Raw genomic sequence first — 70,830 nt, 5'->3', positions numbered from 1 at the left:
AGTGAGTGTATATCATTTAAGTCACTTAAATCACAGTAAAAAAAATCTGTATACAAAGCACAAGTGGAATGTATGTATAAAACAATAATCCTAATCAAACATCGAGATGACACATAAATCATGCTCTTTATAGGGAGAAGAAAAGATGATGCATTTCCTGTTCTATGCCACACCTCTCTCCTCATGCTATGACTCCCAGAAGCCATGTGTGTGTGTAATGCACACACACAATCACATGCAACTTCCCCAGTTCATCTTCCTACATCCTTATTTAGCATCTCTTTCTCTTCCTTCAACCTTATCATCTTCCCAGCTTTCTCTATCTCATTCTTTCCCCTTCTATCTATATCTTTTTCTCATTTTCTCAACCCCTCTTCCATTCACCCTTTACTTATAACCCCCGATAACCATTCAGCTCTCTCTGAAGACATGCAGTGCTCAGATCATGCTGCTTTGCCACTCTTTTACTGTTTTTCTGTTTTGTTTTGTTGTGCTTGTGTGTGTGAGTGGTGAGGCAGCATTATCTAGATACATTATTAAAGCCTGTGCACTCTCTCTCTCTCTCTCTCTCTCTCTCTGTAAGTCTGAAAGAAGAGTTTAAGGGCACTGATAGGATTACCAAAGTCTTTAAGGAGAGCTTGAAGGATGCATATATGTGCTGGGAACTTCATAAATATACATCTGCTCAAACAATGCATATAGCAAACAAATCAATCAAAACCATTACCATTCTACAGTGCTATACATTTTTATAGAATTTTTCATGAAGAAAAAAAAATATAAACATTTCATGGGTTTAATCTTTAATCCTTCATTCATTGCAAGTGTACTCTCTTTGTTCAATGTCCTTTTATTTTGCATTGTTTAAAGTCTTTCATTAGACTAAATGAGAAAGACAGAAGTAACAAAAATGAAATAATGGCAAGCTGTGGTTTTGGTAGAAAATAGCGCTGAGAGAAGGATAAACTAAGGAAAGCAGAGAACAAGCGAGTGAGAGGGAGAAAGAGAGCTGTGTTCTCTGTTTTTGCACTGGATACATTAATTATTCAATAGCTAGGAGCTGAAAATGTTCAGAGGGGACTCTGAGAAGCCTGATGGTTCTGTCTCTCTTTCTCTCTCTTAATTTCCTCCTCAGACTTCCATTGTCAATTTATCAGCGTTAGGGAAGCTACTTTGTAACTGCTTCTCTATAGGCTTCCCATAACTCAAAATAGAACATTATAGTCAAACTAGCCTTCAACTAGCTAATCAAGAGTGAAGTATCTTTTTAATAATATCAGATTATATCATTTATTTTTACAAGCAAAATAAATTGCACACTAAATAGAAATATTAAACTGGAAAAGAAGTACAACTATTCCTAAACAGAAATATATCTAAAAAATTAGTTCTCATCTTAAAAAAAAAAAAATAAAACAGTAATGAACAATATATCGTTTAAAGTTGCAGTAAGTGATTTCGGAGAAACAATGTTGATATTTGAAATCAATCCCCCCTCCTTTCATTTGCTCCACCACAAAAATGCACAAACGCACGTTGCAAGAGTGCATGTCTCTTTAGCTGAAGTGAAGCAAAATTATGCTTCGAGAAAAATAAAACAAAGATGATGAACAACGACAAGGAAGAACAAAAACTGAACATACTGTACAGTGCACAAGAGTATACAAGCAAGAGTTGTTAGTCGCCAGCAGCACACCAGCTCCAGACAAACAATAACATTCAAAACTGTGCTGTTATAGCTAACACAACAACAGCATATCTTGGTTTTGTGAAACATAGCAAAACCAATGGTCACATATGGAGCAGAAAGAACGCATCCTCTGCATTCATTTTCAGGCCTTCCTGTTTAGGTCTTTCCATGCTGGAAAGCTTTTCTAATATTAAAGGTGCCATTGAATGTAAAATTGAATTTACCTTGGCATAGTTAAATAACAAGCCTTCAGTACATGGAAATGACATACAGTGAGTCTCAAACTCCATTGTTTCCTCCTTCTTATATAAATCTCATTTGTTTAAAAGACCTCAGAAGAACAGGCGAATCTCAACATAACACCAACTGTTACGTAACAGTCGGGATCATTAATATGTACACCCCCAATATTTGCATATGCCAGCCCATGATTGAGGCATTACACAAGGGCAGGACGTCTGGATGTGCACAGCTGAATCATCAGACTAGGTAAGCAAGCAAGGACAATAGCGAAAAATGGCAGATGGAGCAATAATAACTGACATGATCCATGATAACATGATATTTTTAGTGATATTTGTAAATTGTCTTTCTAAATGTTTCGTTAGCATGTTGCTAATGTACTGTTAAATGTGGTTAAAGTTACCATCGTTTCTTACTTTATTCACGGAGACAAGAGAGCCGTCGCTATTTTCATTTTTAAACACTTGCAGTCTGTATAATTCATAAACAAAATTTCATTCTTTATAAATCTCTCCAACAGTGTGTAATGGGAGCACTATCAAACTCATTCAGAATCAAATGTAAACATCCAAATAAATACCATACTTACGCGATTAGACATGCTGCATGACTTTGTAAAGATCCATTTTGAGGGTTATATTAGCTGTGTGAACTGTGTTTATGCTGTTCAAGGCAAGCTCAAGCTCAGTGGGCGGAGAGCACGAGAATTTAAAGGGGCCGCAACATAAATCAGCTCATATTTAATGATGCCCCAAAATAGGCAGTTAAAAAATTAATAAAAAAAATCTATGGGGTATTTTGAGCTGAAACTTCACAGACACATTCAGGGGACACCTTAGACTTATATTACATCTTTTAAAAAAAAAGTTCTAGGGCACCTTTAAGGGGGGTCCTAAAGCTCTTGCCTGATATTCCTTTCCCAGTGATATTCCTCAGACCTTCCTCACCTTTGACTAAATAATTCGCTACATAAAAGATGTAAAATGCTATTAAGTAAGTTTTATGCATACAGGTCTTCAAATGAATTAGATTCATTTTAATGAATCACTTTGGTCAGATGGCTACATTTACATTTATGATTATATTTGGCAGATGCTTTTATCAAAAGTGACTTACATTGCATTTATCAGTTCCAGGGAATACATGAACTAAAAACAATATGAATGTAATGCAAATGCTTAAAAGGTAAAATGTGATGCAGAGTCTGTGGGCAGGCCATTTGAGGCTGAGACTACATAATGGCCAGACTGAGTTTTATGGTTTGACAAGGGTAGACAAGATGTGTCTTGCAGTGTGACCTGGGAAGAGACATGAGACAACTTCCAGAGGTTAAAAACAAGTTGAGTAACAGCATTTTTAATGTGTCCAGGGGATACAGCAGGTGTATGCTAAAGGCCTGAAAGGATGGAATTACATTCTGGCTATTAAACAACAACAACCTGGATAAGCAAAAAAGCAGAAAAAGACCTTATTTTCCTTTTAAACAAGAAGAGAAAGCCTTTATTAGCATCATTTTGGATCAGCACATTAGATGATTGCAGTATTGGCATAACATTAATGCACTTATATAATACCGTTGTGGGAAATAAATAGAATGGAGTAAAAGAAAGTACAATCTCTCTTTCGTCTATTGCCCAAAGAAATTCTGTTCTACACTATATCGTTCCTCATTTCAAAATGAAAAAATGTTTTGTTTTTTGTTTTTATTGAAAGAGCTCTTTCAATTAAACAAACCAAAAGAGCTGTATCCTTTGTGTTACATCAGCTTTGAACATCAAACAAACATTTTGCAACCTAATGTGACTATTCAATTGGTACCTCTTTGCCAGATCTTTAGCAAGGCCCATGTGGTCATGTCTAATTTCCTTTTTAGCATTTGATTTTAAAGCAAGACACTCAATGTGAATAGGGTAAAAAGAATTGTAACTAATAGATATAACCACACTTCCCCAGTCTGATTAAGAATTGCAAACATTTTTGTATTACAGGTTTTCTGAAATGTGGTTTGAAAATGCAAATAAGTGATAATCTAATTAAATATGCACTAATTTACATACATTTCCAGAACAGAAATCTGAATACCAAAGTCAGGTTCAAAATTCAAATTTTCATGACAAAACATTAGGTTACTTGTTTAGCTTAAGCACTATTCTCTGCTAACAGACTGAGGTACATGCTAGTAGTGTTGGGAGTAACATATTACAAGTAACGCAAGTTTTGTAATCAGATTACTTGTAAAGTAACACATTACTTTTAAATTTATATCAAAATATCTGAGTTACTTTTTCAAATAAGTAATGCTAATAAGTTAATAAGTCAAATAAGTTACTTTGTCCCCACACAATGGAGAGTAAGGTGTAGATGCATTATGTGCACTGATGTGTAAACATGATGGTTATTGTAGTTCTAGAGTAATGTGAACATGCATTTACTCATCTCTCTTGCACAAAAACATTCAGTATTTCTCAAAATGAACAAAAACAGTGAAAAGCAAACTCAGAATATTATGCAAACCTGCAATAAGTAATATCACCCCCTTGGAATTATAAGATTCTATCTGACATTTTTGTCAAAATTGAGTTATTCACACCCTGGACCACAAAACCATAAGTCATAAGTAGTACAGGTATATTTGTAGCAATAGCCAACAATACATTGTATGGGTCAAAATTATGGATTTTTCTTTTATGCCAAATATCATTAGGATATTAAGTAAAGATCATGTTTATGATCATGAAGATATTTTGTAAATTTTCTACCATAAATAAATCAAAAATGTATTTTTGTGAGTATCATTGCTAAGGACATTTTTTGTAATTTGTATTTGCTCAGCAGCAACAGCAGCAGCGTAGCAGATCTCGTACGCCAAAATCAAGCCATGTATACTTCATACCCCATGCCAATAAATGCTGGTTGAATTTAATCCACTACGAGAGTTGTCATGATTGAACTATAAATTATTAATTCAAGAGCATTGTGCAGGTTTACTGCAACAATGGAGCCACAAACTTCACATATTCTTGAAAATCCTGTGTTTAGTTGATCCTGGTAAGCGCTTGTAAACACGACATCGTTCTTCTTCCGCGAGGGGGTTTGGCGTCACAGCATTGGTTTACAGGTGGACCGTTAAAGAATGTGACACATGTGTCTCCTGGACATCCTGTATAATTCAACCAACCAGATGATGACTTCGAAACTCCTGAAGGGTTTCCAGTTAAGTGTGCCATTATGCATCAGACGTTCAGCCAACGGTCCGTGGACTTGACATCTGAGGCTGAGACTAGTCTTATCCTAACAAACCATACATCAATGGAAAACTTATTTATTCAGCTTTCATATGATGTTTAAATCTCTTCTTCTTTTTTTTTTTTTTAATTGACCCTTATGACTGGTTTGTGGTCAAGGGTCACATATTCATATTCTGTGACAACTTATTTACATTATGTGATGTTTTTTTTTATGTTGTGTACATTTTGGGACTTTTTATATAGGAAACAAAAAGGTTCTGTCTACACAGTTGAATGGCATGCAAAAACTTCAGATCAATATCTCAAAACTAATGTGAATGCAGGGAGAACCTTAGAATTCCAAGGGAACGATATGTTAAATCACCCAAATATACTTTATGTATTTAATCTCACTATATTAACCAATGTCTTTGCTTACCTTCAATGATTCAGTTTAACCATACTAATAAGCAAAAATGACTTTAGATAAATATCACATTCATGTTTTTTTATTGCTGAAGTTAGAGTGTTGATAATGAAAATGAATGAAGAGTAATGAAATTAGTTACTTCTTTAGGGAGTAACACAATATTGTAAGGCATTACTTTTAAAAGTAACTTTCCACAACACTGCATACTACAGGAAATGTCTCAGGTGTAACTGACCACAGAAACACCAAATATCCCTTCCCAACTCCCCAACAATTTTTTTTGTAGTAATCACACTCCAGATTTTCAATTTCCCACTCCTCGCTCACTGATAAGAGAAACCCTTCTCCGAGCAATCAGAAATACAGAGAATACACTTCTTACTCCATGCAAATTTGACTCTTCTCATGACACAGACAAAAAATGTAGTGAAGTTACCATGACAGTTCTACAAACTGTCGAACGAGAATGATGCAATAGTGCTAGTTTATTTTACAGTAGTACTACTGTCCTCTGACTTCTGTGGTCAGTTACGCGAGAGCCATTTCTCATAGTGAGATAAGGAATGAATGTAAGAAACAACATCAGATAACATATGTGTCTTTTTGACAGAGCTGAGGATCTCTTGGAGCTCCCACCATGGCAACAAAGAAGAGTCCATGTCTGATGCAGAGGACCACTGGATTAAGAGGAAAGCAATGTGCCTGCACAATCTGGAATTCATTACTGATGAAAAAAGACTTCTGAATCTTTCTTGAATATTAACCTGTGAAAATTCAGGTCCAAAACATCCACATAGATGCAGTGCAAATGGATAGGACAAAAACTTCAAAATCCCTTACACTGCATATATTTATATCCTGAGCTATAGCCAATGAAATAAAGGTTATTTAATGTTAGCTGTCAATTTTACAGACTGAGGCACTGGAAAGTTCTTTACAAAAATGAGTAGACTCAAATGAATGCTTTGAAGAATTGGTGATGCAGTCCAAGGAAAAGTTCCTCTTCAATGGGGCGACATATTATCTGACTTTAAGGTAAGTGTGGGGTGTGTATTTGTGTCTTTGTGTACTAGTGTGTCCACAGTGTTGGGTGTTTTCATGTGTGTATATGGATCAGTGATCGGCTCAGTGTGTGACGCAATTACACTCTGTCCCAGCCTTTACAAACCTAATCCAATTAGAATACTTGTCAGTAAACCTAGGGTCAACTGTCTGTAACTCTCTGTGCATGTACACTTTAAAATAAAGTCTGTAAAAAATATAGGGTCCAAAGTTAATATGAAGGAATTTTCTGTATTGATTTTTCACAGGTGTTTTCCCTTGTATTTTGAATTTTGCATTGCACAGTGTGTTGTGTTTTAGGGTTAAAAAATCAGCATGAAATGGAAGTTGTGATAGTCTTTTCATCCTTATTGTGACGTATATCCAGGTGAAATGTAGGGCAGGACTTGATTTTGTCCTCTGGAAGTTGTACGTTTCCATATTAGTCATTTTAGGATATTTAGTCCCAACCTCTGCCAATATGTCATTTCAAGGGGGAGGGGAGGTAAACTTATTTGATTAAAGATTACAAAAGCATATGAATAAAAAATAAATAAATAATGATGTGCATGGATAAATGGATAAGAATTGTCAAATTTGATTTCATGGTGAATTTAAAGGAAATATACTTAATGGAAAATGTCCTTGCAGAAAATTACCAGTACCTTTTACATTTTCTGTTAAGTTCTTGCTTAACGTAACAACAGAGGCTTAGTAACTACTAGCTAGTTTGTAACTAATTTTACTTTATTTAGTTGCACCAAAGGCTGTAAACAGCCTTCGAACTGTTTATACTTGATTCTAACTTATTTTGCCTCACGTAACTAATGGTAAAATTCCATTATAATACAATAAATCATGAATAACAATAGGTACTGTGGCAGTACCCTAAAGGGACATCTTTGTACCTTATTTACCTGTAAAAGTTTATAGTTGTACCTTAAGGTTCATATTACTATTCTAAGGTACTAAAATGCACCTTTTAGGGGTAGATAAGGTACAAAGGTTCTTTTTATTTGACATGCACTACAGGTACTGATGCACACAGCAGTGCATTGTTTATGTTAGGTTTGTGTTGAAGAGCCGCTAAGTAACAAAGTAATTTATTGACTTAATGTTCTCTCTCTCTCTTAAAATGTCAACATTTTCATATCTACAGGAAAAAGTTTGTCAGTAAATCAAGAGCTTATTGATGCAATTCAATCAATCTGCCATTTTATCCCAATTGTTACTCCTGATCGGAAGTTGTAACTTAGTGCCTCTTTATTTCAAAACTAGGCTAAATTGTAACTTGAGCACAGCTGCTGCAACTGGCCCCTGATTCTTACAGTGTAACATACAACGATATTTACCATCAGCACTGCCTGTAAGTGATTTTTGTAAAAAAAAAAAAAAAAAAAAAAATTTTAGCCTGCTGAAAGATCTATTACAAGCTAGGATCCTATAACTGATAGACTAAGTGTACATTTTTAAGCTATTTAGCAGTGCTCAGTGCTAACGTTACGTCTTGACTGGTCCACTGCCCGTAATCCTCCCCATATGAATGTGAATGAAATGTAGACAATTCTTACTTTAAGTAGTTTAACCTAGCCATTAGCGTTAGCTGGCCATGCTAATGATGGAGTACAGCCATTATCTCTCAGAGAGAGCATGAGCAGACCTCTTTTTATGAGGGAACATGGGCGTGAGGGGGAATTAAACCCCACTCTACAGGCCACTAATCTAATTGAGAGAGAGAGAGAGAGAGAGAGAGAGAGAGAGAGAGAGAGAGAGAGAGAGAGAGAGAGAGAGAGTGAGAGAGAGAGAGAGAGAGACAACTAAAATGTTTCATTGTGAAATTCATTGAATATGGGGCCTCATCTCAATGCCACAACACAGATTTAATTCCTGGATCCATTTTAGTGATCTAGCTGTTCACAGACTCCTAACCGTAATTGAATCCCTCTATCTTTAGTATATAATGTAATCTTAAAGTCTTCCACTGGCTCCTGATTTTGCAGTGAAAAGAGGGATATGTACAGAAGATCCCTATTGATCAAGAAGGCGCTGAAGCATATGATGAATAAAATATATAAAATAGTGCTGAAAAAGTAATGAGATTTGTATAAGAAAACCTCAACAATATTTGGTGCTTAATCCTCTTGAAGACAGAGTGAGAGGTAATTGGTATCCTTAAGAATTAATGGAAGAATTAATGGAAAGGATCTATGGATGGCTACCTGGCACACCTTTGTTAAAAAAATAAATAGAAAGTTGTTTTTTATTGAACAATGTACTTTGGCAGAATAGCTGCTTATATGTTATTATCATTTATTATTAAACTTATCAATATTTAATCAGGAAATAATAATGCAATTTCTAGAATAGTTGATTATAACAGAAACTGATTTGTTGCAGTACAGTGGAAAAAAAGGCAGGTGCATCATGGTCAGATGGTGTTTTTCTTAATCCATAATGCAAACCGCCTGAGGCACAAACTGCTTTGGAAACTCTTCAGGGGGCGATTTGTTATTTTTGCTATTGGGAACTTCCCTTTTACATTATTCTCTCTCTCTTGTGATGCTCCATTGTGGCATCAGTTGAGCTGAATTCAAACCTGTTGGTCACTGTACAATTAAATAAACTAAAAACTGTAACCTTATTAAACTAATGGTGTGAAAATTGGCACCTGACAATAATGAAAATCTAACCCAGTAATCTTTTGTTAAATAAAATACCTTAGCCTAGAACAAAGCAGTCGAGCTGTGCTATATGGAGGTAGAAATGTCAATCATTTTCACAATACATACAGTAAATTCATTTTTAGTGCTTTAGTAGTTATAAACCATTCAAAACACAACTAGCATAAGCTCTGAAGTTGTTATGCACTGATTCTGTGGAAGCTACACGTTTCACACACTATGGGCAAGGTTTACTAACAGCTTGCGTCAACGCAAATCCTCTTTTGCCGTTAAAAATCTACGGTCAGGATTCACCAAGGGCACGAAGTGAAAAATTAGCACTGAAAAGATGTGGACAGGGTTATTTTTGTGGCTGACCCTTTTGCATATGCATTTGTAGGAGTTTCCCTTTATCGGAGGAGAGTATTTAAATTAATAATGCAAGGTGATTTACTAAGGTTTGCGCTAGTCAGTTTACTGGTATTTGCGCCATTATTTAATGCCCCCAAAAAAGTGTGTCTTAAACCAGACACTAATTTGCACTGCTCTTGGTAGATTGCGTTTGTCATTATGGAAATTATCTGTGATCTTTAATTTGCACGTGCAGAACTTTCCACTCTTATCTGCAGTTTTTTGGAACTGTGCTTTCACGCTATTTTGTCCTGTTTAGTAAATCTGGCCCAGTTGCAATTTTGCCTAGCGATGTTGCTTGGGCACTTTCCCATTGAGATCAGGCAACAAATTTCTCTCTGGATACTTTAGATTGAATTTGTTGCCTATTCTCAAAGGGGAAAGTGCCCAAGCAACATTGCCCAAAAAGTTGCCCCGTGTATCATCACCTTTAAACTATTTAAATATTTATACATTTTGCAACTGCAAAAAACTTGTAGGGTCTTGTTTAGGCCTTGTTTAGGCCTGTTTGGGCCAAATACAGAGCTTGGAGCCCTCTCCCCGGACAGCACGCCAAATATGTATACCATTTATTTTATCTGACTTATTTGTGAATGTGAACTCGTGAATTGTCTTGTTTAGTTTTAATGTTTGTTTTTGTCACTGTTTTGCTTGTTCATCATTAGTTTTAGATTAGTCCATACTTGTTCCCTGTTCATCCTGAGTTAATTTGAGCCCTCGGTTCCTGCAGTTCATTGTCTTGTTTATGGATTGTGTTTTGTAGTATTGTTCTCTGTGCTTATTAAATACTTTGTTTCGTCCATTCTGCGATCTGCTTCATGCATCTCTTGTCTTTGGATTTTAACTACATGCACCCCTGACAACTTATAAATCTGCTATAAATCTGTGTTTTATACCTATAAATAATGACAATAATTAAATCGATTTAGAGTTTACTGTTGTTTTAGATACATAATTTACAATGATAGTGGATAGTGAAATCCAAAGACGATGCATGATGTAGAAAGAATGACAGCAAAACTTTAATAGACACTAGGAACAAGAACTCTACACAAGTGAACATAACATTAACACAAGACGAAGAATAACAGAGGGATTAAATATACAGGAGGATGATGATCAAAAGAACAGGGAACAGATGAGACCCAATGAATGACTAAACTTAGATAAATGGTGCCAAAGAAAACTCAGATTAAGGAGCCATTTACACAACACAGTTTTCAACTAAAAGCTTTTTATGCATTTTGGCCACCCATTTACATGACAATGGCATTTTGGGGGCCTGAAAATGCAAACTTTTGAAAACGGGATATTGTTATTGTCTCTGTGTAAACTACAAAAATGCAAATTTATGAAAACAGTGACATCATGCTCATGCATATTACATTAGTCTATAGGTGTGTAGTTTTTCTTTACAAATTGATCTCACCAGCTACTGGCCTGACATGCATAATACAGCGTTTTTAGTTGTTTTTGTGGATCCGTGTGAACGGTGATCCTTTTGATAATGTTGTCGTTTGTACGCAAAAAAAAAAAAAAAAAAAAAAGGAAAAACTTTTCTGTTTTTAGTACATTGTTATTATGTAAACATACCCTAAAACTTAACAAGACAGAGAAACTGAACATAACTGTGACAATGTAGTCTTGTAACCTTTCAGATATGTTTTTGCTTCAAATTAATGATTGTAATGTTGCTGGTTGGTTTGGTTGAACCTTTTATTGAGGATTTTTTTTTTTTTTTTTTTTTTGAAAATATTAATATATAAACAGAGCAGTTGAAAAAGTGGGCTGTCACTATTGTGCACAGTCTGGGCAAATGTTGCACAGTCTCAGTGTAACAACCTTGATGTGGTGTATATAGTATTGATAATGATGTTGACAGCAGTAAAATAAATGGAAAGACAGTTCCAAATCCTGTGAAATCTGAGAACATAATGGGACCATGACTCATGATCTCCTGGGATCACTCTCTATTATTTGTCACAGTATGTAATTTGTCTCTTTGTCTTTGTTGGTCCTTCTCACTGTTGACCATGAGGCTCCAGATTGTCTCTCACATTCCCTAGTGAGAAATACCTAATATAGAAGCACCATAAATGTCAACCCTTCATCAAAAGCAATTTTGCAACAACACCACAATATACAGAACCTACAACATAAAGAGAGACAATGTTTCATACCAGAGAGTGACCACACATCATTAGTACTGCTGTACATGCCATTTTGCTTGCCACAGCTATGCCCATTATGAAAGTATATGCTCAAATTGAAGGCTACTGTAAACAGCATAAGTAAATGTAAAGAGTTTTATCACTTCTCAGAAATCAGATTTAACAACCAGTCATTCACCACCACAGCATAGGTGCCGATTAACGTTTCTGCCGGTGGGTGCCAAGTGCATATATACACAAACCCATGTTAAACATTCATGTTCCTATGTGGTCTAGTGGTAGTACTTTTGCTATGTGAGTCCAGGTTCTAATCATCAGTGTTTCTAATCTGCCCTTGTTTAGTTTTTTTTTCCCTCAATAAGACCAAAGATTCATTAATGATTGCATACTGTAACAAGGCAGGACACGAGGTGAGATCCATATGCAAGCTTTATTAAACTGAGTTCATAATCAAACAGGCAATGGTGGAACAACAGCAAACAGGTATGGTATCCAAAACAGAGCAAATAATCAGGGCAGGCAGATGAGAATCATACACGGGGAACAGACAGGAACAGTAACGGGCAGACAGACACAAGGATAAACGCTCAGAATTGCAACAAAGTATACAAGACCTCGCAATGTGTGTGAGGATGTGACTAGCTTATATAGTACAGGTAATGCGTGGCAGCTGGGTGTAGTGATTAGTATTAGCTGATTGGTGGAGTGAGTGCAGGGAGGATTATGGGAAGTGTAGTCCAGGAATGACTGGTACCGTGACACATACAAAGAGGCAAGAGCAGGGACACGTTTGTGTGCATTTTGTTTATGATTTCACTGGAAAGAATAAAGACTTGTCACAACACCATAAGCGATAGATTGGCATGCTCGTCTGTGTGAAGACTGTGCACGAGCCGCAAGAGAACGTTCCGCCAATGATAACAGCGGCATGATTTGAAAAAACAACACATCAGTGTCAGATCCCTTCTTATTTAACACAAATTAACATCAAATGGATGACTTTATAGGCTATCCATGCAGCAAAATTTTCAGTAAAATAACGCAATAGAAATGGCCTTAAATAAACTCTAAAAAGATGAAGATAATTGTGTATGAAAGCTGCAAACGATTTTTCAATTGCTTAAATCAATGGAGAATATCTCATATTTTTCCGTGGGTGCTCGACCATTTTAGTGGGTGCTTGAGCATATCGGCGCATATGCACCACAGTACTATAAGTTTGGCTCTGACATTTTTCTTCAGCTTAATTCACCCAAGAAGGGGTTTCTCTGCAGACTTAATACACACAAGATATGTTCCCTTTCTGTCGGTCATGTTCAACATTGTGGCGAACCGGCACTAGGGGTCACTCTTGAGAGCCTCTTGGTCTCTTTAGGGGTCACTTCATGTCTCCATCGGATGGCCACAATCTTTGTCTTCAGTGTTTGGGCCCCGCCCCAGTTCCTTTTTCCTGAAGGTGAATGAGGAGCTGTTGTAAATCATGGGAGTCACCTTTTTCTGCCAGGACACGATACATCAGTTCCTCCGTTATTACCACCCTCGGAACTTCTGTCCAAGGCTTGTAAGTTTACCTCATCACTGGTGGCAAGGGCTTACAATGCCTCTGGCCTGGCCATCTCCGCCCTGCACGCCATGGCAATCCTGCAAGTACACCAAATCTGCACCAAATCATTGAGAAATCTGCACGAGGGTGGTCCTGATCCAGATAAGATGCAGGAACTGCGCAAGGCCACTGACTATGCCCTCAGGACTATGAAAATGATGGCGCAGGCAGTGGGTCAGATGACATCTACTTCAGTGATCCAGGAATGCCACCTGTGGCTGAATGTGAGACACAGAGAAAGTGAGCTTTCTTGAAGCTCCCATATCCCAAGGTAGTCTTTTTGGAGACACTGTCAAAGCTTTTGCTCAGCAATTCTCCACAGTGAAAAAGCAGGCGGAGGCAATTAAATACAATTAACCCCTTTCAAGCGTGAGTTTAAAATATTCTGACTGACCCCCCCAGAGAGAGTTTTTTTAAGGCGAATGTTATTTTAGAAGTTTCTCCTGAAATGTATGTAAGTAAGTGGCTGGTGAACTGGAAGAATAATAGAGTAAACTTTATAGTTGCTTAGGCCCATTATGTGTGTTTGATATGAATAAATGTCGAATAAAATTATATTTGAATGGATTGTTCCCTTTTAAAAGGGAACTCGCACTGCATCCCCTAGGGGTCACTATGGGGAATGCCTCCAGCATTACCAATGTCTGAAGCATGAGTCTAAACACGACAATGAACTTGACATTGGCAGGTGGCAGCCTATGATGTCATTACCGGTGCGACCGTGAGTATAAAAGGGCACCTGTGAAATATGTCAGCCTCTTTCTTGTCCTCAGGATACCTGTCTGTTTTAACGTTTGTCTAAACAAGGCTATTATGGCTAGCACTAGAGCTAAGTCTTTCAGTATTATCTGACATTTGATGACACACACAATATGTGAGCTATGTGCATGGGTGAGGAGCATGCACACGCAGTCCTCAAGGGGCTGTTTGCGTTCATTGTGAGTGTTTCGTTTGTCCCCTCTCTCGAAGGAAATCGGGACAGCCATCTGTGCCTCGCAGTTTAGGATTTGCTGCAGCTGAGGTGAGTAGGAGACTGAAGTCATGGGGCTCGCAAATGGAGTTTGCAGATGAATTTGAGAGAAGTATGAATATTTCTAGAGAATTATGTTTTTGAGGCCTCAGCTCCTCTAGAGCTCCTCTAGAGCTCGCTAATTGTGAGTTGTAGGCCCTCTGTGAGCCTCCTTACAAGATGTCCTGAGCGTGGGGTGCTGTTAGGTCTCCTCTCTACTTAGAGAGTTGTCATGCTGAGACCTCTGCTTCTAGAGCTTGGTTTGGTATGTTTGCTAAATTGTTAGGCTCTCTGTGAGCCACCTTGGCTACTATAAGCATCGCTAGGCCTCCTCTCACTAGAAGAGAGTTGTCTTTATTGAGGCCTCCGCTCCTCAGAGCTGCACTGGGATAGCAATTGTAATTTGTAGGCTCCCTGTAAGCTTCCTTGCCACTTATCCTGAGTGTGGGGTGTTGCTAGGTCTCCCCTCGATTTAGAGAGTCGTTATGCCAAGGTTTCCACTCTTTGAGCTTGGCTATGTTTGATGGTTAGGACTGCGAGCGTCGACTGTAGAGAGAGTTATTTTCTTAAGGCTTCTGCTCCATTGAGCTGCGCTAGGTTAGTGATTACGGATAGTAGGCTTCCTTCCTTGCAAGTTACCCTGAGTGTGGAGTGTTGTTAGGCCTCCTCTCAATTCAGAGAGTAGTCATACTAAGGCCTCCTCTCTCAGAACCCAGCCAGGTATGCTGAGTTGCTAGGCTATCTGTGAGGCTCCTTGGCTACTACAAGTGTTGTCAGGCCTCCTCTCACTAGAGAGAGCTATATTTATTGAGGTCTCCACTCTCTTGAGCTAAGCGGCTAAGGTCTGCTAAGTCGGAAAGGCTCTCTGTGGGCCTCCTTGACTGCTGCAAGCATTGTCAGGGCTCCTCTCACTAGAGAGAGTTATATTTATTGAGGCTTCTGCTCTTTTGAGCTCTTCTTGGATAGCGATTAGCTCTCTGTGAGTCTCCTTGTAAGCTGTCCTGAGAATGGAACGTAGTTAAGTCTCCTCTCGTTTTAGAGAGTCGTCATACTGAGTCGGTAAGGCGGTTAGATAATATGCTGGGTTGTTAGGCTCTCTGGAAGCTTCCCTGTCTTCTACCTTAAGTGTAGTGTTGCTAGGCCTGCTCTCATTCTGAGAGTCGTTGTATTGAGGCCTCCACTCTGTGGAATTTCACGAGCCAATATTTTGAGAGAGCTTATCTTTTTGAGCTTTTTCGGTATTGCCTTAGAGTGTTGCCTAGGCCTCCCTTTGAGGCCTCCACTCTTCACGGTGGTCCTCTGTGAGCCTCCTAGGACACTTGCCTGAATATGAACATAGTTAGGCTTCCTCTCTCTGGAGTCTTCCTGTTGAGGCCTCCGTTCTTAAGAAGCTCTACGATCATTGCTGGTGCACTTTAGGGATGAGGACTCCTTTGAGTTCTTTGACTTAGCTCAGCTATTAGGGCACTCATCCCGTCAGCATGGCAGTGTGGGTATTCCGTTCCTCATAACAACCCCTAGGGGACGCAGCGCAAGTTCCCTTTCGAAAGGGAACAGCTCAGGTTACGCATGAATCCATGGTTTCCTTGAGAATAGGTAATGATTAATAGGTAATGATAGGTAATGATTAATAGGTAATGATAATAACGCAGCTTGCGTTCCTTTGCCATGCTTCCAGTATTACTGCACACGTCTCCTTCAGACAATATGACATATTTCACAGGTGCCCTTTTATACTCATGGCTGCGCAGGTAATGACATCATAGGCTGCCATCTGCCAATGTCAAGTTCATTGTCGTGTTTAGACTCATGCTTCAGACACTGGTAATGCTGGAGGCATTCCCCATAGCGACCCCTAGGGGACGCAGCTTCTTGTTCCCTATTCTCAGGGAACCATGGTTGCATGCTTACCTGAGACGTTTTCTATATCTGACCTTTGACCTTTTTTTAGGGTTTCATCATTTATAACTGACATAAATTTTAGTGTTAGTGTCTTAATGTTTCAAAAAAACATTAAAACAATCTTTAACATTGTTTCTTTCTTGGTCCAAGTCCAAATCAATGATTTTACCACAAGTGAAAATCAACAATACTCTTATTTTTCAGTGTAGCCCACACTTTCCACAAATAACTTGACTTTGACTTGTTCAGTCATATTTTTTGGACCATTTTCTTTTCAGTGTAGTGAGGCCAATAGGCAATGGCATCTTTCCTCACCTCTGGTTTAGTATGGATCACATCTTCTAAACTGGCATAGGATACTAAAATGACTGACTTCAACAACAATCAGAAAGCACATTTGGATATACAATGATATTCTTTTAAAATTTAATTTATATGTATTTCTTAGTCTAAAATGAACTCACAATGGAGCCTTGACAGCATGTGACCTTACATGTGCTCATGTCTCCTTCATGTCCTTGTTGCCAAAAATGTCAAGCACATATAATATAATTGGCTGAAGGGGATGTCATATAATAATACTAATGTAATTGAGTGAAAATTGATTTTCTCTGTGTCATTTATAAATGACGATACCCCATAGAGGGTTATATAAACATCTCTTGCTAATCGTAAATGGAGGAAAGAATAATGCAATAAGATCAGACTATGATTGGCTAAAGAGGATATACCAAAACATACACTGCCCTCCAAAAGTTTGGAAACGCCCTAGAAAAGTGGGGTTTTGGACAATATTGGCATGAATCCTTTTTAATTTGTGATAATTTTGCACTGATACGGGACAACACAAAATACGAAAACATATTTTATTACATAGACAGTTTATACATAGAAAAAACTTTCTATTCATCAAAATATCCACCATTAGCAGCTATCTGACCTAAACTGGGTTCTAATTGGTTCATTGTATTCTAAACGTAATTGGCAATCAATTGTTGAAGCTATTAAGGTATGCTGACACAAAAATTCTTTACAAACCTGGGCCAAGTTTAAACCAGTAACCAGGCATCACAGCTGGCAAAGGGGCATGTATATATTGCCATTATTATGTAATCAAAATGAAAATTATTATTGCTGGTCTTTAATGTATTTGCACCCAAAAATGATAAGGATTTATGCTGATATCATCCAAAACCACACTTTGCCAGGAGTGTTTCCAAACTTTTGGAGAGCAGTGTATATACGTAAAACGGACACTGAAAAAAGTCTTAAAACACTAAAACATGTTTGATGATTTGCAAATACATATTCAACAATAAATTTGTAAATTTTCTGCAATAAATAGTGGCCCAATGGTGACCTTTCACCCTGTGTGTAGCTAAATGGAGGAGAGGGACCGCAGTCGCTCACCATCTCGCAGGACCAGCAGAGTAGAGCAGGTGGTGGGACGCTGGCTTCGCCGTTCCAGAGAGTCCATCAGCCGGTACCACTCTTTTAATCTAAGAATAATTGTCTGGACAAATACTTTTATGCTTCTTTTTTGTATTTTTGTTTGAATAGCATCACCCTTTTCTCTCTCTTTACATAGAGAACGTGTTCTAGAAGATGGGCAGGTTACTGACAATGGTTCCCAGGAGCAGAGGAGCTGTCCAATTAGAGTCACTGTTAAGATCCCACTTGACCCCACCCTTAACTCTCATGGCTTTACTGTCTCGACACACTCTCCGCCCCAGGTGCTGGACGTGACAGAAGGTACATTACACAAACTATCTTCTCTACAAATGTTCATCAGGTAAAATGTATTGTAAGGTGCTTTCACATATATATATTCAGCATAAGTGCAAATTTGATAATGATTTTATACAACAGTTCTATAAATAAGAAGTTAATACTGTGTTATATTTTAGACACAATATTATCTAAAATTCCTGGAACTCTCTAGGTCAACAGCTTTTGAATCACTCTCACATTACTTTGATGTTATACGTCAATCAGTCTGCGCAGCAACGATACATTTCGAACAAGCTTATTTACTTCATACCTAAATTAATCAGCCGTTTAAATGAATTGAATGAATGAATGACTCAATCGGCCCTATTTTATCAATATAAGCGCATGGTTTAAAGTGCATGGCACAAGTGCATTTAGGTCGTGTCCAAATCCACTTTTGCTAGTTTAATGACTGGAAAATAGTCGGCCTGGCGCATGGTCCAAAAGGGTTGTCCCTATTCTCTTAATGAGTAATGGGTGTGTTTTGGGTGTATAAACCAATCACAGTCTCGCTCACGCCATGGCGGAATTTGTAATGTGCCTGAACACACCTCGTTTTCAGACCAGCACACCCATGGGCACACAAATGAGCGCAAATGCATTTGCTAAACAATGTGACGCAGGACGTGAAAATGATAACTACGTCGGGCTGAAACTAGCAAAAAACACTTGCGTCGTGCCTGCTGCCTCATTGCGCCAGCTGTATGATTTGGCCAATGACTTACTCAGACTTACTTAGACATTTACTGCCACCTACTGGCAGTTTTAGTTTCTTATTTAGAGTATCATTTCATTTAAAAAAATAAATAAATTTCGTATTTCCATATTAATAAAAAACTCATTAAAGATATAGTTCACCCAAAAATCTAAATTCACCCTCAAGGCCATTGAAGCCTAAAAGTTTATGTGTAATAAAATCTATGCTGAATCAAATGAATATTTTTAAAGCTACTTTTTGCAATGTCTTTTCTAATTTTTTCACAATAATGAATATAAATGATCTTTTAGGGGTAATTTCTCAGTCCAAATTTGATGTGTAATTAATTTGTGATTAATTAGATTAATCGCCACATTGTGTAATTAATTAAACATTTTAATCACTTGACAGCCCTAATTATATCATATTATATTTAGGGCTGGACAGAAAAATGGAAAAAGGTACCCACTGCTTATCACTCAATAAATGAATCACATTGCTAAGTGTTTTTGAACGTTTTGATTTAGTTTGGTTTAATAATTAACATTACCTTTGCGAGTCTGACTCTCACTGCACTCGTGAATTAGCAGAACTTGACGGGGACATTCAAATGCTTAACAAAACGCTTCATGTGACCCACAATTCTGTACATGTTTATTAAAGCATACTGTGTGGAAATACACAAATGAGCCCAAAATATGAATGCAGCACGTTTATATCTTAAACGGTTTCCTCTCATGTCATCTCAAGAAAACGCTTAATGCACTTAGACTGATATTAAAGATACCAAATTCTATTTACAAATAAAGCTCATGCAGAAAAACGGATGACACCAAAATATAAACTTTCAGTATCACTTAAAATGCAACCATTTTATAAATTTTCTTCATAACGGTTTTATAAAGGAAGCATAGAGTGGTTGTCATTTGTTAAAATAAATATAAAAATACAGTGTGTTCGTGTCCGTCTGTCCGCTGAATTTGACCCATATCTCTGATTCTCCTCATCTGTGATCATGGAAAAGGGGAATTACAATGACAACAGTTGTAGGCCTACTCAATATGCTCGGTTAAGCATCATTTAAACGTTTCCAACAAATAAATGAATCGACTTTTCTCAGTGTGTTAATTACATAGATTTATTTGGATATTCATACGATGATATTCATACGATGGCTGAAGCAGCAGTGAGCGCCCAGCGTGCGACACGGTAAACAGATCAACACTGTAAACGAAATCCTACAAAACTTCAGTGAAAAAATAAATAAAATGATCATGCGATGCGATAAAATAGCTTCTATTCCATGCAAACGATACCATTAAAAATGTTAACGTTCCACTTAATGGCAGAAACAAAACAAAAGGTAAGCAAGAATCCGTATTAATTTCAGTACGAGTAATAGAGGGCGACCCTGTCAAAATGGCGACGCCGCCCCGGCATGCAACGAGGTGTGACGTCGGTTCGTATTCTCTATTGCACTTTTGTTCATACAGCAGTACTTTGAAAGAATAAAATTACGCAATACACTACTTTTGATTTCATTATTGAATTTTGCGCATGCTGCGATTAATCGCAGAAAAATCATGCGATTAATCGCGATTAAAATATTTAATCGTTGCCCAGCACTAATTATATTATATTATATTATATTATATTATATTATATTATATTATATTATATTATATTATATTATATTATATTATATTATATTATATTATATTATATTATATTATATTATATTATATTATATTATATTATATTATATTATAGGTTTTAATGTCTGCACTGGTCTGAGCCTTCTTGACATCCTCTTATCCTCCTCACATGGAATGAACGCACTGAAGCTAAGCACTAAATCTTAGCAAGGTGGCCTTGGTTACCTCCAGAGCTCAACTGTGGGACTTCCAAATTAGCATCCATTATGATATGAATAACAATCGCGAGGTAACAGGCAGGGGACCATTGGCCATACAATTCTGAAAGGAGATGATCATTTTTGAAAATTTGAGAGTTGAAGTACACACTCTAAAAACTCCTGGGTTATTTCTTTAACCCATTTTCTGGGTTATTTGTGTTGGGTTAAAATTATGGGTTATTTTTTCAGAGAGTAACCATTTTCTGGGTTATAGGGCTAATATTTTGACCCAATTCCTGGGTTGTTTAGGTTTCTGGGTTATTTTTCAAAGAGTAACCCATGTTCTGGGTTAACGCCCCTTCCCCCCGCCCTCGCTGTTGTTCTGGAATTTTCTCACAACAGTCGTTTGAAACAACCGTCACTTGAACTTGAACGCACTCGATCCGTTTTGGCCTGGGCTTCTTCGGTGCAACTTCATCGCGTGTTCAAGGTAAGCAAGTATTTTCAGTGTCAATGTAACGTAAACTTTTCTGTGTCCATGTCCCCGTTGCTAGTTTAGCACCATCTGTTGAAAAAATGACCATGGCTTACCGTGGTAATTCTGTGGTTAGCACGTAGCCGCCCACGGATATCGCGACAACATCTAACTAGTTTAAAGTCCGTGTAAAGTCAAAATAAATATGTGTTTTGAGTTTGTCAGACTAAATAAGAAAGTGTTATTAACCACCCAGCCAAATTTGAATGATTAAAAATAACGATAAGTTCATGAAATTAGGTGTCAAAATGGTTGTGCTTTTTACACATCGAGAAACGTATGATCTATTTAATGTGTTTAGAAGAAAATGACTGAATTCACTTTACACGGTCTTTAAATTCTATTTTTCATAAACTGTGCTGTACTTATCTCATTGTTATAATACTGGTAATAATACGATAAGCACAGTGCAGCTAGTGGCGACTTCATGCCGCGTTAAGGGGGTCGAACACCGGACGAGAAGCGCCCGCGCTGCGCCGCGTCTAGGACAACTCAAGGTATCGCGTACTTTCTCAGTTTATGGCCAGCAATATTGTTATGTTTTAGGACATTATGAAATTAAGATAATGTCAGTAGTATGTTATGATTGTACTGTATAATTAAATACAACCGTTGCTGAGTCTGCAGTCTGAACACTTTACCTCAGAGCGTCCGTTAACTGAATGAATTGAGAATATCACCTGAAAATCCAATAACATCAGCAATTTTCATTCAAGCAGCTGATTTCTGTAAATTAATGTAAAACTAAATTTATATTGCAGCACATGGTGAAGTCAGTATATACATTAACGACGATTTGAGACAAATAAGTGTAAATTTAATATAAATCGATGTACATGGCGCTCTGTGGCGCTGCAGGATTTTGAACAAGGTCCCGAACCGTTGCTGGGCGCCGCGGACAGACGCCGAATGGCGCCGCCGGTGTGTGTACACTCATAGAGAATAATGTGTTTGAATTTTAAATACGCTTCTCTTCCGGTGTGCGACCCCCTTTAGCCGCGGCTAGAGCGACGAGGCTACACAATAGTTATGTTAACCAGCTGCGCTGTGCTTATCATATTATACAGTGCCCTACTGTCTTAAGTAGTGAGAGTTAAAGAAGCGTTTCAAGTCTTCAAATTGTTGCTAACCTCTATTGCTATGTTTTCTTCAGGTCATTATAAATGGACAGCTTTGTCGCTGATAAGCTAACTGAGTGGCGGATGTCTGGGCTGATAGAGAATTTTAGAGGTGAGCGTTTACTCTTTAAGGGATAATTCACCCAAAAATGAAAATATGATGTTTATCTGCTTACCCCCAGGGCATCCAAGATGTAGGTGACTTTGTTTCTTCAGTCGAACACAAATGATGATTTTCAACTCCAACCGTTGCAGTCTGTCAGTCTTATAATGCGAGTGAATGGTAACACAATTTATAAGAGTCAAAAAATATGCTTAGACAAATTCAAACTGAACCCTGCGGCGCGTGACGACACATTGATGTCCTAAGACAAGAAACGATCGGTTTGTGTGAGAAACCTAAGCGATTGCTGAACGCAGTTGGACATAGTGGTGTTTTAGAGGTAAAAAATTATATAAATACTGTTCGGTTTCTCGCACAAACCGATCGTTTCGTGTCATAGGACATCAATGTGTCGTCACAAGCCGCAGGGTTTAATTTGGATTTGTCTAAGCATATTTTTTGACTCTTATAAATTGTGTTACCATTCATTCGCATTATAAGACTGACAGACTGCAACGGTTGGAGTTAAAAATCATCATTTGTGTTCTACTGAAGAAACAAAGTCACCTACATCTTGGATGCCCTGGGGTAAGCAGATAAACATCAAATTTTCATTTTTGGGTGAACTATCCCTTTAACTGCCCTCATATCATCTCTCTATACCTAAATATTTTTCTTGAATATGGCTTAAATGTGTCAGTGTAAGATTTTGTGACAGTCACAACTTCTTTGACAGTGGGGAATGCATCTCTATAATAACCCTTATAGTTAAAAGATACTTGTGCCTTGTCTTTAAGCTGTTATGCATAATAATGGGCCAGATATTCACCTTTGCATTAATGTCATTATTACACTTGTTAATGAAAGAAAAGATGGACAGTATAGACTGTCATTCACACAAAATGGGTAATGCTGCAAAAGAACCACATTAGTTAACTAGCAAATTGGGCCACGTTTTTTTTTTTTTTTTTTTTTAAACAAAACAAAAAAAAAAAACCAACAGCATTCCCTTAAGAGTGATTATTTATTAGCTTGATAATCAAAGAGTGTCTGGTGAGTGGTTCACAATTGTCTCGACTTATTAACAATACTCATGTTGTCTTGTTTTCTGTCTTTCAGGTGAAGACATAGATGAGGAGGCATTTCTTCTCTTAGATGAGGACACTATCAAAAATCTTGTCCCTCAAGTTCAATCCAGTTATTGAATGTTGTCAAATGTTTGAGAGAAAATGAGTTGTTTATTTTTCTATTTTTTCTAATGTCTAATGTTATTACAGTGTGACCTAAGATAAATAGGTCCAAGTGTGTAGAGTTTAATTTAATTTAATGCAATAAAAATGTAAAAGTGCTTGAAGTGTGTAAGTTTCTGAAGTTTTATTTTCTGAAATAAGGCATACTGGCATAGTAACCCAAGTTAGGTTATTTTTGACCTTTGACCTTTGGTTAAAAAGGGACCTACTAATTTCTGGGATATTTCAACCCAGATATTGGGGTTGTTCTTTTGACCCAAAAGTTGGGTTATATTAACTACAATTTTGGGTTATTTTAACCCAAAATTTGGGTCAGGTATTTAACCCAGAAGTTGGGTCAAAAAGAATAACCCATTTTTCTGGGTTGAAATAACCCAGAAATTAGTTGGTCCCTTTTTAACCCAGGATTTGGGTCAAAAATAACCCATTATGGGTTATTTTTGACCCAGGAGTTTTTAGTGTGCATTAGACTTTATTTTTTAGTAATCCCACCATGAGAGTTTCAAGATTAGCTTGCTGCCAGGAGAATGCCCATGAACTTCATGAAGATGTCATCGTAATAAGAAGTGAATGACCAGGGCTGCATTTCTCATAAGCTTTGTGTGCTAAATTGATCGTAGAGGCCATTGGTGCCAATGGTTCTACGTTCTACTAGGCTTACAATGCTTTTGAGAAACACACAGCCTTGGTCTGTTGAGCCATTTGATGGAGCAAGTCTGAGGCAGCACTCTAAAAAGGCTGAAACTGTGGAACTAAAGCCTTGCTGAGATTTACATTTTGAAGTAAAATTTTGATTATACAGCACATAAGCCCTTCATGAAAATCGATAAAACAGTTATAGTGCATAAGCTACAAAACAAGGTTCCATTACTGCAAAAAGGATGCTGTGGTAATATATTTATTATTTGAGTAAAATCACAATAAATCTGAATGTTTTCTAAAAATGTTTTGAGGTGCATTTTGCAGATTAATCTATTAGTGTATGTATATGATCCCTTGCATAGTATAAGTTGGTAAGACTTTACAATAAGGCTTCATTTGTTAACATACACTAACAATGAACAATACTTCTACAGCATTTATTAATCTTAGCTAATGGTAATCTAAACATTTACTAATATACATTTTCAAGATAAAAAAAAATTTGTATCTGTTAACATTAATGCATTGTGAACTGGCATTAACTTTTTTGGTAAAATTAGTTACAAAGGTTAATAAATGCTGTAAAATATTTTGGTCATTGTAAGTTCATGTAAGTTAAAGGGAACGTCCACTCAAAAATGAAAACTCTGTCATTATACTCACCCTCATGTTGTTACAAACCTGTATGCATTTCTTTCTTTCTTTCTTTCCATTTTTTGTCAGTGGAAACCAAAAAATATTTAGTTACCAACATTCTTCAAAATATATTTTGTGTTCCACAGAAGAACAAAAGACATACTGTTTTGAAACAACATGAGGGTGAGCATAATGACAGATTTTTCATTTTCTCTTTATGCATTAACTAATTATAACAAATGAGATCTTATAATGTGTTACATTGAAAACCTTTATCTTTAATAGAGCAATTTAAAACTGATTCAGTTATACGTTTATAGAACATTATAACATTTTATAAATGTTCTCTAACATAAGTTCAAGGTTAAAATGTGACCCAGCAGCTATTTGCATTGCCTGCATGTACAGCAACATGTTGGCTGACTGGTTTGGCACATGGAGCAATGTCTACAGGAAACCCAACTCTTGGAATGGCTGAAGCCATCTGGTTACCCCACAGCCAAATAACTAGGCAGTAAATAGGACGACATAAACATTCTTTCTTAAACAATGTAATTAAGACAGATTTCCGGATAAACCTTGAAAACAGATTGACAGCTACAGTACAGTGTCATGGTATGTTTATCTGTTTTATAGGAGGCCCTGCTGATGGAAAGCTTGTCTCTGGTGACCAACTTTTCAAAATAAACAATGTTGCTGTTGATGATCTATCAACTGAGCAGGCTGCTGACATCATCAGGTATGTGGCATGTAAGAGTGTCTTATGTGAAACTACAAAATCAGCTACTGTATATCTGGGCTGCCAGAGGTCCAGTTTTACCAAATATTTTCGATCATTTTCTTGTGCCCAATATTTAAAATGTGTATCTTAGGAGCAAATGGGACATCTGGTGGCTCTAACTATCTGTACCACTAATTATGTTCCCTTTTCAATTATTTATAGAGAATGTCAGAACACCATAATATTGACTGTCCTGAGAAACACTGTGGTAAGTGTATGTGTGCATGAAGATAGAGACTCTCTCTCTCATATTTTTACTTCTGATTGGGGCATGGCAAGAGGGTCATATTTTGTTCCCTGCGACATTGAAAAATGTGATATATATTTTTAGAAAGTTTTTCTTGCCACTGCTGCTTTTAGCTTGCTCACTAGTTATATGGCATATTTTCTGAAAAGTAGCTTTGGAATAATATTTACATGAAAGATGCTATTCAAATAGTTTTAAAGGTCCCGTTCTTCGTGATCCCATGTTTCAAACTTTAGTTAGTGTGTAATGTTGTTGTTAGAGTATAAATAAAATCTGTAAAATTTTAAAGCTCAAAGTTCAATGCCAAGCGAGATATTTTATTTAACAGAAGTCGCCTACATCGAACGGCCAGTTTGGACTACATCCCTCTACTTCCTTCTTTAATGACGTCACTAAAACTGTTTTTTTGACAAACCTCCGCCCACAGGAATACACAAGAGTTGCGTTTGTAGAGTGTGTTTGTCGCCATGTCGTCGAAACGCTATTATTTTCATCCCGCAGTCCAATCACCTTTGTTTGGCCTTCCCAGGGACGCTGTACTTAGAGATCAATGGTTACGATTTATGTTTAACTCCTTCCCCGAAAATTATAATTGTGGTATCCTTACTACAATAGTTAATGTTGGACTGCAGTGCACATAATGGCCACAAGAGGGGACTATGTTTATGTTTATGGCTGTTTTCCGTATGAGGTACTCTTCTGAGTGAGTGCTAACGTTGTACATTTTCTGTCGCTGCTTGTGGAGATTAAAGAGTTCAGTCTCTCGGGAATTATTGTCTTTTGTGTTCATTCGGCACAACACCACAATAATCCGCATGTAAAACTATGTGCAGCACACGTTATGGTAAGAGGCATGATCTTTCCGGGCAAGGAGCGCTAAGCTGCTGTCGAATCACAACACGCTGGCACAATCAGAACTTGTTACGTATTTCTGAAGGAGGGACTTCATAGAACAAGGAAGTCATCAGCCCATTTTTATGACAGTGGAAACAGCGGTATACAGATAAGTAAATTATGTGAAAAATACTGTGTTTTTTTTACACGCGAAACATGAACACATGTTATATTGCACACTATAAACACAATCAAAGCTTCAAAAAAAAACACGAAAAACGGGACCTTTAATACTTTATAATATTGGCTGTAGTACAATTACAAATAAAAGCTAATCATTTCATTTTGAAAATATACCTTATAATGTAAATTGTTAAAGTTTGAAAAATGCCCCCTGGTTTATTTTGTTTATGCAATTCAATTACGACACACAAGCAAAACAAAAAGTATAATGATATTGGTTACACTTTATTTTAAAGTGACACAGTTACATTGTACTTGCTCAAATAAGTACTGAGTAATATCATATAGTACTTATTATAGAGTTGCGTTAAAGGTACAATTTGTGATATTTTTTTCCGCTAGAGGTCGCTAGAAGCCTATTCAAAACAAAGGCGTAGTTTGATGACGTAAAGTTTTAGAGTGGAAACTTGGGACATGTGGTATCCATCTCAACGGACGGTGCAAAAGAATAGGGATTGGAGTCTGGAAGAACTCATGTTCGTGGATGCGATTATTAACGTTACTGTAGTATGAAGCAGAGCAGGACCGAGTGTTGTGGGAGCTGAACGAGGAGCTGGAGCGATTGATCAACACACGCCTCACAAGCAGCGGGACTTTTATTATGACACAGTCGCCGGCGCCGCTTCCGCTTTTCCGGTCATGAGTTTACGGGAGCTGTCCTTGTCGACAGAACCAGCGGCAGATGGTAAACAGTAATTATGTTCCATAAATAATTAACACAATCCACCATAAAACGTGCAAGAAGTAAATAAGGAACTGCTTGAAGCAAGCTAGTGGTTTGCTGGACGCTAGACTCTACTTCCGCATTTCTCCACGGCACTGTTGTCATGTGGTTTCTACGTCAGTAAAGGCGGTAACAAAGGTAACTGCGTCATTAACAGGCGACTGCACTGCCCCGTGTCACTGTTTAGAATGGGAATTTTCTCATGATTTACAAGTAGTTGAAAACATTAGAGATATTGTTAGTAATCAGCTGGACAAAATATATAACACTAGCCTAGTGGTTTTTGGATATTTTACTGCAAAAATTTTACAAATTGTACCTTTAAGGGTTAGGGTTTAGTTTAGGGTTAGTTACCGACACTGGAGTGGACTTATGGGCTGGAGCCGACACTGGATACCAAGACATCCCCTCATACTCAATCAGTACTGCTAGGGGTACATGCACGGCAGCCATTTTGGCTGAGGGCTCAGGTGCAGTAGCCATGACGGAACGAGACTCTCGAATGGCCTTCATAACAGGACGAGACTCTGGAATGGCGGCAATGACAGGATGAGACTCTGGCTCGGAGATTTCACACACAGGAGCGGATCTGGGAAGCTCACTCACAGGGAGCATTGCAATCATTGGCATTGCTGTTATACTTGGAGTGGGAATTTCTCTCACCGCTCTAATGGTGAGCTTGAAGCCTCTCTCTATCATGATCATCATGAGGTTTTCAGTCAGGTCATGGCCAGCCAAGTCCATATTTACTGCTGCCATCAATTGATCTGGGGTAACTGTGAGCACTGTTATTGGCAGTGACGTGAGATCTATCTTACGGTACAGTCTGTTCTACTGTTACGTAACGTGGTGTGTAGAAACTCTCACAATGAGGAATAATACTAGAAGGCAGACTTTAATAACAAAATACTCAGGAACCAAGAGAAACACAGGAGAAAAACACATCACAATCAAACGAGAACTGACCGAGACTGAGGGAGATCACAGGGTATATATACATGAGCAAACAAAGGAAACTTAACAAGATAATGAATAAGACACAAGTGACAATTATTACTAATTAGAAACACTAGGAAAAATAGGTCACAGGACCGAACCAAAAACACATTGCAGGAGGGAAACACAGATCAGACTTGTGACAGGTACCATCACAGTACTTTTTTTGTAAGGGTCATAAAGAGGAAATACAGATGGTTTGGTCTTAAGATGTTTTAACATATCTCTGTTTGGAAATGATAATTTTTTTTCCAGTGACAGGTAAATGTCACAGCCATTTTTTTTTTTTTTTTTTTTTTAAGAATATGTCAGTGAATGTAAAATATGTCCATAATTGTGATGTTTGTCATGATGGCTGTGCCACAGGGGCCAAAGTCGTCCTTCATAACTCCAGAGAAGAGAGCCAAGCTGAAGTCAAACCCTGTTAAAGTGAGGTTTGCAGAGGAGGTGGTGGTCAATGGTCACTCGCAGGTTTGACACATTCTGTTCATTCATGTTAATAAAGGAGTATTCACATGTGCTAATTTACAAAAAGGAATGAAGTGAATAAGTAATAAGGAAAATGAAAGAGAGAATATGAACAAAAGATGTAGAACAATAGAGAGGCAGAGGGAGAGGTTTGGCAGTCTACCCAGTCTTGGGAAAAACCTTAGTCAATAATTTATTACTTATTTATTAATTATTCAGTTAATCATAATAATCTTTGTATAACTGTGCTGACATGGTGTATAGTATAGCTGCAATTGTGATTTATAATAGAGCACCTTAAAAAAAATAAAATAAAAAAAATAAATAAAAAATACTGTCATTATTTTTGAGTGAACTGTTCCTTTAGGTTGAGTGCCGTGAGCCTATTCGTTTCCCTCGACCAAAGATGTTTTTTTAATTAACATCTAATTAAACAAACCCATTATGAAGCACACCACATGACTAAGGCAGTGATAAAACTGTTTATCTTTTTTTGTATGCAGCCTTTTGAGTGCTTAATCTTTTTTAATAATGAGACTGATAATATTCCCTGGCTTAACTAGAATTGTTTTAACACTTTGTTGAAACAGGCAGTTATTTTACCATTGCTACCATTACTATTAATATTATGTATTTTACAAATATTATTATATTTATAAAAAATATATTGATTGACCCTGGAACATATATATCCCCAGGGTAACTCTCTGCTGTTCCTGCCCAATGTTCTGAAGGTCTATCTGGAGAATGGTCAAACGAAGGCTTTTAAATTTGAGTCTAAAACCACTGTTAAGGTACTTTATACATTTTCACTATAGTCTGATGTTATGTGATGGCTGATTTTGTCAGTCAGCATTAATTATGTTGTTTTGTATGATGTTTACATGCTCCAATCGCAGTATTTTTGGAAGTGCTATATACACTACCTTTCAAATGTTTGGGGTCAGTAAGATTAAATTAATACTTTTTAAGCAAGTATGCATTAAATTGATCAAAAGTGACAGTAAATACATTTATAATATTACAACAGATTTCTATTTTTTTTTTAAAACTGTGGTACTTTTGAACTTTCTATTCATCAAACAATCCTGAAAAAAATTATCACGGTTTCCACAAAAATATTAAGCAGCATAACCGTTTTCAGCTGTGATAATAAGTAATGTTACTTGAACACAAAATCAAGATATTAAAATGATTTCTGAAGGATCATGTGACATTGAAGACTAGACTAATGGCTGCTTTGCCATCACAGGAATAAATTACATGTTAAAGGGTTAGTTCGCCCAAAATGAAATTTCTGTCATTAATCACTCACCCTCATGTCGTTCCAAACCCGCAAGACCTTCGTTCATCTTCAGAACACAAATTAAGATAATTTTGAAAACGTGACTACAGTGGTTCAACCTTAATGTTATGAAGTGATAAGAACGCTTTTTGTGCACAAAAACACAAACACTGTCAGTCTCCTATGCAGTTGATGCAGTGAACACAGTGCAGAGCTTCTGTGTTCTACGTCAGAATGCTGACTCTGTATAGAGTGCCTCAGGGATGATGCATTTTTGTAGGCAAAACCCGGAAGTGAGTTAGCATTTTAAGACTTCCGGTTCCAACGCCGTAAAGTCTATGGGTTTTTTGAATGGGTTTTTGCTAAATTGCCTGAAATAAGGTCTGTGGTTAACAAAGCCTCTAAATAATTTCACGTTTTGATCTATGACATAAAACACACCAGTTATAACCCACTTGTGATTTTTTAAACTTTTACTGTGTCTTAAAATCGGCGGTTGCTAACAAATTGCTAAAAGGGACTACTTCCTTTGGCAGGGACTTTAGACGTCATCATTAAAAAACGGGACATTTGGACAGCATTTCTCATGAAAAAGTGGATAAGTATTCATAATAGCACAGATCATAATCAGTGAGCACGTTTTTAAATAGAGTTGTTTTCTAAATAAAGTTTGAGGAAGCTTGGTGGTGACGACGTTGATCCGCGACCATGGTGTGCTGTAGTCCGTTTATAGCCTACTGTTAGCCTTTTATATCTGATTACTTTATTTAGGCTTCAAAATCTATAAATGTTGTGTTAACTTGTAAAGATTATCTTGATAGACAAAACGTGTAAGTGTCATAACCCTTTGTTAAACACAGAGCTTATTTTCTGCGATTTTCCAAAAGTCTATGGGAAAAATTAATAGGCTTTCAACCGAGGGAACCTGTGCACCGCTAACTTCCGGGTTGGCCTGCAAAAACACGTCATCCCTGGGGTACTCTATTGGCCGGCTCATGTGTCAGGATCACACGCATGTGGCATTCGGTTGTAAACACGGAAGACTGCACTGCGTTTACTGCGTCAACTGTGTAGGAGAATGACAGGGAAGAGGAAAAATGATTGAATAAAGTCATAATTTTTGTTTTGTTTGCACACAAAAAGTATTCTCGTCGCTTCATAACATTCAGGTTGAACCACAGTAGTCACTTTGATTATTACATCTTTACTACTTCTCTGGACCTTGAATGTGGTCATTTCGTTGCTTTCTATATGATGGATAAAAAAATGTCATCAATAATATCTTAATTTGTGTTCAGAAGATGAACGAAGATCTGTGAGTAATTAATGACAGAAATTTCATTTTTGGGTCAACTAACCCTTTAAAATATATTAAAATAGAAAACAATTAATCAATTAACAATTAATTTTAATAATATTTCACAAATTTTTTTACTCTATTTGTAATAAAATAAATGTAGTGATGCAAGCATAAGAGACTTTTTTTAAGAGACAATTTTCCTGACCCCAAACTGTACATGTAGTAAAATTTTTATGGTAATCATTCAGTAACATGGTATATATCCAAGTACCAAAGAATTACCATCTAATACCATCACTGTACCATAGTACCATCACAGTGCCATATAAGAAAGGTGTTATTGATAGGTTGTGTATTGATAATTTCACATTCTTTCTGTATCCTCTTATCTAATGTGTTCTCCACTAGGACATTGTGATGACTCTGAAGGAGAAACTCTCAATCACCCGGATCGAACACTTCTCCCTTGTACTTGAACAACAATACAGCATCAGCAAACTGTATCTACTACATGAGGAAGAGATTATTCAAAAGGTACACACAAACACAATAAAAGACCAAACAAATATACACATAAATAAATTATCATTTATTCATCCTCATGTAGTTACAAACCCGTGGGACTTCCTTTCTTCTATGGAACACAACAATATACTGGACACTTTCCACCATGTAATAAAAGTGAATAAGGGTGTCGGCTAAAAGATCTAAAAGTCATAAAAATTATTTTCAGTGACTTTCTTACACAAAGGTGCAGAAAATCTTCTGCATTGACCACTTTTATGATACTTTCATAATGCTTTTTTACATTTTGAGAGTCCTTTTCCTCATTAAATTTTCTTACATTGAAAAGAGTATATTCTTTATATCACCTTTTGTGTTCCACAGCAAAAACAGAGTCATACAGGTTTTAAACACTGAGAGAGAGAGAGAGAGAGAGAGAGAGAGAGAGAGAGAGAGAGATTAAATAATAACAGAATTAACATTTTTGGTCAAAATGTTCTTTTAAAGAGTATAATTACTTCTTTCTATGCTCATCTGTAATTGTTAAGTGGCTTACATACAGTTTATATCTAATACTCTGTGTGTACGACAGGTGGTTGAAAAGAAGGAGACTCATGACTACAGGTGTCTGTTTCGTGTCTGTTTTCTACCGAGAGACTTTAAGAGCATGCTCAGAGAAGATCCTGTGGCCTTTGAGTATCTATACTTACAGGTGTGTGTTTGTCTGTTTATATACATTTAAATAATAATAATAATAATAATATCGCTACAGATTGTTGTTTTTAATGTAAAATGCAATCCTTTTGTTTGTGAAGTATGTTTGTTTGCATACTTTGAAATTTGGAGACCAGTATGTACTCAATTGTTAGCTAATTGAAAAAAAAGCCTGACAAATTGGAAAATAAATTCATAAAGCAAATATTGTTTTTAGGGTAGTCTGTAGTCATTACAATTTGCTTTATATTAAAACAATAAAAGTCTATGTCCCCATTTAGATACCTGAATAAATGTGGGTGCGTGTGTGTGTGTGTGTGTGTGTGTGTGTGTGTGTGTGTGTGTGTGTGTGTGTGTGTGTGTGTGTGTGTGTGTGTGTAGAGCGTGAGTGATGTATTGCAGGAAAGATTTGCAGTGGAGATGAAATGTAATACAGCCCTCAGACTGGCTGCTCTAAATGTACAGGAAAAACTAGCCAACAGTGGACAATCGCTTAAAACACCTCTGAAGGCCATTATGTGAGTACACACACACTAACATACAGTAGTGTACACCTTATGGTTGGATCATTACCAATTTTTTATTTATTTATTTATTTATTTATTTTTTGTATATGATATGCGATACCCTCTGATACTTAAAAGGTTAGTTCACCCAAAAATGAAAATAATGTCATTTATTACTCACCCTCATGCCGTTCCACACCCGTAAGACCTTTGTTAATCTTCGGAACGCAAATTAAGATATTTTTGTTGAAATCCGATGGCTCAGTGAGGCCTCCATAGGGAGCAATGACACTTCCTCTCTCAAGATCCATAAAGGTACTAAAAACGTATTTAAATCAGTTCATGTGAGTACAGTGGTTCAATATTACTAGTATAAAGCAATGAGAATATTTTTGGTGCGGCAAAAAAATAAAATAACGACTTATTTAGTGATGGCCGATTTCAAAACACTGCTTCAGGAAGCTTCGGAGTGTTATAATTCTTCTGTGTCGAATCATGATTCGGATCGCGTGTTAAACCGCCAAACTTCTGAAATCACGGGACTTTGGCACTCCGAACCGTCCATTCAACACGCTGATTCTTAACACTCCGAAGCTTCCTGAAGCAGTCGTTTTTTTGGCTCACCAAAAATATTCTTGTCACTTTATAATATTAATATTGAACCACTGTACTCACATGAACTGATTTAAACATGTTTTTAGTACCTTTATGGATCTTGAGAGAGGAAATGTCATTGCTCCCTATGCAGGCCTCATGGAGCCATTGGATTTCAACAAAATTTAATTTCCATTAATTCATTAATTTAATTTGTTTTCCCAAGATTAATGAACGGCATGAGGTGTGGAACGGCATGAGGGTTCCATACACAAATTAGATCATTTTCATTTTTGGGTGAACTAACCCTTTAAGTATTGATACTAAATTGATACCTTAGCCATCAAATAAATAGTTTTAGACATCTGATGGAAATAGAGTTGTCAATAGATTCAATAATTATTCAATTCATTATTATCCTCATAATTTTTGTGTTAACGCATGCATTTTAGTGCCAGCATACTGCACAACACTGAGTGTGTGTGTGTGTCACACTATTCTGTCTGTACTATTTCTGTCTGAAGGAAGGAGTGGGGTATTGAAAGCTTTGTGTCCCACACTTTACTGCGAAACATGAGAGAGAAGGACTTGAAGAAAGCTATCAGTTACCACATGAAAAAGATTCTATCTCAGGAGTCAAAGCAAAAGGTATGTACATGTGCATACTGTATGAGTTTTTGTCCTGAGTTGTGTGGAAGAATGTAAATAATGTACAGTATAACACTAAAATACTAAACCCACACAAAAAGTACTGTGTGTCATGGTACAGTGATGGTTTCAGTCGGTATCTTATGTTACTAAATAATACTATGTCCATTTATCTATACTATAGTATACTATTTCTATATCATGTTTTTTTTTTTTTTTACTTTGAGAGAATATCATGGCACATGTGAAAATATACCATAGTATTCCCATGGTTCATGTGCACAAAACATGGATTCTTTTGGTATTCTTTGTTAGTGAAGTAAAGCATGATGCCTATTTACATGATTTCCCATGTGTGGGTTGTTTTCATAGGTGATCTCAGTGAATAATGCTAGACTGAACTACTTGAATGAGATGTCTGAACTGAAGTCCTATGGAGGAAAGGCTTTTAGCGCCACTATGATGGTAGGAGATGCATTGTTAACAGCCACTTTCAGACATGAAATCCAATAAATTGCAGTAAAAATTACCAGTAAATGTACCCCACCTGCATTTACACAAGCAATGGCTTTACATCTTTCATCTGCATTGCTACTACTCACACATTAGCACCAAAATGCCACTTAAGAGTTAGAGAGCTGCATTGCACATGCTCTTTTCATTCATACCATTTAACACCAGTCGGACTAGTAGTTTAGATTCACTGCCCACACACACACACACACACACACACAAATGTACTTTACACTACCATTCAAAAGTTTGGGGTTGGATAAATATTTAAGTTTTTGAAAGTCTCTATATATGTATATAGATATATATATATATATATACACACACACACACACACACACACACACACACACATACACACATGCAGGGTTATATTATATTATATATATATAAGTTGGTTGCATTTATCCTGTGCTGCTGCATTGCTTCAGTTCTCCTGCGTTTGTTATTGTGAAATAAAATGACTGCTGCATTAGATCCTGTCTCTCTATTCTCCTTGTAGAGAGTTGAAAATGGTTGAAAATAGTTATGCTATTTAATATTTTGTGATACATTTGATGAATTAAAAAGGTCCAAAAGAGCAGCATTTATGTGAAATAAAAATGTTTTGTAACAATTAAATGTATTGACTGTCATTTTATGTACCCATTCTTATTGTCAATGTAATGCCTCATTGCTGGACAAAATATTCATTTCTTTCAAAAAAAAAAAAAAAAAAAAACATCAATTATAGCATGAATATACAGTTATAAAATGAACACACTTTTCAACCCATTTTAACTGATACTTCAAATATCAAAACTAATTATATTTATTTAAAATATTTTTTTTTCAAATAAATGTTGCAATTTTGCATAAATATTTTTTATAAAAATTGAGTTATTTTTCTTATAGTGACACATCCAAATTGATAACAGCACTATTAAATGTCACAGAAAGACAAATACTTATGTTTTGCAAGGCATAAAAAGTATAGGATCACTATATATGAGATGGTCCTTTTTGTTGAGCCCTGAAGTGGGCCATTAGTTAATTCCTTTCCATACAAATGATACATTTCTGTTTTACTTCAAATAGCCTGTATTTCTATATAAAACAGGTGAGAGTGAGGGAATGAAGCTGTTCTGAAAAAAAAAAAAAAGATGAGGATAAATGTTCACACAACTCTTTTGCTTTATTTATTTATTGGTTTATTTGGTTTTCTCCCTGCTGTCCATTCCATATATTACAGTATTGGTTTATCACATACTATATGCTCTTTCTCTATTTAACTAGCTGCAGGACAGAGAGTCAATGGTGAGTTTGTTGGTGGGAGCTCAGTATGGGGTGAGTCAGGTGATCAACCATAAACTGAGCATCATGACCACACTAACTGAATTCAGCTGCATTACCAGAGTGGAACTATTACCCGAGTCTGACAGAGTTAGTCTGGTCAAGATCTACCTGCAGGACATAAAGGTAACAATATGCATGCACTTGTACTTATACATCTACATATGTACACTCAGTATAATCCTTTCTTTGTATTCTCTGCTCTTTGTACTCTATGTACTTTATTTCACATTGTCACACTTTTCCTGTCTTCAGCCAATAACGTTGCTGATGGAGTCAGTGGCAGCTAAAGATTTACTGTGTCTGATTTCTGGATACTGCAAACTACTTGTGGACCCCCAGATCTGCGTGTTCCCCTGGTCAACTAATTCAAAGAGCCACCGCATATCAGCCGAGGAGGGTATGCAACCTATGTCTGTTTTACTGAATTCTTTGTTCTGGTAAACATTTCCCAAGTGAGCTTTGATCATTTTTGAACATAAAAAAAATCCTACCACACTCTGCATAAAAAACTGTAAAATTCTAAAATTATGTTTTAAAAGGGATTTCTACAGAGCCACAAAAATAACACTATCACACTCTAAAAAATTCTGGGGTAAAAACAACCCAAGTTGGGTTGAAAATGGACAAACCCAGCAATTGGGTTGTTTTAACCCAGCGGTAGGGTTAAATGTTTGCCCAACCTGCTGGGTAGTTTTATTTAACTCAGCTATTGTTTAAAAATTACTGTATTGCTTAATTAAAATGAACACATAGTATGTTGGAAATTAACATTTATTAATGTTCAATGAATAATTATTAAACAATAAACATTTAAATAAATTGCTTATTAATAAATTTATATTAATAAACTATTAAACAATTAAATTTATATTAATAAAATATTAAAGCTTATTAATAAACATTCACCTTTTGTCTTTTATTGTTGCCTCTAATTGCATCTGGTTTTTAATTTCCCAACTATTTTGGGTTCATTTTAAGCTAGCCATATAGCAATTTTTAAACAATAGTTGGTTTAAATAAAACTACCCAGCAGGTTGGGCAAACATTTAACCCAACCGCTGGGTTAAAACAACCCAATCGCTGGGTTTGTCCATTTTCAACCCAACTTGGTTTGTTTTTAACCCAGCATTTTTTAGAGTGCAATACTAACATTACCAATACAAGTGATTAGAGATGCACCGATACTAAATTTCTCTGCCGATACTGATAGCTGTTTATTCGGCCGATACCGATAGTTTGGTTTTTCTTAAGGGAAAAAAAAATCTCTCCCAAATAATGTTGCAAACTATATAGGGAACCCTCTCATTTGGTACACTACAATATTAGAGGTTACAATTAACAACAGAGGTATTATATTCAGCTGCTGTTTATTTTCAGATATAATAATTACACTCAAATAAAAACTGAAATGTTTGTATAAAACTTGTATAAGCTCCTCTCTAGTGTTTATAGATAGATAGATAGATAGATAGATAGATAGATAGATAGATAGATAGATAGATAGATAGATAGATAGATAGATAGATAGATAGATAGATAGATAGATAGATAGATAGATAGATAGATAGATAGATAGATAGATAGATAGATAGATAGATAGATAGATAGATAGATAGATATAACTTGTATTGAAGAGGAGGAAAAGACTTGCGCTCTGCACTGCCTCCTGAACTGAGGCATTACAGCGATCTGACACATCACATTTAAGAGCGTCAAAATGCCATTTATTGTATGAATTTCATGATAAAATGGACAGAATTTGAAAACTGAAACATTCTTATCAGAAGTAACAAAGCACAAAGCTTTTTGCGATTATTGGATGAGAGGCGCTACAAATAAAATTAGAAAAAAAAGAAAAAGAAAAAAAAACATGTTTTTCCGCACCCTTTTGATTGACAGGATATAATCGGCCCTGATCATCTGTAGGTTTTAAACAAGCCTATAGTGATAATAATAGCTTTTTTTATCGGCCGATACCGATTGTTGGCCGATACATCGTTGCATCTCAACAAGTGATAGCCTAATGCAGACAACAAACAAAAGACCACTTATTAGCAACAATGCAACAATACACTGTGAATTCATGTTGACATGGAATTGAATTTTTGACTAATAAGATGATTGTAATAATAAAAAAAACTTCCATGCTTCAAGCAAATTCCCAGAACTACACTTCCACTCCACATTGCTCACATACTATAACAGCATTCTAAAAATAGCAAGTTGTGATACATTAGAAAGACTTTTTAACAGTGAAAACTGTTTGCATCTGTATTGATGCAAACAGTTGCAATACTGTTGCAAATGTATTGACAGTTTAGTGACAAAGACGACTGGAACTAACTGCGAGTAGGAGAGTAGGGTAAGTGAGTCAGTGGGTACAATAAGCCGTCAATGTAACCACATTACTGTTTTTGCATGTTGAAAAAGTATCTTTTCACAATGCTGTTTATCTGAATTTTGTCTCTACTTCTGCATTTGTGTGTAGGTTATGTGTCACACTGTGGCAGTGACTCTGATGACTCAGACACAGATGTGGATGCTCTCCTTGCTCATGTTGCTAACACTGCCGAAAGCAACAAAACAGCAGTTAAACCCAATGATAAGCTACCTGAAGAAACTGAAAAAACACATAGTAATAATGAAAAAGATGTAGAGGTGGAAAAGGAAGGAGGCAAAGAAGAGGAGGTGGTTGAGAAGAAGGAAAAGGAAGAGGACAAAGAAACCATCCATGAATCTATACATGGTAATAATGGAAAGACAGCAGAAACAGATGAGAGCGTAGGCACAGAAAAGGAAGACAAAGAGCAAGAGAAAAAACCTGAACAACCTCAGTGTGTTATCATTGTTGATGACCCTTCATCTGAAGCATCTGATTCATACCAAACTGAATCACATTTCATGACCAGCATGTCCAGTGACTCTATAGATGCCCTAGAGGAGGATGACCTGATGAGCTACTTCTCTACCAGACGCCCATGCCATTTACCAGTGAACGACTCTTACTGCTGTGAAGACCGCTATTCACCAGCATTATCTCCACAGCAACTGCACAGCAAAGATTCCCATTCCCAAAGTGACTTGTACGCTGCTGATTCCCATTGTGAGCCTGATATTGACCAATTCTTTTGCTTTGCTGCACTCTCAAATATTGCTGAATGTCTACCTAGCCCCCCTGCAGCCAGTGAAGAGGAGGACTGTGAGGAGCTGGGACCAGAGAATGAAAAACATAAAAAGGCGTCACCTGCAAAATGTCCTGGAAGCACCCTACCCCCTCCTGGAGACTATGTGTTCACCTTTGAACAAGGAGACACTAGACACTACTACAATATCTGCTCCAATGTTACCCCCGACAGTGCCCGCAGCCTTCCACAACCTCTCTCTCCTCCAGGTCCTATAGAAACACAACCGGATCGGGAAGAACGGGAAGTGAATCAGACAGAAACAGTGCCGATTTTTCAACCTCCACCAGGGTTTGGAGACAGCAGTTCAGATGATGAGTTCTTTGATGCTCAGGAAAGATTCACATCCCCTGAAGAACCCTACTCAAATGCGATGACAAGAGGTATGACATAGGGAAAATTCTCTATGAAATGTTCTCAAATTATTCCTATGACAAATGTTGTAGAAGCTAAAGAAATTAGTTAATCAATTGAAAAAGTAGATATATGTACCCGTCACAAAACAAACTACCCAAAATAGTGATGTAGAGTTTTGTTAACGAATACTTACAATGTGTATTTGCTGATATTTCTCTTTATAGAAAATTCTGCAGAGTCAAGCACCATATTACAACCACTAAGCCTGGGGGAGATTGGCATCTGTGCCAGGGAACAAGAAGAAGAGGATCTACATAAGAAACAAAAGGAGGAAGGAAAAATGTTACACAATGAATTTTCAAATTTCAATAAAAGATCCAAAAAGCGTCGCTCATTTATGGAAACAAATTACACATCCCTGGTATCATTCCCAGGAGAGGATCGATTAGATAACAGCTATGGAAATAGCATCCCAAGCTATGGGTCTATATCAGTCAACCATGGTGCTGGCCGAATGGTATGTTTTGATGGTGGATGCTCAGATCAAGGTCCATGTCCAACAGTCTCATCTCTAACCAATTCTGAAGGAGAACCAGCACAACTGGAATCCAAACCCATAAGCCCATCCAAAGTCAATGGATCAGGACCACATAATACCACTGACACACAAGTGGAACACTCAAACAAAGCATATCAGCGTAAACAGCAACTTATAGAGATGGAACCAGATTCCATGGAATTCAAATCAGTCTCTGAGCTAATGTCTTCTGTATCACCAACTATAGTAGCAGTACGCTCCCACATGGACCTACAGGATAAAGGTAGTACCAGTAACCATGGCAGAGATGATCAGGAGGAGGGTGCAGTGGGAGGTCATGTTGAGAGACTGTTTGGAGGCCACTTGTTCTTTGATACATCTGAAGGAAAGTGTGATAGCAGTATTTTATTTGGTCAAAGAGATGACCATGTAGCCAAACTGGAGGATTCTTTCCAGGGCAGATCAGTACCCCAAAAGAGCAGCTCACTGCCAAGACTAGGCCAGATATCCCCATCAAGTTTACCCTACATCCATGTCCCGAGTATATCATACACTACAAGTCCTAATATAGACAAGGATGATGATACTGTATATCTAGAATCTGGGATGGGAAAATACTCAGTGGAACCCACAGAGAGGACAAGAAGTCAGAGCATGTCTGCATCCTTTGGCAGGGGTTCACCGCATTGCCCATCAAGACACTTATTTTCCCAGCGAGTTGTAGGACCAGAATCTGATGAAACTAACAATTCTTGTGACCTTTCCATTCAAGAACTGTCTTCTGGTGTTCCTTCTTATGAACCAGCCCAAAGGTTCCTTCTTACACCATGTTCATCTGGCATCCTTGGGCGACTCTCTGCCTCAACATTGCGGGGGAAAATCCAAAACCTTCCTCTCTACTTATCACGTTCCCAGGAAATGCTAACTGCCAATTCTAATGGCAGTGGCAATGTTAAGCCTGTGAGAAGACTTTCAGAAACACAACTACATAGAAATGAAGTTGAGGTAGCAAAAGAGGTAACGGAGGATGTGACCTTGAATGAAGCTGCTCCTGAAATAACAGAGGTAAAAGTGGTTACTATAGTATCTGAAGAAGTAACTGAGGTCATTGAAGAGGTAAGAAAGGTCAGCCACATTAGTCCTCAAGCATGTGGACAGCATAAAGCCAAAACTGAACCTAAAGAGTTTTCTGTAATAGCCATATCCTCCTTGTGTTCCAAGGCAGACAACTCTCTCCAAGCCAGCCCCTCATCTGTAGTGGTTACTACACAAAACCTAAACGGACCCTGGGGGGTGGTAAAGTCTAGTGGATTACAAGAATGTAGCTGCCCTCCCTCAAGCACAACTCCCCAAAACTTTACCTCTAGCTGTGGGGTTTTCACAAACTGCCAGTCCAAACCTACCATAGCCCAGCCACAATCCTTGCCCAGCCCAAATCAACATAAGAAACAAGACCTTAGTTGCAGCTCAGTACTGGCTATGGGTTGTGACACTGTAATGGAGAGTGCTGAGACACCTTTAGAGGTCTGTCAGACAGTATACACCAACTGTTTCAGTGGAGCTCTTGACAGTGCCAGCTTTGATGATGAACTCACTGTCTACGAGTTTTCCCGCAGAACAAGCCAGAGTGAAACAGGAGATACAGTGCTGACATCTGCCCCTCCTTCCTCCCTCTCTGCATCCCCTGCATCTTTCTCTCCATCTTCTCCATTGCCCTCATTCCCTCATCTAGTACTGCCTGCTTCTTCATCTACAGAGCTCAGTCCCCTTCTGTCTCCCTTGGATGCCCCTGATTGCTTCCTAACGGACCCTCATGAAGATATCATGACTTCACTGCTGACTCGCCGGTATCCCCTACCACCAACAGGATTCCTTTCTTTGCAAAGGGATGTGGATACGCTCTTAAGTGTTCTTGCTGGTGCTATAAAGAACCAAGATGGGGTCCATGAGCACCCCAGGGATACCTGTGTGGCTCACTTTTCCGACAACAAAAAGCGATTACATGCAGAGGCTCGGGGGCTTTTAGCTGGATGTCAGCGTGTGGTCAGGGTTGGGCAGACGCCAGAGGAAACACTTCAATCATTGTCTGAAAGCTTCCGCTCACTGGTACAGCTGACAGTTGTGTGCTTATGTTTCTCTAGTTGCCAGCGATGCAGGGAGCGCCATGCCCAAGCACTTACAGGACTAGCAAATGTTGCAAAAACTTATCAAGACTTTGCTCGGGCAGCAGAGGTTGTAGGAAGTGCTACTGAAAGGAAGACTTGTCATGATCTGAGTATTAAACTCCTGGCTCGCCAATGCACTGCACTAACAACTTCAGTCTTCTGTCTCACCCAGCTCTTTCGCACTCTCACTGCCCTTTGACATTTGGACAGTTACATTGAGTAGTTTTTCCCCCCCCAAAACCAAAGGAAACCTGTCAGAATAACTCAAATGTGGTTTAAATAAAATACAACAATAATATTGAGGCAGTGTCCAAAGTGTCCAATAAGCATGAATACATACACTCACACACATACAGACAGACACTGAAACATAAAACCTGCCATTTAAATCTATTGAATGGATTAGCCTAAAATGACAAATGTACTGAGAACAGAATTTCTAAACAGGGTACTAAACAGCTTGTTTTACAGTATTTTTATGTTGGGTATAAGTATTTAGTATTGAATGTAATTCTAAACCATAACTGTCTTTGTATGTGGTTGTCAGTAATTTATACTGCTTCGTGAGGAAAGCATAGACAGGGATTTTACATAGTGTATCTTCCAACATTCTCTGCTCTGTTTCTCACAATTGCTCTCTCTTGCTTGCTTTCTCACTACCATTCTCACCAATGTTATGCACATACAGTATATTCTCTTCTCTCTGCCATACCTAGTGTCTATTAGAGAATGTTATGAAAGCTTTCTGCAGTAATCACCTGGGTTATAAATGTTTACTAAATACAAACAATATTTTACTTGAGTTGCCAGTAATGTTACATGTTCTTTTAGAAGAATATACCAAAGCCTATGGATGAATGATTTTGCAGAGTGAATGCAGATTCATTCAAAAGACTTTACATTGACTTATGCATATGCTTTACAGTTTAATAAGGGAGGTTTATTTGGATCATTAGATTATTTTTGTGGAGAAATAACAGTATAATTTTTGGTGCCATTGATTTATTTTTTCACTGATAAATTATTTCTTTTCAGTCGTTTCTCCCACTAATTTTTTTTTTAGTCTTCACCAAACACTGCTCACATAATCATACAATGATCAAATTATGGTAGAAAATGGTTGAAAGGTGACAGGAAGCTTGAATAAAAAAATGTATACACTGATTAAAAAAGAAAAAAGGTAATTGCAACTTTTTATCTCAAAATTCTGACTTTTTTCTTGCAATTGCAAGTTTACATCTCGCAATTCTAACTTCTTTTCTCAGAATTGTGAGATATAAACTGGCAATTGTGAGAAAAAGTCAGTTCTGCAACTTTATAACTCGCAATTGAGAGTTTATATCTTGCAATTCTGAGATAAAAAGTCAGAATTATGAGAGAAAAATTATCTATTAAACTGTTTTATTCTGTGGCGGAAACAAACTTCCATAAGAAATTTACAAATTTGAGTGTGAGAAAATATCAAAATGGTGAAATTAATAGCAAAGTAATTAACCCACCAGTACATGTGTCTGAATACCAAAAAGCTGCCATGCACTCTCTTCTTATAAGGAATGCTGTAAGCCATAGACATACTGTATACCTTGGAAATACTGGGCTGCATGCAAAAATGAATGCATGATTGAAAGACTGACCAGTGAGTGAATGAATGGTTATAGCATTGAAAACCGGCTTTGTAATGCAGTATTCACCCCCATTAAAATGACTTCTAAACAACTGGAGAAGTTTGTTTTATTTATAAGACTTTGCACTATTCTCTTCCATGTTAATGCCAACATATATTTGCATCAATGCCACCGTCTAGCCAGGATTTTTTTTTTTTTTTTTATGTTGCGCTGACTGATATGGTGGCTGTGAAGCCTAGCTGCAGATATGCAAAAGTTGTAAGCAAAAGTTTTCAGTTACAGTGCTATTGTGATCTTAACATTGTGATGAAACAGACGATCTTTTCTTCATATTGTGACATACACCAATCAGGCATAACATTATGAGCACCTTCCTAATATTGTGTTGGTCCCACTTTTGCTGCCAAAGCAGCCCTGGCCCCTCGAGGCATGGACTCCACTAGACACCAAGATGTTAGTAGCAGATCCTTTTAAGTCCTGTAAGTTGCGAGGTGGGTCCTCCATGGATCAGACTCGTTTATTCAGCACATGCCATAGATACTCGATTGGACTGAGATCTGGGGAATTTAAAGGCCAAGTCAACACCTCAAACTCATGGTGCTCCTCAAACCATTCTTGAACCATTTTTACTTTGTGGCAGGGTGCATTATCCTGCTGAAAGAGACCACAGCCACCAGAGAATACTGTTTCCATTAAATGCTTAGGTAGGTGATACGTGTCAAAGTAACATCCACATGGATGGCAGGACCCAAAGTTTCCCAACATTGGCCAAAACATCACACTACCTCTGCTGGCTTGCCTTCTTCCCATAGTGCATCCTGGTATGTGTTCCCCAGGTAAGCAACACACGCACTTGGCCATCCATGTGATGTAAAAGAAAACGTGATTCATCAGACCAGGTCACCATCTTCCATTGCTCAATGGTCCAGTTCTGATGCTTATGTGCCCACTGTTGCCACTTTTGGCGGTGGACAGGGGTCAATATGGGCATCCTGACTGGTCTATGGCTATGCAGCCCCATACGCAACAAACTGTGATGCACTGTGTATTTTGACACCTTTCTACAAGAACCAGCATTAACTTCTTGAGCAAATTGAGCTACAGCAGCTCCTCTGTTGGGGCCAGCCTTCGACCCTGTTGCCGGTTCACCACTGTTCCTTCCTTGGACCACTTTTGATAGATACTGACCACTGCAGACCAGGAACACCCCAAAGAGCTGCAGTTTTGGAAATGCTCTGACCCAGTCATCTTGCCATCGCAATTTGGCCCTTGTCAAACTCGCTCAAATCCTTACGCTTGGACATTTTTCCTTCTTCTAACTTCAACTTTGAGGACAAAATAATGTTATGCCTGATTGGTGTACATCCAAGTAAGAGATTATTTAAAAAAAAATATGGCAGGGACTTGGTTCTATGCATCGGTTGTTGATTGGTTTTGAGATGTAGGCGTTGCACTCAGAAGTAGAGACAGATGAATGCAAGCTTAAAAGGGTGGGTTTAAGAGAAAAAGTCCTGCATACATCACCAGAAAAAAAGTCTGTTCAGTTATGACATAATAATTAAACAATACATCAAAACATTTTTTTTTAAGAAACATATGCACAGATGAACTGTTCTTGATGAGATCAATAATAATTTGCATGTTGAAAATAGATAGGGTATATTTTCATTTCATGCAGCCCCCACGAGACAGCACAGCTCCATGTAAAATAAATCAAATTTTATTAGGTTACTGATATGACTTGTGCTACTTACATTGAGATCAGGAATTCATATTTTAATGCACGTTCATTGGCTAAAACTTTTTGATATTAAATCTAAATAACTGCAGCATTGTCTCATTTTTACACTGGCACAGCACATCATGATCACATGACACATTGGTCACAGATAAGCTTAACTTCCCTGTTTAATAAATAAGGACATTTAACAAAAAAAAAAAAAAAAAAAAAAAAAAAAAAATTCCATTGTGACAATTTAAATATAGGGGTAAGTTGTCACACAAAATCAATGCGTATCAAATGGAGTAAAAAAAAAAATGGTGACAGCTAGCCTTCGTCTTCCGAGCTCAAAATAAATAGCAGGTAATTCATATTAACATGACATGTTTTATTTCTACATTAGTTAATAAATAAAAGAAAAACACCCCTTCACCCGAGTTGAGGGACTTTTATTACTACCGGAAACAGGAACTCGTCTGACGTAGCAAGTGGGAAATTCAAATTTTAAAAACACGTTAGACAAAAAGATGTTTTGAAACTTTTAATTTTATATCGCATTATAAACATGTGTAGTTTTGAGTAACAGAGTAAACGATTGCCTCTTTTTAACCTTCAATTATAAGTTCTTTGTTGTTTTGAACTCTCTTTTATCGGCATTTTAAAGAATCATTGGAGCACAGCTGGTGAGTTTGTTGTTCAACATGTCAGTCAAAATAAACAATTTTCCATGTCAGTTCATTTATTATCAGGTGTTAGTTTGACGCAGTTACATTTTCAGTTTTTCGCTTTTATATGTATTGGAATATGCTAAAGATTTAATACTCTTCTACTCCACGAATATGCGAGTCAATAAAGCTTAGGAGTATGAACTGTCTTGCCGCATTAGAAAACTAATCAATAGCATTTAATAATAATAATTAAAATAAAAAATATCGGATTATTTCTAAAGATAGTGATTAAATGAGTTAAAACTGAATCTAAAAGCTAGACTTTGTGATTTAATCGTATGTTTTGATAGTGTTTTATACCGTTGTGATTATCGTCGTCATCAAGTACTTAATATATGATAGTAATTAGTGGTCTTAAACAAATGTGTCCCCTTAATATACTTAAATTGAAAACAAAAATGCTGTTATTGATGCAGGTCTAAGTGTCCTCAGTATGCCTGTAGACAGCACTTCTGAACTTCTCAAGCACTATGAGGTTTATGAAACCATTGGCTCAGGTAATATCCGTTGATTATGCTTTTATATAATACGTGCTTGATTGCTTCAGAGATTTTGTTTATTAAAGAAAGTTGTAAAATCACCTTTAATCAAGAGCAATATTTTTAATCCACAGGTGGGTTTGCCAAGGTCAAACTTGGCAGACACATACTGACAGGTGAGAAAGTGGCCATCAAAATAATGGAGAAGAAAGACCTAGGGGTAAGATCATCTTCTTAATCCTGGCCTTACCATAAAACAATATTTGCATGACATTTGCATTTGCATGAGAAGGTATGGAGATATTACTTAATTAATTCCACATTTAGATGAAACGCATTATTAGCATGTTGAAATTTAGCATGTTATTTTATAAAGAAATGCTCTTTAAAGTGTGTTATCTGTCTCTAGGATGATCTGCCTCGAGTAAAGCTAGAGATGGAGGCTATGAAGAACCTCAGTCATCAACATGTGTGTCGTCTCTACCATGTCATCGAGACATCAAGCAAGATCTACATGGTTCTTGAGGTATGTTTTGCTGAACGTGATTCTGCTGCTTAACGAAAATTGATTATGCTTCATATGTTTATATGCATATATCTTGTCACTCTGTCAGTACTGTCCTGGAGGAGAACTGTTTGATTACATCATTGCTAAAGACCGGTTATCAGAGGAAGAGACCCGAGTGTTTTTCCGTCAGATCATCTCTGCGTTGGCCTATGTTCATAGCCAGGGCTATGCCCACCGAGACCTCAAACCCGTGAGTTGGTTGATGTGAACTTGACTTTTGTGTGTACTGAGTTGAACACTGTCTTGATTTACTCACCTTCATGTCATCCCAAACCCATAAGACCTTATTTTGTGGAACACAAAAGAGCTCATTCCTCTTTCCCATTTAATTACAATGAATGGGGACTGATGTTTTCATGCTTTTTTTTTTTTTAAAAAAGTATGCAAAAGCACCATCAACATGGTCTTTTCTGAATCCATGTGATAGCTTGGTGATATACAGTATATGTAGATATTCAGGTTTGGAACAAACTTAAGGGTGACTATATGATGGCAGTATTCTATGGTGGCCTAGAGCGCTCAAAGCGATGCCACTGAAGAACGCATGCAAATAGAAACAAACCAGCAAATTAAGAAAACATCTTCAGTTTGACAACACATGTGCTGCAAATACTCAAAACGCATGTACGATCAGGAGCTTAAGATAAACAAAAAACTCACCTTTCAGGTCGTCAACAACACCACTAATGAGTAAACATTGAACAATAAGCATGTCTCAGCCAGGTTTGTCACTTGTGAGCATTGAATAGTTTTGAATATTTGCAGCACATGTTGTCAAACTGATGAAGGCGTTTTCTTAGTATGCATGTGGGTTTCTTTCTTTTCTTTTTTCAGTTGCAGTGCATTAAGCTCTCTCGGCCACCGTAGTATTTTCATTTTGCAGTAATTTCTTACTTTAATAGAGAATATTAACTGTTCTTATTGACCTTAGGAAAACCTGCTGATTGATGAAGATCATAACCTGAAACTCATTGACTTCGGCCTTTGTGCAAAGCCTAAGGTGTGTATCTATCTATTATGCCCCATCAAGTCCATTCACATTTTCTATATAGCATGTTATACAATACAGATTGATTCAAAGAAGTTTGACAGTAATAAATAGACAAAAATAAGAGTGAAATCAATCAATTATAAAACTACTTAAATTTTAGCAGTAAAACAGCTCCAAAGAATAAATTTAGTGTCATTATTCAGCTCAGTTGTGTTCAATGTTAGTTGTTCAATTCAATAGTGTCAATGTTGCAAATTTCATCAGTTATGAAACAAATTCAGTTTAGCTATATTGCAGCTCTACAGAAGAAAATAGTATCATTAATAATTTTACCTGAACTTAAAGGGTTAATTCACCCAAAAATGAAAATTCTGTCATTAATTACTCATTCTCATGTCGTTCCACACCTGTAAGACCTTCGTTCATCTTCGGAACACAAATTAAGATATTTTTGATAAAATCCGATGGCTCAGTAAGGCCTGCATCATCAGCAATAACACTCCCTTTTTCAATGCCCAGACAGCTACTAAACATATTTAAAACAGTTCATGTGACTACAGTGGTTCAACCTTAATATTATAAATCGACTAGAAAACTTTTTGTGCGCCAAAAATAACTTTATTCCAAAATATCTAGTGACGGGCGATTTCAAAACACTGCTTCATGAAGCTTTACGAATCATTTGTTTCAAATCAGTGGTTCAGAGTGCCAAAATCCCATGATTTCAGTACACGAGGCTTCGTTATGTCATAAGTGTTTTGAAACTTCGATAGTTCACGTGACTCTAGCAGTTTGGTATGTGCTCCGAACCTCTGATTCGAAACAAAAGATTTGTTAAGCTTCGAAGCTTCATGAAGCAGTGTTTTGAAATCGCCCATCACTAGATATTTTGGAATAAAGAGGCTATTTTATTATTTTTGGCACAAAAGTATTCTTGTTGCTTTATAATATTAAGGTTGAACCACTGTAGTCACATGAACTGTTTTAAATGTTTATAGTAGCTTTCTGGGCATTGGAAAAGGGAGTGTTATTGCTGGCGATGCAGGCCTTACTGAGCCATCAGATTTGATTAAAAATACCTTAATTTGTGTTCCGAAGATGAACGAAGGTCTTATGGGTGTGGACATGAGGGTGAGTAATTAATGACAGAATTTTCATTTTTGGGTGAACTAACCCTTTAATTTTTTTAAATAACACGTCCAATGGTTTTTAACTAAATATTTGAGCTGGTCTAGATTGAGAGTAAATGCTTTAGTGGCGTTTTAAAAGTTTTGAATTTTACTTTTATTAGGGCGGTTTGGGTTTTGAATTGCTGACCTGTTGTGGCAGTCCAGCATACGCAGCTCCAGAGCTCATTCAGGGCAAGGCTTACATCGGCTCTGAGGTCAGTGTAGCATATGCGTTTCAGCATATTTAAAGGAATGACAAATTTAATTATAAGTTTAAGAAATTATTTCTCATGATCTCATGGGTTGTGTATATGTTTCAGGCTGATGTGTGGAGTATGGGTGTATTGCTTTACGCTCTACTGTGTGGTTTTCTACCGTTTGATGATGATAATTGTATGGTCCTCTACAGAAAAATCACAGTAAGTTTGTTAGTTATTTAATGTGAGCATAAAATTACATCAACACATTTTGTTTATCCATGCATTTATTTTATTATGAAAATAAAAGTAGTTTTGTGTAGTATGTGATCTCATGTTATGCAATATTGGCTTGGGTTTTGACAGAGAGGCAAATACAGCAACCCTCACTGGCTTTCGCCTTCTAGCATTCTGCTTCTAAACCAGATGATGCAGGTACTGTGCATGGCTTGAATGTCTGTTTGATACGTTTCAGGAAGTTCATATAATTGTCAAAATTGCAAAAATCATGGCAGTTTATTCTTTTCTCCTGCAGGTGGATCCAAAGAGGCGATTGACAGTGAAACAGTTGCTTGATCACCCCTGGGTTATGAAGGGATACAGCACACCAGTGGAGTGGCACAGTAAACATCCTGTAAGATGAGCTCTAAAAGCATGCTTATAGTTGTATCTCATGCCTCCAAGGTCCAATTTGTCAAGTGATGCCAATATGGCTCTTATAAAACATTTTTTTAAAATGACTTATGCTTCTTATTGATTACTTATCCATAAATTATTATATCTGCTTTTGTTTCCTTGAAGCTTTAACAGATCCATATGCCCTTATTATTTTTAGTCCTCTTGATGAATGAAGTAAATGTGACCCAGGATGTTTGTTGAGCAGCAGTTAAATTTTTTTATTGATGAACAGAGCTACTAAAAGTAGAGAATACTGTATAGGAGTCATATGTAATTTTACTTTTGAAAAACAAGAAACCAAGTTTTTAACTTACTAAACTATTGTGTATGATTTTCTTTATATGTTGTTCTTTTTTTAGTTGGGTCATATAGATGAAGACTGTATCACTGAAATGGCAGTGGCTTTTAAACAGTCCAGACATCGCACAATCCAACTTGTGTCAGAGGTAGAGAAACAAGACATAATACTGAGTGATTCCTGTTATTTAAAATTAATATTTATTAATATTACAATTCATAAATATTTATTTGTTTTTGTATTGATTGTATAGATCTAACAGCAAAGATGCTACCGTTCAAAAGTTTGGGGTCAGTAAGATTTTTTTCTTTTTTAATTTTTTCTTTTTCTTTTTCCCAAGTCTCTTATGCTCACCAATAATCCATTTGTTTGATTAAAAATACAATGAAAACAGTAATATTGTGAAATATGATAACTTTTCTAATATTATATTTTTTAATTTATTTTTTGTAATGGCAAAGCTGAATTTTCAGCAGCCATCACTCCAGTCTTCAGTGTCACATGATTCGAATAAGTGTGATCATATTCTTTCAGAATTCTTTTGATTAATAGAAAGTTCAAAAGTACAGTATTTATTTGAAATAGAAACTAAAAAAAAAAAAAAAAAAAGAACATCTTACTCACCCCAAACTTTGAAATGGTACTGTACATGTACTTAGAGTAACAATTCAAGGATTTGAAGCAAACAGTTTGTCCCGGACTGAAGAAAATTTATTTTTAAAGAATGTAAAATTCTTATTGACAGATACAAACGGGTTATGATTCAAACTATAATCATGAGAGTAATGAGAATGAAATGAATGGCATTTGACTCAAATTTATAACTATGACCACTAGATGTCAGTAGATTCCAGAGCATCAGCCAAAGCTGCTTACTTTTAACTGCTGTTATAAACAAGGGAATTATGCATCAATCACACAAAAGAGAAATCTTTACTTTTTGCCTGTTTCTTCAGTGGAAGTATGATCACATGACCGCCACGTACCTTTTACTGCTGGCTAAAAAGCGCCAAGGCCGCCCTGTGCGTCTGAGAGCAGAATGCCCCATGCTTGACCCCATGTACTCTCCTTTACAGGACATACAAGTAAGTCTTTCATATTCACACATTCAGGACCATAAAGCTCTTATTAGATGCTTTGATTACATAATGGTCTGTTCACGCTACATTTATAAGAAAAAAATACAGAGATGGTAATGTTTCTCCCCTATTGTAACACATCCGAGTGAAACAGCTTCTCGAACAAGAAAAAATTTAGGGTGGGACTTGATTTTGTCCATCAGGAATTGATTGGATAGTTAGATGGTTGAAGGTTTGCTATTGCTGTGATCTCATGTGAGTGACAGGTTGTCCCGCTCTTGTGCCGGTAAACAAGTCATCAGAAAAGAGATCTTGCTGCAATAGGGAGGGGAAGTTATTTTTATTAAAGATTATGGGGTCACATGTATTTAAAAAAAATGATTTACACGGATAACAAATACTGCAACAAAATACTGTGACTTTAATATCACTAGTCAGGTGTTGATGTATAAATGCTTGTGTAGTTGCAGTTATTTACAGGGGTTTTATTTTGTGTATCTGTGTCTCAGCTGAAGAAGAGTCTACGCTTCAGTGAGGATGATGATGGTTTTCACCCAGTGGTGCTTGGCTCTATGGTCTTCCCCCCTGATTGCTACGATGACGAGAATCCCTGGACCCCTCTCACGCCCAAGAACACACAGACCACAAACACTCCACGCATGGTTAGCCTCCGTGTTCTCTTTATTTGTCTGCTCTTCCCTCTTGTCCAGTGCTGCTTATATGGCCAAAGTCTTTATTTTTCTTTTCTTTCTTTTTTTCTTACATTTTACTTATTTTATTTCTCCACACTCTCCTTTTCTCTGGCCACCTTTTACTTTTCTCGTTAGTAATATTGTTACTATTCAGTATATATATATATATATATATTTTTTTTTTTTTTTTTTATCCAAAGTGGCATACTGTGCAAAATGGCAATTGGAGAAACAGTCCTTCTGCAATGTTGATAGAACTGGATTGTGTTTGGTCAGGTTAATAAACATTTATTTAGGGAAGTTTATGAACTTGCAACCATTATAAATATATTATTAACAGTTTACAGCAACGCAAAACAGTAATTGCAACGCATTCAACTTTGGTAATGTGATGTGTTTCAAAACAAAACTGAATTTCCTGCATGAAATAATGTTGCGCATTTCGTGACACTCAAGTTTTTAGTTCTCAGTGGCTCTCACAAAAACAACTTTTATAAATTTATTTGCCGTTATTAAAATAAATAATGTGATAATAAACCACTTTCATAAACCACTTTACTTATTAAAGGAGTCATTTCCTTGAGATTCACTAATAATGTGTTTTTTTTTTTTTTTTTTGCACACAAAAAAACAAATATATGTGGAAAAACAATGATTTTAAACCATGACAGAAATGATTGATTTTTAAGGGGCAGGTCATTTTAAGGCTTGTCAGTAAACAGCCACTGTTATGATTGGCTAATGTCATTGCATAAGAAACAGTATCAATTAAATTATTATAATTCACAGACAAAGCATTATGAAATAGTTTACTTATGGTTTGCGATGTTGCTGCTGTCAGATCCAGTTCAGCTGACTGCTTCATCGGTCAACAAAGTTTTCTTTGCAAACTCTGTTACGCTGTGCCTTGTTTACAGAACAATCTGTTGTCAAATTCGCTTGTTTGTGGCACTGGTATCCTTCTGAAGTCTCTAAAGAAATTAGCAGTTTCCTTTATGCTTCCATTTACTCTTTTATTTGCCCTCTTGTCAGCAGATTCAAGTGGGTGGATACGTCAGAAAGTAAACGAGCATCTGTATACTGTATCCATCCAGTGTAGACAGTGTCAGTGATTATAATAGGTTCTATTTGCTTTTTTTCAAGTGTAGGGAAATGTCGGCCATTAAGTGAATAAATGCCAGTTTGCCTGTGGTGCGATCATGTAAAATTTGTCGATACTTTGCTCTGGAGGCAGTCATATGCAAATATGTTTGCTGGTGTGATGTCACACATGTGTGAGCCATTTCTGGAACTTTTTTAATAAATGCTTTGTTTATAATGAGGATGACCCATTGAGCAAAATGTTTTAATGGTACACTATTAGATCAAGGCTCATTTGATTTCTTATGTCATGCCCCTTTTAATGTGGAAACTTGTCTTCTCCAGAAGCTCACCTCTGAAGCATCAGAGAAGAAACGGAATGAAATAGGCTACTCCCCCATCATAGAGCATGGAAGAACCCGCCAACAGAAGCCAGAGAGACGTGATAGAACCAAAGAAAATAAAGAGAATGCTGTGACAGGCACAGATGGAGATATTTTTGCTCTGCCAGCCCCTCGAACTCCAATGTGCAGCAGAAAGGTCAAATCCAACAGAACTATAGCGACAACACCCAACAACAACATCACTAACACAAGTAGTGACACAAACAAAGGTGAGTTGGATAATGAATCGATTACACTTCATGGCACCACAACTGATGCGCTTTTATATACTTTTGAAGTTATTATCCAAATACATGCTATGTTTTACAATCTGTTGAAAAAACGTTTTATATATCTGAAGAGCACACATTTCTTAATGAAATTCCTTTTCCTTGTGCACTAAATCATATGCTACTATTCAACATTTTGTGGTATATGTGTGTGTGTGTATATATATATATATATATATATATATATATATATATATATATATATATATATATATATATATATATATATATATATATATATATATATATATATATAATTGTTTTTGAAAGAAGACTTGCTCGCTAAGGTTACATTTATTTGATCAAAACTACAGTAAAAACTCTAATAATGTGAAATATTCTTACAATTTTTATATTATATATAAAATATATATATATATATATATATATATATATATATATATATATATATATATATATATATATATATATATATATATATATTAGTTTACAGAAACAAATATATTAAATGCCACAATGGTTTTCAAAACTGATAATAATAAGAAATTTTACTAGAATGATTTCTAAAGGATCATGTGACACTGAAAACTGGAGTAATGGCTGCTAAAAGTTTAGCTTTAGCTTTGCCATCGTGTGTGTGTGTGTGTGTGTATGTATGTATGTATGTGTATACATTTTTATATATATATATATATATATTACATACATACATACATACATACATACATACATACATACATACATATGTATATGTGTATATGTGTGTATGTAAGCAATAAGGTATGACAGGCTGTTCTGTATTGTGAATAAGTCACGGCTGAAGGGCATTGATAGGCACAACGTGAAGCGGAGTGCGTGCAACTCCTTCCTTCAGCCGTGACTCTTTCACGATACCGCACTAGCCTCGAGTACCTTATTGCTTTTATTAAACGGTTACCACACGATACAAATATTAAAACCAAAAATATGTATCAATGCAACTTCCATTAAGTAAACTTTGAATAAAAGCCTTCCTTCCACCGGAAAAATTAGTCCCTGACCTTGAACGGCAACAGAAATTACATTATTAGGCTTTTTAGTGTTGTTCTTGCAATGAAAATAGCCATAGATGCTGATATGGCAATAAAAATAAACAAACATTATTACGCCACTAGATGGCGGCAAAGACTATCTTTATGAGTGTGTCAGTTGCGAAGACTTTTACATTGAAAAGACTGAATTGTTGTGAACACGGAACAAGATGCAACTGACAAATGCTTTGACTAGTGCTGTCAGTCACAGGAAAACCCCTTAACTGTTAAAAGGACAAGATAATGCATCAGACATTTAAACAGATTTTTTATTATGAACATAGGACTGACCTGAAGGAAAATGCTAAATCTGAATGCAGGTAATAAACCCGCTCACTCAATCTTTTTCTCACACTACTCTTCTGCATAATACAGTGCGTTTCAGTGAACGGTATCAATTGAGAACATAAGGTGCGTTCCATTCGGCCGTAAGTGGACTGCGAAGTGGACTTCACACGGTATTTAGCCATCTTAAGTGAGATTCCATTCCGAAGGGAGCGAACATGTTCAGTTCGAAGGGCACTGCGAACGGCATAGGGAATAAGGGAACATCGATACATCACTTCACAGGAAGTAGAGAGGTAAAATTACCCAACTGTCATTGTGCACCACGTTACCCGTCAGAACTATGATGGAGTGGAGCCGTTGAAAGAGTTTTTAAACGGTTCTCCGATGGAGGAATTTACGTTTTGAGTATTCATAAATTTTGAACGAAAGTATGAATGGTTATGGCGATGTTACATTTGTATATTTTATTCTATGAATAGGCATGACAAAGTAAAAGTGTTGAAAAGCATCTGAAAGCGCACGAGATGACCCAGACCATGGATTAATACAGTTATACAGTTTACAAAATGAGAATTTATTTTTATATGGCATGACAGTTACAGCTTCAAGTTAGAGTCAATTTTAAATTCGAAAGTAAATTATAATATTTATTTATGTTATATCATAATCTGCGCGACACTGTCGTTGACTTTCTTTGATGACGTTTGCAGGGCGTTCCAAATGAGCGATTATTGTCAGCGAAGTCCACTTCAACTGATATACCGTGCTCAGGGAGTAGGGAGCAGTGAACACTGCGTAGGGACCCTGTCGAATGGAAGGCAGCTATACAGTTTACGTTGCTAAGTGATACACAGAACCGTTGGGTAAAGCGATCATAGCCATGTTTTATCGTGAATAAAATGCAGCTATTGACCAATCAGAATCAAGGACAGGAACTAACCATTTTATCTATCTATCTATCTATCTATCTATCTATCTATCTATATATATATATATATATATATATATATATATATATATATATATAGAGAGAGAGAGAGAGAGAGAGAGATATAGATATATAGAGATATAGATATAAAAAGATATACAAAATGTCAAACCAAATTGCATCTGCAAATAATATAATGCATCCCACAGGTATACTAGCAGAGTAAAAATTGGTGTAGTTGATCACATTAATTATGGTAATGTTCCACTAACCACTTAGTTTTATATTTAATTATGTAATGTAAACCCATTTTTACTTTTTTTTTTTTTTTTTTTTTTTTTTTTACATGAACTGTGATTATAAACTTTAAGGGCTGGGGTATTTTCACTTATTTACTTTTTGAGAAGGAAATGACAGCAAAATGAATGCTCAACAAAAGCAAGGATAGATTGATCGGTGAATTGGAGTTCTCTGTTTGTCATGTATAATCAAGGCTCTTCACTAGTGAAAATACCTGGATAATTTCTTATTTTTTTCTTTTACTCTGTTAAAGTGTACATTTTCTGCAAACATTGCATTTTTGGTGTCATTTTGCACAGTAACATGACGACTGCAGATGCTTAAATTGCATATGTGGAATTGAAAAGAATACACCTAAAAAGTGTGTGTGTGCTTTTCATACATCTAGCATCTTTAGTTTGATTCACTTTGACCAGAGAGAGTGTGTGTGTGTCTGTATGGGCGCAATGTGTCTGGGGAAAAGTCTTCATGTCCCAACATCCACTGTGTCCACCTCGTTACTGTCACACACCACCTCCTGCACTGGAACGGACAGGAGCACACTGGGGACAGAGCGTGTGTGTGTATGTGTGCATGCGCGTGTGTACGAGACAACTCCCGAAGCGCATACTGACAGGTGTACGTGTCGCTGTTCCCAGTGCTGCAGCAGCATGTAGCATTTAGTGACACGTGTTTATCCCGTGTGTGTGTGCAGGAGCGGGCAGTGCCACTAAAGAAGTGTCCCACAGGAGAGAGATGGACCAACAGCAGAGCGGCCAACAAGGAGAACTCGATATACTGGCTTTCAGCCCCGAGAGAAGGTAAAGAACTTTCTGTATTTTGTGAGAAGAGTCAAATTACCAGTGGAGAGAAAGAATGGAGAGGAAGTGGGATTTAAAGGTGAAGTGTGTAACTTCTGCCCCATGAACAAAAGGGATCATAAAAATTGTTTCCAAGCAGGTTTCCCAGTTTCAGCATACAAATGGCTTTTTAAATATACAGTACACAGCATAAATGAGTACACCCCCTCTGAACAAATACAAAAGATGTATTTTCTTTATGATCACTAATACAATTCATGGAAAGTTAGCAAAACTAAAATGTATTAAACATATGAAGAGTTTGGTTCCAAAACGCAATAACTCCATTTTGATTAATTTGAGTAAAAAGGTGTTTTCTTTACCAAGAAAGTGGCAAGATGAAAACCCCTATTTTCTGTTTCAAACTTTCACATAGCATCTTTTGATAAAAACATTAAAAATTCGAATCTACATTTTGATTTTAAAAAGTTTATTATAAAAACGTATACATTTTTTTTCCCCAAAATTGAAAATACACAACAAAGTAAGTTGATTCACATATATGAGCAATATTTATCTTATATACAGACTTTTTACTAAAAATACATTCAGCTGTCGCTCCCAAAATGGTCATCTTGTTAATGTGATGAATTATTTGTTATTACGATTTAAGGAGTATCTGGCGCCACCGCACGGTAAATAAACACATTTGCTGAGTACATTGGTATTAAAAACTGCTTTTAAAAAATGTTTACAAAGGGTGGAATGGTGCGCTGTGATTGGTTGAGAGCGGATATAACGCGTTCTGCAGAAAAAAGAGACTGGCATTTGTCGCGTTTTGGAAAGAAAGGGAAACATGACAGAATAACACGACAGATATCGCATTTTGTGCCAAATTAATAAATGACTTTTCAATACCGACCAGATACAATACTGATTTTGGCAGAAACTCAATTTTTTTGAAAATGGCGTTTATCGCGTTTTGGAACCAAACTCTTCATATACATAATAAAAACTGAGAAATATATGTCATTACTAGCCATGAAATAAGTAAATTAGCCAATTTTGTTTAAATGAAGGATTGCAGAAATGAGTACACCCTAGATTCAATTCAACAAATGTATAATATTCTAGTACTTAGTATGCCCTCCATAATTGTGAATATACTGCTCTGACCCTTCTTGGCACAGAGTGTACAAGTTCATGACAAATTGTCACATCTGTCCTGTTTAACTCCTGGATGATGAGCTCCTTAAATGCCCTGATCTTTAATGGGGAGTGTTGTTCAACTCGTCTCTACTGAATCCCCCACAGGTGCTCAAGAGTGTTAAGATTGAGAGCAATACATTTCCACAGAAGGTTTTTCACCTTGGGAGAATGCATATCCTCATTGTCATGTTGAAAAAAAATGCCCAACAATGCAGGGAATGAGGAAAGGGTTACATCTTTTGTTTCAAGTTTGTGTATTAAATTACATGGTGGTGTGTGAATTCATGACATCATTGATAAAGCACAACTCCCTCACACCTTCCTCATTCATACATCCCTATAAAAGCACTTTACTAACACTGAACTTTACTATGTGGAAACCAGGCACTTCTCACTGTACTCCTCCTCTAGCAAAACTGTAACACTTCGGATGCTGTTAGATCCAAAATGATTGATTTGGTCTCATGAGACCAGAGTATTGATTCCCAGAATCTATATTTTGTAAATATGGGCTTTGGAAATGGCTAAAAGACTTTATTCTGCTTTGGCTACAGTAGGTAGTTCCAGTGAGAACAACAACCATGTATGTCATTTCTGCAGGCTGCATCTTACTCTGTGAGATAAATAGTCACTCTTTTCATAGCTTTTGCTGGCTCTGAGACACTCGCTTGGTATTTCTCCTGCTCTTTGTCTAGCAAAAAAATCCCTCATCACTAAATGAAAGCTTAAAATGAAGGCCTGATTATTTCAGGGGCCTTGTCACAAGTCCATTGTTTTTGAATTTCTGTTACCTTTGCTATATTTTCACACTTAAAACAATGATCTGGTAATCCTCTTGTAGCACTGTCCTCTTTTGTGCTAAGAAATAAGTTTCCTGACAGTTCTCTCCCAAGTGGTTCCATTGTTGTCAGCATTAAGTCTGAGAATGATTCAGTGGGCTATATAACACTTTTAATTGTCAAGAAATTACTTCTATTTAAATGTTTTGGTTCAACATACTTACCTGTTGATCAAATATTGCCTTAAACTTACAACAGGATTTTTTTTTTTTTCTCTCATTTTATTTAGTAACTTTTAGGAGGGTGTACTCATTTTTGCTACACAACGTTTTATCACCTTGATAAGAATCTTATTTTCTTGAATAATTTTGACATGCTTCTTTGGTAATTGATTAAGCAGACTTGCTGGAATATTAGAGCTCTAAAGAACCCTAACATGTCTTCTAAGTAATTGATTAATTGCTGACTTTCAGAAGTTTCAGAGGGGGTGTACTCATTTATGCTGTGCACTGTACATCTACATAGTCCTGGTCAGAATTGTTGCTACCCTTGGTAAATAAGAGCAAAGAAGGCCTAAAGGCTGTGAAAATAAATAAATTTGCATTGTTTATCCTTTTGACCTTTCATTTAAAAAATACACAAAAATCTAATCTTTCACTGAAGTAAAACAATTGAAAATGTGGGGAAAATGGAATTCCGAAATAAATGAGATAATCATTGACGTTTCACCTTTAAAATATCATTTTTTTTTTTTTTTTTTTTTTTTCCTATTGAGGTAAACTTAGTTTTTTTTTTAGCCAGTAAGTCACACATATGATGTCGTTCAAAGAAAAATACAGTAGAAGCAGTAATATTATTACAATTTAAAATAGCCTTTTTCTATTTGAATGTATTTTAACATGTAATTTATACATGTAATTGAAAAGCTGAATTTTCAGCAGCCATTACTCCAGTCTTCAGTGTCACATGATCCTTCAGAAATCATTTTAATGTGATTTGTTGCTCAAGAAACATTTCATATTATTATCAATGTTGAAAACAATTACTGAAAACAAATCTTAATTTCTTAAAAAAAAAAAATTGTGCCGACCACAACTTTTTAAACAGGAGTGTGTGTGTATATGTATGTATGGGACAAACATGGAAAAACAAAAAAAAAAAAACATAGAGTTAACCGTCCTTTTTTGTTTGTTTTTTTGCCTTACCTTTATGTCAATACCCTCTTTGCATGTGAAATAATTTGCAGGACTTGCTGCACTTAATTTTGGAGTGTGCTGTTGAGCCATTTATTATTTTAACTGCTCCATTCTCCAGTAATTGCCCCTTGGCCTGTGTTGCATTGTGATAGTTTTACAACTACAGAAATGTGTAATTGTGTTCTAAACTGCATTTCCAATGTGTCCAGGTCTCGATCTCTGGACCTGGCTGGCTGTCAAGTGGACAGTGGGCAGAAGCGTAAGGGAGGTAAAGTGTTTGGCAGTCTAGAGAGAGGCCTGGATAAAGTCATTACAATGCTCACTCCCAGCAAGAAGAAAGGACATCGAGATGGACCACGCAAAATTAAGGTATCATTCGTCTGGTTTTTACATTAGTACTTAGTCTTTTAAGATTGTGTTGTTTGTCCTTTGTGCTCTTGACTGCCTTTTTTTTTTTTTTTTTTTTTTTTTCATATTCCAATAATTAAGAATTATTATTTTGCATGTTTATCACTCTGCTGCAACCAGTTGCTTTAACAGTGACTCCTCTCACAAACACCACATCACTGAGGGTAAACCAAAATAGGTAGGGATAGGTCATCATGTCGTCCTAAACCTGTATGATGTATGATTTCTTTTGTAGAACACACATGCACAAAAAAAAAATTAAATCAGTGGTTCGCAACCTTGTAGATCTAGGTCCCCCTTTGTCCACAACATTATTTGACGTTCCCATGACTTTCCCCTTTATTTATTTAATTTTTTTGTTTGTTGTGGTTTACTGAACAGGATTTTTTTTTTTTTTTTTTTTTTTTTTTTTAACTCCCAATTTCTTGGCATAATGTAAAAACTGTATATTTATTTATAGAAACTCCAATCAAGTTTATGTTGTTATTTTAATGCTTTTTGTTGTGGCCCCCTTGGAAGTTATGTTTATGAGGAACAGACTGAATATTCACTACAAATCTTGCTTGACAGCTGTGGTGACCACTCACTTTCAATGTATAGAATGACCTTGAGAACATATTGTGGTCAATGTGGTTCAGGGGTCAATGGGGAAAAAGGGGTTCAGAAGACATTGGAGTGAGTAAATAGTTGTTGAACTGTCACTTTAACATTTGTTACCTTTTTTTAACTTGTTAATTTTGGGAAATCTCTCCACAATGCAAATTTAGATGTATGCCAGTGTGTATAAACACTTTTTCTGTGGCTACATCTGATTTCAAAACTGTAAATGTTTTCCAGGCTCAATATAATGTGACACTCACCAGTCAGACTAATGCTGACCAAGTGCTCAATCAGATTCTCAGCATCTTACCAGAGAAGAATGTGGACTTTGTTCAGAAAGGGTAAGTTAAACTCTTACCTCAAGTGTTGCCTGAAATAGCAATTCAAATTAGTTTTTCCTCTAAATCAGTGGTTCTCATCCAGGGGCTGGGGCTCACCAGGGGGCCTCAGTAAACTTCAGCAGGATAAATCAAAAGTATTTGAATTAATAAATTGATATTACTATATTAAAACAATCTGACTCTAATCTTAATTAAAATGCTAAAAAAAGAAAAGTAAACTCAAATCATTTATTAGGGCTGCACAATATTTGAAAAAAAACTGACATTGTGATATGTTATTCTGGAATATTTATTGCAACTACAATCCCTATACTTGACGTGTGTGTGTTTGTGATTTATGAGGACACAAATTTGTATAATGACATTATTACACTGGTATTACAAAGTAAACATGAAAAATTATTTTTTTAACATTTCATGAGTCCTCATATTTAAAATAGCTTTAAAAATATACTAAACAATGTATTATTAAAAATGTAAAAATGCTGAATGTTTTGTGTGATTGGCAGGTTTAGGAGTAGGGGTAGTGTAGTGGGATAGAATGTACAGTTTGTACAGTATAAAAACCATTGCGCCTATGGAATGTCCTCACTTTGATAGCAAAACAAACCTGTGTGTGTATAAAATATACGATGACCTATACTATTGCTGATTTACGATATCATTGCTAAAATGATATATTGTGCAGCCCTAATATTTATTTTCCCCCCAATAACTATTATTTTCATTGAACATATAGTTCTATAATACAGCATATAACTGCATGTTAATTTAATTCTATATATGTATAAAAAGTTTGAAAGGAAGCAGCTTTGTCATAATCACAGCAGAAATATTAGATATATTGTAGCATATATACGGAGGGGCGTCCTTCAGAAATTGTATTTGACAACAGGAGGTCTTTCAGTAACAAAGTGCTCTGAAAAATTAACTTAGTTTAGTTGTTATTTTTTATATGCTATCATGTCCTCTTTTTCTTGTAGTTATACTCTAAAGTGCCACACACAGTCAGACTTTGGAAAGGTGACCATGCAGTTTGAGCTGGAGGTTTGTATCCTGCAGAAGCCAGAGGTGGTCGGGATCCGTCGACAGCGACTCAAAGGTGACGCATGGGTGTATAAACACCTGGTAGAGGACATCCTGTCCACCTCCAGCATCTGATGTCACTGTGTCACCCTGAGTTAAATGGGTGGACGGAGTATGTTTAATGTTCATTAGAAGACCCTCCAGTTGATGACAATGTCCATCATTTTTCATCATTTATGTGCGGGAGGCAGTACAGTATTATTTTATATTCTCCTCTTGATCGAAATGTAAAAATATTTTTGTCACTTTATACATCCTTCTAATTTAGCAATAAGCAATACTCATAAAGCATTATGGCAGAAAATGTCTTTTATTTTGTGTTCTTCTCCATTATATAGCGTCAGTGTCATGTTTTATTTGTTTTAATATGTAAAATATCTAATCTGTTACCCCTTTCAAGATGTCTGTCATTTTGTTCATGTTGGTTTTGTAATAATGTCAGTCTGACTTAATTAAATAAATATTTTTAACATCTGTCTCACTGTATCAGATGTATTTTAAGTTGTCATATAAGACACTTTCCTCCGTTCAACTTTATTAACATTTACTTTACGTTATCCCAATTAACTGCACACAGCAAATTATAAACCTTAAAAATCTATTTTCATCTATCTTCTAATTTATCTATTTTCATCTAAGTAAAATAAGAGTTAGTTTATATTTAATTTCATGCAGGAAAATTGTCAAGCAAATGTGACATATTTTCCTAAATGAAAAATTATTATTGAATGAGTTAAATATTATATTAAATATGATATATTAACTGAAAGCAAAATGGGATATTTGTAGTTAAATTTAACATTTATTTGCCATATTGCAGTACTGTTTATTAGATGGCTGCTGAAAAGAACATAAATAGTGACCAAATGGGGGGGGGGATCACTTCCCTTGTAAAAAAAAAAAAATATATATATATATATATATAAGTCACAATGTAACAGAAGTAGCAACAGATCTTTTCTTCAGTACTGTGACGTGCGTGAAATGGATTATGAAAAAAATAAATGTAGGGTGGGGACTTTTTCTTCTATTGGTTGTTGATTGGATGGAGGCACATCTGAATGAGAGATTTCAGTTGTTTCACTGGAAGATGTGTTAATTAAAAATTACAATGTCAGAAGAAAAGAAAACATGCATGGATGAATCGTTCACAACACGATCAATAACATGCATTTAGAAATATAGATAGGGTGAAATTTAATTTGAATCTGACTTTAAAGTCAAGTTCAGTTCCATGTTATATCTTAACTACCCAAGACAGATTGTACTCGTATATATTCTGATGCCGCTGGACACATCCTCAGTGATGTTCCTGGAATCATCAGGGGTCTCATTTATAAAACTGTGCGTAGGATCCCTACTAAAAGTGTACGTACGTGCAAAAGCTAGATTCTGCGTACGCACACAAAAAATCAGATTTATAAAACCATGCGTACGCCAGAACCGGCGCTCAAATCCCTTTATAAATCCCAGTCAGCGGAAGATTGTGCGTACGTGCATCTCCACTCTGTCTCCTCCCCGAAATAACCATATATGGAGCTTACGACGCCTAGTTTTACTATGCATAACCTCATCTGCATATCATTTCCATACACGTTCCCAACCACGTGACACCATGGTTAACACCGTCAAAGGTACAAGACATTGGAAAATATTAGATATGGACTATGTCATTTGTGCCACACATTATATTGATAAAGATCATCCAATATCCTCTTTATATTTTAGAATAAATATATCAAAATATCCATAAAAACAAAATTGTATAAAATATTTCAGATAAAGGTTTTAGGATAGAGTTGATTCATTCATTTGCACTGGCCAGATAGTATTTTAATAGTTTTAAACAATTCAAATCAAATTTATGCAGTTTTGCTGATGAGGTGAACATATCTTTTAGGAAGTTTATAGGCTATTTTTAGTGGAAACAGATCGGACTACTTACTTATTGCAGTGTAAATACAACTGTCTGACTCGGCGCGTCACTGACAAAGTATTTTAAAAAGGAAACATGCAAATCTTACCGTTTTCCTCAAAATATATCCTTCAAATGGTAATTGTTTGAAGATCCTTCACACGACATCAACACCTCCTGCAGCTGTGGCTGTACAGTAAGATATGACCTATTCAAACTGGACAACGGACCGTTCGACCACCGAATCCAGCAGTGTCTTCCATAATATCTAAGTTAATTGTGCATCACTGATCGTCATTCTCGAAAAAATATTTTGTCATAACATCTGCAGTTTAGTTTAAAGAGGAATTATTGTGCTCCCAGTGCTCCTCGCTGTCATAAAACAGCGTGTCACTGGAAAAGTGATCGAAAGTAGCACATCTACTATCTCAATTCATATCTCAATTGTCTCCAGAATGTGCATACGCATGGCTCAAAGTTTGCTTAAAGGTGCGCACATTCTCCCGTCAAGTTTGTTTTTATAGATCACAACCTTTGCGCGGGAACTGCACGCTTTATAAATGAGACCCCAGGTGTTTCGGGTCTTACAACATCATACACCCTCCTCCAGGTGACCCAGCTGGGGCTGATCAGACCCCAGCTTGTGTCCAGCTGGCTAGCTACTTAGTACACCATGGATCTCCTCTTTTGAGCCATAACCACCTTGAAGCCTTCTCTGCTGCTGCAGATAGCTGCCCTTTTGCTCACTCCCTCAATCCCCAGCTCTCTGTAGGCTCTAGCTAAGGAGCGTGCTGCAAATCCCCCCACATCCAACCTCCATTGGGATACATCTTGCTCTCCATCCTGCCTGCTTGCAGTCACTTACCAGTCCTGCATACTTGGAAAGCTTCCTCTCAAAAGGCCTCTTCCAAGCAATCTTCCCATGGGACTGTCAGTTCCAGCAGCACAACTTGTTTTGTGGATTCTGACACTAGGACGATGTCTGGTCGCAGGGTGCTAACTGTGATATGGCTAAGGAACTTCAGCTGCCTATCCAGGTCCACTAACAGCTGCCAATACCTTGCAGAGGCCAGAATGCCTACTGATTTCCTTTTCATAGACTTAGGCTGCTCCCCAGCTCTGACAAAATCAATACTATACTTGCTGGGTCGGGACTTCTTTGCCCTCTCAACTGCTGCGCTGATAGCTTCAGCGATGGTCTTCAGGATTTGATCATGCCTCCATCGATACCATCCTTCTCCAAGTGCATTTGGACAACAGCTCAAGATATGCTCCAGGGTTCTTCACTTGGAGCACAGTAGGCATGCTGGTGACTCTATTTTCCCCCATACATGCAGATTTGACGGACTTGGCAAAACATCATACACTGACTGAATGAGAAATTTTATGCGGCGTAGCTCAGCCTTCCAAAGCTCTGTCCAGGTGACTTTCCTCTCTATCGCATTCTCCCATCTTGTACATGCACCTTGTTGTTTCATTCCCACTGCCATGCAGGATCTAATCTCTTCTACAGGTGCTCTCACTTCCTCCAGAACAAGGTTGTTCCTTTCCTCTACTGTTCTTCATGTGTGTCACCGTAAAGGATCCCTGCCCTGCTCTGCCTTGTGTAACCACACCCACCAGTCTCCTGTGCTGCAGCCTTGCCTCTGCCTTCGAACAGCCTCTTCCGCCCTCCATTTCCTGCCAGTCCTCACTTCGATCCATGCAGTAGCTACTTTCATGTCTCTTGAGTCCCTGTATTGTACCACTTCTCTAGCCCTCATCACTTTAAATTCCTCCTCTAAGGATTTGAAAGGTAGTTGCAGCTTGTTGTGTTGCCCATAAAGCACGATGCTGCTTAGGCTCTTTGGCAGCCCCAGCCATCTCCTGAGGTAGGTGCTAACTTTCCTCTCCAAGATCTCATCTGTCGAAATCGGCACTGCATATACAAGAAGTGGCCAGACGATCCTAGGGAGGATGCCGTGCTGATACAACCAGTCTTTGAACTTCCCTTGCAGGCCAGCCATCTAACTGCATGTGGCCTGGATAGATCTTGTGTCCCTCAAAGAACTATCGAACACCTTGCCTAGGCTCTTGACTGGCTTTTCAGAGATAGTTGGGATGGCTGTACCTGCAATGTGAAATTTGGATTTCTCTTCAACCTTCCCTTTTTTCAGTACCAAAGATCTCGATTTAGCCAGTTTGAAATGCATACGGGCCCAGTCCACCAGCTTCTGAAGGCCCTGTAAAATCCACCGACATCATGGGACTGATTCTGTGGTGACTGTAAGGTCATCCATAAAGGCACTGTTGGGTGGTTGTCGCTGAGCAGAATTTGTCACAGGTCCTTTACACTCTGGTTCAGCAGACTTAGCAAGCATATTCATGGCTAGGGAGAACAGTGTCACAGAAGTAGTAAATCCTGTGATGATCCCGATCTTGACCTTATGCCAGCTTGATGTCATTGCTCCTGAAGAGACCCCCATCCTAAAGTTACAGTAATAATCGTTGATGAGGTCTTTAATCCTACTGGGGATGTGATACTTAGTCAGTGTGTGTTGTACCAGCTTATGTGGAATTGAGTCATACACATTTGCCAGGTCTAACCACAAAACTGCTAAGTTGCCCTTGTTTTCTCTGGCCTCCCTAATGAGCTGGGTCACTACACCGGTGTGCTCCAATACCTGAAATTCCACTTTTCTGTACTGTTGTGTCTATGTAGGTGTTCTCTGCCTAATTGTGCAACTATCGGTTGGAAACAGAGCTGAAGAAGATCTTTGCTTCTACGCTCAGCAAGGAGATTATGCGGAACTGGTCTATCCGGGTTGAGTTTTTCTCCTTTGGGATCCATACCCCTTCAGCCCATTGCCACTGCTCTGTAATTTTCCCCTTTCTCCAGATAACACACAGAATCTTCTACAGATGACACAGGAGCTTATAGGGCAGTTCTTGTACACTTTGTATGAGATGTTACTTGGTCCAGGTGCAGAACCTGCCCTTGCCTTACAAACAACCTCTCTGACTTCCATCAACTGCAGCTCTGACAAGTCAAACTGTGTGTTGGGTTCAGGAGGGTCTATCAAGATGTCACACTGCGCCAACTCCTGTTCTCTCTTAGGATCACTATATGTGTTGCTCAAATGTTGATCCATTGGATACTTCGTAGCTTTGTGGGAGTCCTCCTCACAGAGGACACAGTTTGGGTTGCCAGCCCTTTCTTCCCCAGTCGCCATCTCTCCGAGCTGTCACTGACTTTCCAGTTGTCACCACTCTATTCATGGTTGTCACCAGGTCTTTCCTGGCTGTTACTGATGAACTCAGGTTTTTATTGTACTCATACATCTTCTGATGCCGACAAACCTCCCTTTAGTCTGTCAAACGGTTTAATATTTCTTCAATAAAGTTGAATAGCTGAAACCCCTCCCACCATTTTATGGTATGTGTAGGTCTGTAAAACCAATATGTCACATGCTGGTAAGATCATGTATTATCTTGCTTTAACTGTTCTATTATGATTGAAGTGGAAGCAACCTGTGTGTCAGTCCTACTGTGCATATCAGCATAACAATAGCTATTAGTGTGACAGATATGAGTGCTTACATAGTTAACATCAGATGAAGTGTGTGAGATGCTGGGGAGGTGGATGGTTAATGGGGGGTAAGGTGGTAATATGGGGATGAACTAACCCCCCCACTGATAATGACTCCTGCTGTGCATTTTATAGAGACGGGGCAAGGGCCAGCTGCAGGAACAGACGCTTGCTGTCATCTCTCTCACATCTCCTTAAGGCGTCTCTTTCTGTTTCTCCATAACCTCAATATATATTTTATTTAGTTTAAATTAAGCTCTTTCTGCTCTACCTTACTATGAATGTTCTTTGGTAATCTATAGACGAACAAATTAATTAATTTCTTCATAACCCAAAGTTATCTTTTACTGTAGTGTAGGCTTAAAATGGTGGAAAAAGGTGAATTTGATTTCATATCAGTGCAAGTACACTAAAGAGTCTGCTAACACATGACCCCAGGTATTTTCCTGCATAACTCTCACTTATATACCATTGAGGTGCTAAATGTAATGAGGTGAACATGTTTACCCCTTCCTCTGCTTGTCTTTGTGTGTTTTCTTGGGTCAACGAAGGCGGTGATGTTTCTCTTCATTACGAATCTGACAGGTTCAGAAGGCGCCTGCACTGTGACGGCTCACTTTCCAATTACCTCCTTCAGTTTTAACGAATTTTGCTTTCCATTGATGCCGCTTGCAGTCTGGTGCCTGTTCATTAGGGGACTTCACATTCCAGAGATGTGGGTTTCCATCACACACACACACAGACCCAGAGCTAATGGGCATGTACAGTAGATGGCGGTGTGTGATGTCTCCAATGGGGAAAAATTATTCGCTGTGTTGTTTTGTTAACGGACGACTGGTTCCAGTGGTTGAGGAACAAATGAAGAGTTTGATTCTCATGCCGAAATGTCTTTTCAGCCTGAGGAAACTATTGGCAAATATGCCAGTAGTGCAGGACAATTACATGATCTTTGTACATGTAAAAAAAAAAAAAAAAAAAAAAAAAACTGCTGTTAGTGCAAGGTTTAATATAGTTGAAGATATAGACAGAATGACATATTTACTGCTCATCAAGCCTTTTTTAGACAAAGGTAAACAGACAAAGACCACAGGTTAGCTTATTTTAGCTTACTTGTACTAGAATTAAAACGGCTATGAACTTTATGAAATGGTTTTAAATTTATATTAAATGGGGTTAGCTGAATTTTAGAGGGATTTTTGACCCACTTAAGTACATCTTTATATCTAATTTCATAATTACTTCTGTTGTCTTTGGCAATATGGTTAATGACAAGCATTTATGGTAATCTAAAATATACAATAATGTAAGCTTGTCTGACATGTATTTAATATATATTTGTAATTACACACTTGTAATGATGAAGTTGCAATTTAGTATATTTAAAACATATTAAATGTAACATTTAGTAATGCAAACACCCTTTAGTTAAAATTATAATTATACAAACTTTACAGGTGCTTTTATATGTAAGCCAATGCATCAAGATAAGTGTACTTTT

At 37.0% G+C, this 70,830-nt stretch overlaps 2 protein-coding genes, 1 long non-coding RNA gene and 1 pseudogene across 4 annotated transcripts; 3 read left to right on the top strand and 1 right to left on the bottom strand.

Annotated features, from left to right (window-relative positions):
• Positions 1-17,769: 17,769 nt before the first annotated feature.
• On the top strand, positions 17,770-43,126 carry LOC137032272 (FERM and PDZ domain-containing protein 1). Its single transcript, XM_067403982.1, has 15 exons — positions 17,770-17,870; positions 17,976-18,139; positions 25,630-25,732; positions 25,937-25,982; positions 29,185-29,289; positions 29,985-30,080; positions 32,280-32,405; positions 32,968-33,087; positions 33,471-33,607; positions 34,714-34,837; positions 35,210-35,302; positions 36,626-36,808; positions 36,938-37,082; positions 39,174-40,250; positions 40,449-43,126. Exons 1-15 carry the CDS (start codon positions 17,770-17,772, stop codon positions 43,124-43,126), a joined length of 5,298 nt encoding a protein of 1,765 aa, XP_067260083.1.
• On the top strand, positions 20,920-23,918 carry LOC137032273 (uncharacterized). Its single transcript, XR_010896671.1, has 3 exons — positions 20,920-21,199; positions 22,398-22,474; positions 23,585-23,918. It is a non-coding gene; the product is annotated as an uncharacterized lncRNA (long non-coding RNA).
• A 3,642-nt stretch (positions 43,127-46,768) lies between the features above and the next one.
• melk (maternal embryonic leucine zipper kinase) lies at positions 46,769-64,291 on the top strand. Of its 2 annotated transcripts, XM_067403995.1 has the most exons (18): positions 46,769-46,955; positions 47,417-47,497; positions 47,614-47,699; positions 47,889-48,005; positions 48,094-48,237; positions 48,979-49,047; positions 50,330-50,422; positions 50,528-50,626; positions 50,771-50,839; positions 50,940-51,038; positions 51,442-51,528; positions 52,337-52,465; positions 52,969-53,121; positions 54,577-54,844; positions 58,146-58,251; positions 61,624-61,783; positions 62,660-62,763; positions 63,747-64,291. In XM_067403995.1, the coding sequence occupies exons 2-18, from the start codon at positions 47,434-47,436 to the stop codon at positions 63,922-63,924; spliced, it is 2,025 nt and encodes a 674-aa protein (XP_067260096.1). In that variant the 5' UTR covers positions 46,769-46,955; positions 47,417-47,433; the 3' UTR covers positions 63,925-64,291. The 2 variants fall into 2 exon arrangements, with proteins under 2 accessions (XP_067260096.1, XP_067260097.1); XM_067403996.1 differs by lacking the exon at positions 50,330-50,422.
• Positions 64,292-66,356: 2,065 nt separating this feature from the next.
• On the bottom strand, positions 66,357-68,976 carry LOC137032318 (uncharacterized; annotated as a pseudogene).
• Positions 68,977-70,830: the final 1,854 nt, after the last annotated feature.

The sequence above is a fragment of the Chanodichthys erythropterus genome, chromosome 12 (assembly GCF_024489055.1).
Source record: "Chanodichthys erythropterus isolate Z2021 chromosome 12, ASM2448905v1, whole genome shotgun sequence".
NCBI classification, from domain to species: Eukaryota; Metazoa; Chordata; class Actinopteri; order Cypriniformes; family Xenocyprididae; genus Chanodichthys; species Chanodichthys erythropterus.
This window is presented reverse-complemented; position numbering and strand designations above follow the sequence as displayed.

What these genes read in the sequence shown, in the direction of transcription:
- melk (XM_067403995.1), top strand. Translation starts at nt 47,434, where the DNA reads ATGCCTGTAGACAGCACTTCTGAACTTCTCAAGCACTATGAGGTTTAT. An exon ending in TTATGAAACCATTGGCTCAG is followed by an intron (nt 47,498 to 47,613) that starts GTAATATCCGTT and finishes TTTAATCCACAG; the next exon opens with GTGGGTTTGCCAAGGTCAAA. An exon ending in GTGGACTTTGTTCAGAAAGG is followed by an intron (nt 62,764 to 63,746) that starts GTAAGTTAAACT and finishes TTTTTCTTGTAG; the next exon opens with TTATACTCTAAAGTGCCACA.
- LOC137032272 (XM_067403982.1), top strand. Translation starts at nt 17,770, where the DNA reads ATGGAGGAGAGGGACCGCAGTCGCTCACCATCTCGCAGGACCAGCAGA. An exon ending in CTGTCCTGAGAAACACTGTG is followed by an intron (nt 25,983 to 29,184) that starts GTAAGTGTATGT and finishes GCTGTGCCACAG; the next exon opens with GGGCCAAAGTCGTCCTTCAT. An exon ending in ACACCTCTGAAGGCCATTAT is followed by an intron (nt 33,608 to 34,713) that starts GTGAGTACACAC and finishes TTCTGTCTGAAG; the next exon opens with GAAGGAGTGGGGTATTGAAA.